This window comes from Erigeron canadensis, chromosome 5 (assembly GCF_010389155.1).
Source record: "Erigeron canadensis isolate Cc75 chromosome 5, C_canadensis_v1, whole genome shotgun sequence".
In the NCBI taxonomy this organism is placed as follows: Eukaryota; Viridiplantae; Streptophyta; class Magnoliopsida; order Asterales; family Asteraceae; genus Erigeron; species Erigeron canadensis.
This window is the reverse complement of record NC_057765.1, coordinates 22,154,045-22,214,992: the sequence shown is the minus strand read 5'-3', so window position 1 is coordinate 22,214,992 and position 60,948 is coordinate 22,154,045. Positions and strand designations below refer to the sequence as shown.

At 34.9% G+C, this 60,948-nt stretch overlaps 2 long non-coding RNA genes across 2 annotated transcripts; both read left to right on the top strand.

Annotated features, from left to right (window-relative positions):
* The first annotated feature begins 7,624 nt into the window (after positions 1-7,624).
* On the top strand, positions 7,625-8,115 carry LOC122598927. Its single transcript, XR_006323789.1, has 2 exons — positions 7,625-7,710; positions 7,833-8,115. It is a non-coding gene; the product is annotated as an uncharacterized LOC122598927 (long non-coding RNA).
* Positions 8,116-56,608: 48,493 nt separating this feature from the next.
* LOC122599051 lies at positions 56,609-57,264 on the top strand. Its single transcript, XR_006323852.1, has 3 exons — positions 56,609-56,697; positions 56,964-57,052; positions 57,137-57,264. It is a non-coding gene; the product is annotated as an uncharacterized LOC122599051 (long non-coding RNA).
* The last annotated feature ends 3,684 nt before the right edge of the window (positions 57,265-60,948 follow it).

Genomic DNA, 60,948 nt, shown 5'->3' with positions numbered 1-60,948 from the left:
TTAACTTCTACTGATAAAACTAGGTAAAAATTACAATGGGTAAATAAACAAGAACAAACCAACAAAAGCTACAGGTTGGGTTAGGGAGGAGATTTTCTCAAGTTAGCTAACATGACTAGCCAAATATTGATCATTGGATTAAAATTAAAGATCAAGATTTAAAATTGATCTTTAAATGTCAAGTTAGAGACAACTTAAGGGAATCACTTCCCGCTGGATTAACCTTTTTACAATTTTACTGTTTATCATGATAGTATCATAAAGGTCACAAGCATTTGTCATATTCCACCTTATCTCTCTGTTTCTCTCTATGGTTAAGAATCAGAATCTCCTACAAACCCAAATCTGGCAAGTGACCCGGAGGCTGTCAAAATATATATATACTCATCACATGAAGTTTCAAACTAATATGCTTATATGCTTTTACGGTACAATTCAAAGAACAAAAGACAAACAACTCTGCAATCACTATATAACTTAATTATTACTAGCATGGTAGCTACATGTCATGCCGGATATAATTGATAGTGCGTCAGATGTATGTTGTGGTTATCGTCAACCATAAAAGTGAGCAATCAATTAAAGAGACTAATTAACGTAAATTAGTTGGTAAACTGTCCATAGAATCGTTAGATTGATATATTCCAAAAATATGGAATTAACATTCAATATGACTATACAATATGGAATTGATTATTGAGTTGTAATAAAAAAAATAAAATAATAGACAATTAGAATATCCTAAATGTGTAACATTCGGTGAGATAAAAAATTTATAAGATAGTAAAATAAAAATAATGATTGTTGTAAATCCAAGTATCCAACCATGAAATATATATGGATAATGATCAATTTTCTTAAATTGTTAGCTTAAAATTTTTCCTAATTAATAGGATTGTGACATGTGAAAAATCAGAGGGTGAAATTAGGAAAGAGAATTAGTAATTCCATGTGTTAACAAGTGTATATATTAGGAGAATTTTTAGTAGGTTTAGTTAGAAGGATTTATCATTGGGTACATGTACCTTTTTCCAATTAGCTAGCTTTATTGAATTTCGTTTTTGAAAGCATCAATGGTCCCAATGCAAGTTTGTTGTGTAGCAAGCATGACTCATTTACTTGATAGATTTGCTTGGCCCTATGCTTTTAACAAAGAATGTTCAATATATTCTCAAAACCTAGCAGCCAATATCACAAGTCATAACCAAATTCCAAAACAATATTCTAATGGCTATACCTTTTTCACCCACAAAGAAAGATACTAGAAGGACCACACTCTTGTGGCTCATATACTGTTTTAGGAGTATCCTGAATGATAGACACGCCATTGGAAATTGGGAATATCGGAAATGGGACTACCAAAATCGTAAAAGGGTAAGGGATAGAATTGTGGACCAAGTGATTCGTGGGTCATGATCATATAAACGGTTGGGGCATACCAAACACAAAATAAACGCGTATTTGCTGGTCTTAAGGATAGTACTAAAATTTGACTTTTAACACGCAAAATTAGTCCTAAATTGGCATAATAGATAGTGACATATTATGCATAACTCTACCAATTCACCACAACTAAATCCACCAAAGAGATCAAATATTTTCGAACAATCTAACTTTAGCTAAAGAAAATGGACAAAAGATAAACGACACATATCTAGTGGTAACCTGTTTTGTATCAAACTAAGAAAACAGTAACAATCAAGCAATTACAACATAATGTATAAACGAGCAGCGAGTAGTAAAGATCACACCGATTTGTTTCGGTTCCATCAGTGTAAGATCTTCTGCTGGGCTCCACCATTGAGATGATCCTTTCTTTTTTTAATACTTCAGTCTTCGAATTTAATAAAATGATTTAGTTGATATGAGCTTAAGTGGAGTGATTTTCAGTGAACATTAGATTTTCATACAAGTATTCGTTCACTGGCTTCAACTATTTGTAGATAAATTGTCAACCGGTCCTTTGGACACGACAAAGACAAAGAAGGAACTCAATTTTTTTATTTATTTTTATTTTTATCAAGTTCTTTTGAATGCAACGAACCAAACAACCCATAAATGTTTTTGTAAAATATACTACAATGTGTATAGAAATTAATAAGTATAGATAAATCTTTATTAAGAATGGCATATATATATATATATATATATCAAAGCTAATAAGATCTTTAAAGTTTTCCAACTTGATTTAACTATCTATATGAGATGAGTTTTCACATATTTAATTAAGAATAATATTACCTGTTTTGTTTGTTAGATACTTAGATGTTACATTACGTATTTGAATTTCACATACAAAATCAACGAATGTGTTATGTAACACGTAAAATTGAGAACATTTAACTAATCAATGTGCCGTTGATGCGCAATATGACTTGTAGGCGTGCACACGTTTACAACAACCATTTCCCTTCTAAAGATAAAAACATATATGTCCTCTTAAAATTCAATTCACGACAATTCACGAGGACTATAGTAATACAAATATCATCTAGAAGGTTTATTATGTAATAATCGATTATGTTATAGTTTATGGTTAATTCATGTATCACTTTAGTAAAACTTTATTTTTTTCCGACATGTCGATATCACAATCACTTAACCTACTGTAGTGATTACACACCCCTTCTGAGAACATTTAACCTAGGATATTTGATATCATCAACAAATTTGTGTAGCCATAAATTACGTAAAAATGTATTCACCTTATAGATTAACTACAACAAATCAAACGTAAATCGATAATGTAGCATACTATCTATTCATCAAACATAATAATATGTACAAAGTAAAAAACTAAACATGACAAAAAAAAAATTGTCATATATATACACATAACTACAATACGAATAAGTAAAAAAAACCAATAACGACTTAAATAAGATAAAAAAAAATTAGTTTTTGCTTTTATTTATGTTGAATAGATGAAAGAAATACCTTATGTAGTGATTGAAAAAATATAATCTCAAACACAATTAAGAAATAAATTATATTATCTCCATCAATCAGGAAACTCATTTGTAAAACTCAAAAAACTCATTTGTAAAACTCAAGTAACTATTATTATCATTATATAATAGATTTTATTTTGTGCCTAGAATAACAACCAATTTTAGTTAAAGTTTCGGCCAAGAGAACGAAATAGAGAAAAAGTTGTCTGGTCATAGATAATCTAATAATATTTTCAAATGATTTCTTCAAAGTTGTATATAATCTAATAAATAATAATATTATTTTTGTCAAATATCTTTACCAAATTACTAGATGCATTGACGTCTTTTATTATTTAACCAAATTACTAGATGCATTGACGTCTTTTATTATTTAAAATGAGTTTTGGTTTTTTTTTTTATCTTATGTATATAGTTTTGATTTAATATTTAATATTATATTTAATAAAATAAATTAGATTGGTTTGAGAATAAATAGAGATTTTAAATAAATATTGTAAAAAAGTATGGAGGTATCACGTAGGATAGATTCCTATGTGGCAAAATTTAAAGCTAGCTTTAGGATGAAAGAAAGCTTTAAAAGGTTAGAATTCCTACTGTTTTAATATATATATATATATATATGATAGAGATCAAATAAGAAGGTACCTTAAGGAGAGAATGGTGAGAAGGTTCGTTTTTGATTTTTTTAAACTTTTTTTCCTTTTTTCCACTTTTTTCATTCTCTCTTCAATTAACTTATTCCATATAAAAATTAAAAAAAACTTTAAAATTTTTTTTTTTTCAAAGGGCGTAGCCGTAAGCTATAGGCGAAGCCTTTCGGCTTATTCCGGAGCCATAATAGCTAAGGGCGAAGCCCGTTAGGTAGATCACCCCATCACCGATCACCCCCTATGACCTATCACCCCCTATGGCCTATCACCCTCTATGACCTATCACTCCTACCAGCTACCCCTTATTAATATCCTTAAGGACGAAACCCGTACCGTACCCTTACTTGTATAACTCACTAACTCGGGTTAGAAATTTTTTATTTTTATTTATTTTTTAAAATTTTTTTATAGATTGAATTAATTAAAAAAAGAATTAGAAAAGTGAAAAAAGGAATAAAAGTAAAAAAAACAAGCTAAAAAAAAAAATGAACTTTCTCTCCCTTCTTTCCTTAAGAACCTTCTTTTTGGATCTCTACCCCATATATATATATATATGTCTAATTATGTACGTAGATACATCTCGCTAAAACATTTCGAAAATTTAAGTCGTTATTCGTTTGTTGTTTGTTATTTAAATAGATATACAACAATTTTTTTTTTAATAAAACCGGCCTGTTTATTTGTTTATGTTTAAATAATCGATTTTCATTTTTTTCCAATAAACGATTAAAAGTAATCAATCCTTTACAACTCTTTACAAAAACTTAAAAATAACATCACATAAGTAACATCATCCAATAGAAACAACCACTCACAAACTCAAACGTTTCAAAAGGTAGAATTATGTATCACGTGTTTAACGGCTATAGTGTTTTAACTTAATATGTAAACACGGATATCATGTCAAAGCAAGTAAAATACCTCTCTGAGTAAGTAAAAAATAAAAAAATTCCGTTACGCAAAGTTAAACATAACATCAAGTAAGTATCATTAGCATTGAATACCAATTGATCATATTCATAGATAGATTAGTAACACATGAGCCTATAAATAGAGGTTGCATGTTATAAGTTTAAACTTCGTCAAATACAGGTAAAAAATAGAGGTTGCATGTTATAAATTTAAACTTAGTCAAATACAGATGAAAAAACTATAGTATCTCCTTTTTCATACTAAAGGAAACATACCAAGTGACATCACAATTATGTGTTGTCGAGCAGAGAAGCTTGCCACATAGGAATTATGATGTCAAGTGCTAGGTATTATAAGGTGTATTTGGTGTGTATGTGTGTGTGTGTGGGGGGGGGGCAGGGTGTTTGAGAGGGGGATTTCAAACCAGGAAAGAGAATGGGCGGACCTTTTAATTTTTGAATTTGGAAAGAAAAAGAGCAGAGGGAGAGAGACTAAAAGAAAGATGATTTAGTTTTCTAATTAGGCATTTTCTCTCTCTCTCTCTCTCAAAAATAACACACATTCCATATTTTTTTTAGATCCAGAAAATATTAAAGATGATTTATTTGTTGAGATGAGTAAAGAATCTGAAATCCTGATCTCATGTGTATTTTTTTGTAATCCAGATTATGTAAAGAATCTAATTTATTAGATTTAATAGAAAGAAAAAAAACAGATCTCTTTTTTCATATTCTCTCTCTAAAATCAAATCTCCAAATCTACATTTACATGAGATTAAACTATCATGGATTCATATCCATCTCCGACGACTGTGCTATCTCCGACGGCTTTCTTCCTTTATGTTTAATTAATCAAGGTATGTTCAATCAATCTACAATTCTTGTGTTATATGCAATAATAAAGTTGTGGGTTGTGTTATATGCATCATAAACTTCATATTTCATCCTTATTTCACTTCAGTTTGACTCGATATGAAGGAATGATTTCTGTCTTAAATCATGTTCACAAACTATTTGTGTAAATGCTTGAGTTAATTCTTTGTATGATTTGATCCATTAAATGAGTTTGGGAAAGAATGGAATGTAAAGCAAGAAGTTTATTCATACCATTTTAATTGTTTTGGTGTAGCAAAAGGAGATCTGAGGTGATTATCAGTAAAAGAATGGGCTTAAGAAAATGTGTAAGGAAGTTGTAAATACATATAGGGGTTCAGATATAAAGCCTTTTTTTTGGACCATTTCTTACCCACTACTTATATTACTTTATGATCTTGTACACCATGTTGAATCGTTGCTCTTGCTTGAGCATGCCTGAGCCTTTATGCTACAACTGGTTAGATAGGCTATGATGATGATATATTTTATACGACCATTCATTTCGGTTAGCTAAGATGAAAGTTGTCCTTTTTCTATGATGATGTGTTTACATCAAAAAAAGGTTGATTGGCTATGATGATGTGTTTACATTAAAGAAAAGGTTGAGGTTGTGTGTTCTTTGGCATGGCAATTGAGGTGTGTATGTGACTTTGCTGTCATATGCCCACCTTTTTTGATGCAGCCATGCTGAATCATTACCGTTACTTCAACATGTTTGAGCCTTTCAACTATTTGTAGCAAAATTGTTATGTTGATGCAAAGATTCATTGCTTGATAGCCTTCATGCCACAACTGGTGTGTTTAAATTGGCTATAATTATGTGTTTTATACGACGTTTTTAATAACTTAATTTGATGGTTGTCTCGTTTTGATTGGCTATGATGATGTGTTTACATTCAAGAAAAGTTTGAAGTTATGTGTTCCTTGGCATGACACTTGAGGTGTGTATGTGACCTTGTTGTTGCATGCCAATCTTTTTTGATGCAACCATATTGAACCATTACTCTTACTCAACATATCTGAGCCTATTTGATATTCGTACCCAAAATGTTATATTGATACAAAAGTTTGTTTGCTTGCTTGATATATTGCATAAACAATGTAAAGTTAGTAATAAGTGTTAGTCTATGGATATTGAAAAGATTGCATCCTATCTAGAGTGAGAATCTGTTATCAAGGTAAACTTAGCCAATATTTCACTATATATATGTTATACTAAAGCTATGAACTTATGATTAAAAACAGTAGCTGAAGTAGTTCATGCATCACTCATTGTTTTGTTTTGTCTCTTTTACATGGGATAAAGAGGAGGATACTAAAACTCTTTTATGAGGGTTGTCGAGAACATGTAGAGTAAAAACAACAATGGTTCTGCTGCAGCCAGTGTGTTACATTAGCTCATGATTATGAGAATGTTTATGATGATATTCTTGATGACAGGAATGTGAAGAACAAGTACAGATTCCCAATTTGAATATTATCAAGTGAGAACAATAGATTGTTTAATTTATACTAATATCTAACTTGTGAAACTGATTGTGTTTGTATTGGATATGGTAATCAGACTTTTATTGACTGTCCGTCTAACATGTATTAGTCTTTAATCTTCATGACCAGGAGAGCATGAGCCAACACGGGTGATTTAGGACCTTGGATTGCCTTTGGCTTGTGAACCAGTTTTTTGTATATGGATTTTAAGTCGTCGATGATAACCTAATCAGAGTTCGATTAAATTGGAATTCATGTGTAAGTTTCGATATTTGTATTTTTATGGATTAAATTTTTATTTATACTAATATATTTTATGGGTTTTTAAAGTTGGGTGTTGCCAACGGTGAAAGCAAAGAAACGAAGCAGAAGCAGCAGCAGCATGCATGCTGTAGTGGTGGAAGTGGAACTTTTATTGGTGAATAAAACTCATCAACATGCTAACATAATAATAAAATTCATAGTATATCCTATATGTTTTTGTTATCCAACTAGATTGTAATGCGATCAAATTTGACATATGGTGTACGATGATCTGGTTAGTTTCTTTAATTCTACAGATAAGCATTGGATCAGCATGGAATTTGATTTTATTTGGAGCTTTTCCATGTCAATTTAGTGAAAGGTATTCGAAATGAGGCTCTTATTAAACTTTATGTTTAAAGAGACCTAGAACTGTTCCGATTGGCCGTGTTGAATAGGGGATGATCAATATGTGTTTTGGATGTTCGTATCCTAACTCACCTGGATAAAGAGATTTCAGCATTTGGGAGATGTTCATTTGCACAAAGATTCTCATAGAGAGGTGGATGATGTCTCATAGAAGAAAAGGTTACTTCTGTATATTATACTTATATGTTGTATATATTTGTTAAAGTATATGATTTGAACAAAATCATTGTTGCTAATTATATGTGAATTTATAATGTGGATATGCCATTGTCGTTGACCAGGTATATATATTTATTCGAGTGTAGCAAATTGCCACATAGGAGATTGGCACAACGGTTGTTATATGATTAAACAAATCATGGAGATTTGAGAAAGTACCCTCTGTAGATTTTGAGAGAAACTGATGCAACCATTGTACCTGAAGCTGATGCTTGTCCTCAGGTAAAACTTGAAGTCATTTTGAACTTCTCTGTTTTGTAATTTGAACCATGTTGGGTCTGTTTCCTTCTGGCTAAGAATCGATTCAATCTGAAATAGGTGTCAACAACCAGTATTTTGGAAGGACTAAGCTAGCCAATACCAATTAAGTTTGGTGTGGTCCCAATTAACTTGCTTTCAGGTGATCTTGATGTTTTGGTGGTGTTTGCTTATAGTGACTGCTTTTAGGGTATTGCATGTTAAATGAGAGCAAAGGCATGTTTATGGCCATCTCTCTTGGCATAACAGATAAGTGTGATGATTTGTACTAAATTAAAGGTGGCATAATGGGTGGGTTGGGTAGGTTGTTTGCATGTCAGTTTGACCCAAAACATTTCGTGAGGAAGATTTTTTAATTGTTTAATAATAAGTTTGTTAAATATGATTAATATATATATATATATTAGAAAATGGTTTTAAGCATATAAAGTAACAAAAAGCAAGTTGTTTAGGTCAATGAAACATTGGAACAATAGTCCTTAGGGAATGAAGATGTTCTAAAGGTTTCTAAAACAATAGTTGATAAAGAATAAAGAATCGGACAAAAGTGAAAGTAAGTATTTACTTAGTTACTGCATACCCTTTTACTACATACCAAGTTTACTACAACAATTTCATTGTTGCTTGATACAAAAGTAGCCATTCTGACCCGTTTACCACCTATCCAACTGCATACTTTGCTGGACCCGTTTATATGAAATCAGTAGGTGGTGGTTAATAAGAACATTGATGAAATTAATGTAAAGCTGGACTCTATTGACAAGCCCATTGGAGGTGACGGATGCAAAGCGCGTTGTGAAATCCACTGTTGCACAATATGGAAAGCTCGATACAGAATGTTTAATCAACTTAATGGGTTTGTGAGTTCATTTATTATTTTGAGTAGATTAACTTTTAATCATGTTTGCTTTGCATATATATATATATTTTCCATGTAGTAAAAGTGGGTCTGACAATTGTTTGACATTGGGTAGCAATTGTTGAAATCTGCGTTTTAGTCTTTTAGGCAAGGTTGGGTTGACTCTGACTTGGTGATGTGCGAAATCTAGCTTTAAATTTATAAACACGATTTACCGAAAATACTGATTACTACACACTCACAGGCAGTGGACCTGATCGCGTGCAGTATAGTTAAAAACTGGTAAGCCGAGATCGTTCGCAAGGACTTAAACAAGCATTTGTAAAACGTTAAATGATTTAAGTAAAAATGGGGTTTTTGTGGCCGAGTTGCCACGTTGCAAGTAGTTAGTTTGAAAAGTCAGTAATCCCAAAGGATTAATCGAAAGAGAAGTTTGTTGTCGAAAACAATAATTTAAAAGTCACCCATCTTGATTTCGCTCAACAGAATGTTAGGATTGCACATTTGATGAAGATCAAATTCAATTTAGTGATTAAATGACCGAGACTCAAATTAATCGCCTACCCCGTACCCGTCAAGTTAACAACTTATTCGACTCTCTTGTATAAACTAGTCTCATTATTAAGACCGGTACCCCGAGACGCCTTTTTATAACTTCCCTAGTTAAACAATGGTTTTGGTCATTTCAGATAACAATTTTGCCTATCGATTGTACCCAACCGTCAACCCGTTAATTCTTATCAAATTTCGATTACCCTCTACCGTACCCATCACAGAGCCAATTGCTTCTAACTAAGCAATCAAAATAACTTATACCCAAATCCTAGTCGTCACTAAGCAATGAATACAAATTATCCGCAATCAATAATTAAATTACAAAGAATTAATTAAATTAAGATCACGACAAAACGTTAAATCAAATCACTTGAATTAATAAATATTGTGCAATCCCTACATAATGTCTCACTCCATCAAGATGGATGAAAAGGCGATTAGCCACTCATACTAAATATGAAATAACAAATCAAAACGAAGGAATTCATTGTTACCGAATACAAAGGATTGAAAAACGAATAACGAAATGATTCCGAACGAGCCTTTGATCCTCCAAAATGATGAAAAATAAGATAAACCCTAGAAAAAGCTCTTAAAATCGTCTGGAAAGTGAAAAGATAGGTTTTTGGAATGTTTTTGCAACTATTTATATGAGGCAGAAAAATGGACAGATTCGGCGCCCAGGTGCGTCGCACATAGCAAAGTGCGTCGCACTTTCCTTTTGACTTTTATTGACTTTGACTTCGTTGACTGGTCTTTTGTCGCCTATAGAGAATGTGCGTCGCACATTTATTAAACTGCGAATCACTTCTTTCCACAACAAACAAAACGGCGACGCACTCTCTGAGGTGCGTCGCACTCTGGCGTTGACCTTCTTTGACCAGCTTGACTTCTTCAATTCTTCATTTACGAGCCACATGAAACATCCATAAACACCCATTTTGCTCCAGAAACTTCGTTTTCTGCAAAATATCGCTTAGGTACCTGTTTTCCACCTGAAACACTAACAAATACCATAAACGCACCAAATGTATACGAAAATGACTCGTAAACCTCACTAATCGACACTTTAAGCTATAGGAAAATGGGCATAAAATACGACATATCAAATCCCCCCACACTTAAACCTTGCTTGTCCTCAAGCAAATCCAAACTAAAAAAAAAACAAATCAATCCTTGGTATTTTATGGAACCACATTTCAGTTATCAAAAAGAAGCTCAACCATAATAAAAAATGAGAATAAATGGTTAGGCAGTTTTAATCTTAAATGAAAACCGGAACGTTTGACAATATTTGACTGATATACAAGCCTCAATAACACGACTAAGCACAAATGAAACGAACAAGTGATATCTCGCCTATCCTACTCCAACTAACTTTCTTTTGGGGTCGAATATTTGAATAATCACTCAATAGCCAAGTCGTGATGCATAATCTTTTAACCATAGGCTTGTACAAGGATCGTTCGTAAGTCGCCAAGGCGCATGCGCCCTATTACGTCTATCAGAAGAGGACTTTACAGGTTGTAGCATTTTAAGGCTAAACAGGGCATTTAAATAAGGTATGAGAATTTTGGTAACAAGTGGTGTTAACAAAGATCTAACACAACATTTAACAAAGTTTCACATATAGTCTAGTCCAAAAACAAACCCATGTCATTAGTTGCCAACGGTCCACATCCCAAAAAGTTTTCCATCAAACAACTTATCAACCAAATCTAACCAATGTTGACTTCAATCAAACTTGCTAACTTCAAACATTCTAACCGTATACGTATTAAACTTCGGCACACTTTGTTGGTTATAATAACGACCAACTTAGATAAAATGATTTGACAAAAAGGAGAAATACCAACTGACAGCCCAAGCTCATTTTTTTCTTTTTCTGTTTTTCAATCCTTTATTCTTTTTATTCCATTTTTTTTGTGAGCTACTTTTACTCTGCCTAATTGGTATTCTCTACATAATTTAAGAAACAGTGACAAATCATCACAAAAGATGCTAAGATGAACAATCTAGACTTTATCCAAGAACCATGACAAAATCAAACTTATCCCCATAAGATGAGAATATCCCGACCCGACATAATAAGGCAAAACCCAAACCATCCAATCTAGCAAAGGCAACCAATGACCCACCAGGATTTTGACTATCAGTATGGTGAGGAATGGTTTATATTTAGGTGGATTTAATTAACAAAGAACTGGCTAGTGACAACATGTTTTTTTTTTTTTGTTTCTTGCACTAAAAGGGAGTGCAACATACGGGTTTCCAACGGGTGGTTCACTAACCGGTTTAGTTAGCTACTAAGCACATTACAAAATATGTACATAACAGATTTTTACTAAACAAAGGGTGAATAAACAAAGAATAAAGGTTTTATCCTAAATTTGCCTCTTCATCATATAGCAAAACAACGGAACGATCAACAAGGACAAGTTCTAGAATCAACTCAATCACCAGCACACTCATAGCAAATGAAATAATCCGGAAATGGAAAATCAACCTCAAACTTGCACATCCTAGTTCAGAGCTCAAAAAGAGACCCTTACTCCCGGATAAAATCCGAAAGCCTAAGAGAGGGACAAATTTACAAGGTTAATAGTTCCAAAACCGTAACACCTATCATACTCAGCAATGAATCAATACTATCTCACAAATTTTGGTGTTTTGGTGCTATAAGCATGCTAGCAATGTTATTAATCCAGAAGGGATTGCCACGTTAATCAGTCAAAACACATTCCACATATTAAAGACTTTACCAAGGTGTAGTTACATTGCTCATTTATATCTATAATTAAGTGACAAAAGCAATTAACTACGAGGACAAAAGCAAAATTACCCGACTTTTTCCTATTTACCTCCCCCCCCCCCCCACACACACTTGAGTTGGACAATGTACTCAATGTCCAAGAAACTAAGCCAAATAAGGGAAATAGGGAAAAGTAAACTAGAAAGCAAAATAAGAACAAGAAAACTTGCCGGGTAGATGTGGTGTTCCATGCGCGAATGATGCCAACAAGAATAATGAGCGCTGAACTTACTGCCAACATATGCATATGACACCCTTGCTATCACACATGAACACAAAGAAAAGCCAACATAGTAATATAATTGTTAAGCATGCAACATTCAAACCTAATTATTCTACGGGAATGGAAAGAAAATACGATGTCTCATTACCCCGTAGGGTGGATACAAAACAACCAAATCGAAATTAAAAGTACGGAAAATGAAATTGTTCAAACAAATCATACAAGCCATCAAAACCAGCAAATTGACGGCTTGTCATTCTTCAATCCTGCATAAAAACTCACTGAGGTGGAGGATGAGGTGGGTAGTGTTGGTAACCAGGAAGGTTACCATAGTCAAAGAAAGAACCAACCACCTGTTCTGCATAAGTTTGCTCAGAAGCTCCTGCCTGGGTCACGTCCATGCCAGCATAAGTACCTGTATAAGAAGCAAATCAGACCGGCATATCTGGTCCTAATGCCCCTGGATCGTGACGGGGAGGCTCCTCGACCACATGCTCGGGAGGAAAGTAAAAACCTCCACCTACTCTCTGATGCGGGATAAACATGGCAGGTGGACGGTAGTCGGGAAGATCAGCGGGTGGGCTAAAGTCCTGCCCCCTCAGCTGTGCCTCTCACATGGGCTGGTAACAGCGCGAGTCATATACCACTCTACCAAGCCCAGAACCCATCATCGTCATATCTCCCCCAACCTGCTTTCTGAAACTATCCATGCGGATGTGAAATGATTGCTGAGATTCAAACATCCGATCCACAACAGACTGAATAGAGGTGAAGTCAAAACCTGCAGAAGAAGAAGAAGAAGCTCCTGAAGTAGAAGTAGCACGACGCTTAGGGCGTCTAACCAGTTCTTCCTCTGCTGCATCCTCCATTTCTTCATCATCCTCATCATCCCCTTCTTCACCCTCGGGGGTATCATCACCAAGATCAATCAAAGCGTACAAATCTCCGTGGGACTGTTTCTTCAACAAACCAAAACGCTTCAAGTCAGCGTACTCAAACTCCTTTATAAGCTTCCATTTCAAGTTGTAGACCGCATTTGCCCTGTCGTTCTCACATCCAAAAAACTTAACCAGTCTTGTAATGTAGTGACCACACACTAGCTTCCGATCCCTCATTCCCTGGGTTCCCATATGCCTCGCCACCATTTATGGTGCACAAGCTGACCTATAAGGGGCTCCCTCATGAAACAACCTAAGCAACCACATATCTTCCAGATAAACCTTGTCCCTTTGATTCGATCTTTGAACAACCAAGTAAGTTATCATTTTCAAAAACAATCTCAAAATGGGTGACTTAATGTGACACGCCCCAATACCATTTTCCCAAGTAACACTACCGCTAATCTGCTTGAAATAAGATTTTTGATCACCATCCGGGAACCCTAACCCGGTTCTGTCCCCCCTGCTAAGAACCTTCCTGAACAATAGATTATTCTCTAACAAATTCTGGGTATACATCCCGGTGGCTACTCCAAACTCAGCAATGGTTAAAGACCTATCTTTACCCCCACAACGGAAGTGAATACATTTTTCAGCGAAAATGTCCTTAACCTTATCAATTTTACTAACATTTATGGTCGAGTAAAATTCCAAGCACCACTCTTTGCAAACTGACTCCCTATTACCAAAAATATCAAACCAAAGTCTAAAGTCCTGATCCCTTGGATTCCCACTTTCATCATTTTTCCATCCCAACCAAACGTAAGAACCCTTCAATGTCCCCCCGTATCGCTAACATGTCAAACATACTAGAGGGGAGATACCTGGGCTCATCGATATCTTTGGAGAGAAATTTCTCCAACCTCGCATTGTACGCGGCTTTTTCCTCTTGTGAAGCACGAGGCCAAGTAAGCCATTGGTGAGCAGATAGTGCGGGGACAGGAGCAACGGCGGCTTGGGCTTGTCCCGCGTCTGATGTGTCTTCACCCGTGTGGGATGAAGAAGTGGCACGTCTGGGATTACGCCTACATGTACCTGCAGCAGCGGCCTACACACAAACAAAGACGAAAACAATCAAAACCCGAATAATTATGACTATATATGAGCTTAAGTCGGGTCAGGCAAACAAGGAACCAAACTGCGTCACAGTTTTAGGTGACTGCGAAGCAGTCTGAACCTCGACATACAAAACGGCGTCGCACATATAAAAGTGCGTCGCCCTCATGTGCTATCCAACGACGGTGCACTTCAGGAAGTGCGTCGCACTCTTATGTGTACTGGGTTGTTTTGGTTTAGGGTTTATAATGGATTCCAAAACATAATTTAGCAAAAATCCATCTAACTGCTTGATTCCAAGAAATATTATGAATAAACATTTGACAATCAAAACCCTCGACCAATTCACGCAATCTTAAACATCCAAACATACAACCACACCAAGATTTATTCAAAAAAAAAAATTCTAAGCTAAAACACTTAAGAAAATATAACAGAAGTAAGGTAAAGATATTACCTTTCCAGTTCTTGTCATGATTGAGATGTAGATGAGATTAAAATTAACGAAAAATAAAGAGAAAAATCAAAAAAAAAATCGGATGGTTTTGCTTGTGGGAGAAAAGGATTGGAAGAGTTTACGGTAAAAGTAAAAAGTGAGAAAACCCTAGCCTGTTATCCCATTTCACCGGATCTGACCAACACTGCGTCGCACTCTTAGAAGTGCGTCGCCGTTTTTAATTAAATATATATATATATATTTTTGGTTTTCGAATTTTCTGAACGACACGTGGGAGTGCGTCGCACCCCTTTATTTTCGAGCATTAATGTGTTTCGCAATCTATAGAAACTGCGTCGCACATTCTGGCTATACCAATACTGTGGCGCACTCGTAGAAGTGCGTCGCACTTCGCCCTCCCCCACACTTACCTTATAGTTTGTCCACAAACAACTTACCGTAACGCGTAAAGGGACTCCAGACCTGCAATACTCGACATAAACACCTGAAAAACATTAAAATTTCACAAAACATAATAATAATAAAAAATAAAACACGGGTTGCCTCCCGCGAAGCGCTTCGTTTATTTACGAGTCTTTAGCTAGACTCGAAGTTCTCCTCATTGCTTGATTTCGAAAAATGGAAGTTCGTCAACGACGACTCCCACATCTTCTTCCTCATGATGATAAAGCTTCAACCTGTGACCATTAACAATAAATGAAGTACCATCCGATTTAAACAAATCCACATAACCAGACGGATACACATGTTTGATCACAAAAGGGCCGGTCCACCTAGAAGTCAACTTGGGTTGTTTGAACTTGTACTTAGAAAGGAACAACAAGACCTTATCACCGGCTTTGAAATCCTTTTTCCTAAGCCTACGATCATGCCAAACTTTTGTTCGTTCCTTATACAACAACGAGTTATCATACGCATACAACCTAAGTTCATCGATCTCAAACTTTTGTTCGTTCCTTTTGTTCATTTAGTTGCATCGATCTCAACTCACCGGCTTCAACTAGGTCCATGTTACAATTCTTGAGCGCCCAATAGGCCTTATGCTCAATTTCAATAGGAAGATGGCAAGTGTTGCCATAAAGCAACCAGAATGGGGTAGTCCCAATCGGTGTCTTGTAGGCGGTCCTAAATGCCCATAGAGCATCATCAAGCTTGGTGGACCAAGACTTCGGGTTATTTCCTACGGTTTTCTCAAGAATTCTTTTTAATGCCCGATTCGTGTTTTCAACTTGACCACTCGTTTGGGGGTGATATGAGGTTGAAAAACGGTGATTGACACCGTACCTCTTTAGCACCTTAGCGAGTTGGTGATTCGCGAAATGACTTCCGCGGTCACTGATTAAGGCCTTGGGCACTCCAAACCTACAGAAAAGCTTTTTCAGAAAATGAATGACGACACGTGCGTCATTTGTTGGCAAGGCTTTCGCCTCGACCCACTTTGAAACATAATCCACAGAAACAAGGATATACAAATTCCTATTTGATGGGAGAAAAGGTCCCATGAAGTCTATGCCCCAAACATCAAAAACTTCACATACCTGAATAAAGTTTTGAGGCATTTCATCCCGTTTGGAAATGTTACCTCGTCGCTGACACACATCACAAACCTCTACCAAAGTTTGTGTTTCTTTGAAAACGGTTGGCCAAAAGAATCCAGCATCATATACTTTCTTACCAGTGACTGACGCTCCATAATGTCCACCAGTCGGCCCATGGTGACAAGCATCAAGAATCTGGCGTGTCTCATCATCTGCCACACACCTCCTTATCATCCTATCTGCACAAATTTTAAACAAAAATGGATTTTCCCAAAAGTAATGTTTAGCCTCGGTAAAAAGTTTCCTCCGTTCTTGCTTTGACATATCTTCCGGAATTGCACTTGAACTAAGATAGTTAGCAATATCGGCGAACCAAGGTCTTGTTTCAATCTTCATAAAAAACTCATCAGGAAAATCATCATTAATATCATGCTCTTTTAATTCCTCACGGTGAGGATTTTTGAGCCTACTAAGATGGTCAGCTACTACATTCTCAACCCCCATTTTGTCTTTAATTTCAATGTCGAATTCTTGCAAAAACAAGACCCAACGAATTAGACGGGGCTTGGCATCTTGTTTAGAGAACAAGTACCTCAAGGCAGAATGATCAGTATAGACAATGGTCTTGTTAAGGACCAAGTAGGGACGAAATTTATCAAAAGCATATACAACTGCCAACAACTCTTTTTCGGTAACCGTATAGTTCTGTTGGGCAGGGTTTAAAGTCTTGCTAGCATACGAGATAGGGCGGAAGTGCTTATCCTCCCTTTGGCCTAAAACGGCCCCTAAGGCATAATCGCTAGCGTCACACATCAACTCAAATGGTAAAGACCAATTGGGTGGAGTCATAATGGGGGCATTAGTTAATCTCTCCTTAAGCAAGTTGAAAGCTTCAAGACACTCTTTATCAAACACAAATGAGACATCTTTCTCTAACAACTTAGTCATAGGCCGGGTGATTTTAGAAAAATCTTTTATAAACCTACGGTAAAACCCCGCATAACCAAGAAAGCTTCTAACAGATTTAACATTCGTGGGTGGAGGTAACTTACTTATCACATCAATTTTAGCTTTGTCAACCTCTAACCCTTCCTTAGAAACTTTATGTCCCAAAACTATACCCTCCTTGACCATAAAGTGACATTTTTCCCAATTCAAAACCAAATGCGCCCGTTTACACCTTTCCAACATCTTGTCAAGACTTTTTAAACAATTTTCAAATGAATTACCAAAAACTAAAAAATCATCTATGAACACTTCCATGGAGGTTTCTATCATATCCTGAAAAATGGCATTCATGCAACGTTGGAAAGTCCCGGGTGCATTACAAAGACCAAATGGCATCCTCCTATAGGCATAAGTGCCATAGAGGCAAGTGAAAGTGGTCTTCTCTTGATCTTTCGGGTCTATGGGTATTTGGAAGTACCCGGAAAACCTGTCCAGAAAACAAAAATACTCGTTCCCGGCGAGCCGTTCGAGCATTTGACGATAAAGGGCAATGGGAAGTGATCCTTGCGGGTCGCATCATATAGTTTCCGATAGTCAATACATACCCTCCACCCCGTGACAGTTCTTGTGGGAATTAATTCATTTTTGTCATTTAAAACAACAGTCATCCCACCCTTCTTCGGTACACAGTGTACCGGACATACCCATGAACTATCCGAGATGGGGAATATGATTCCCGCATCTAATAATTTCAAAACTTCTTTTTTAACAACCTCCTTCATGTTTGGATTCAATCTCCGTTGTCTTTGCGCAACAGGTTTAATATTATCAACAAAATTAATTGTGTGCTTACTGAATTCTGGACTTATACCCGGAATATCGGAAATCTTCCATGCAAAGGCCTTTTTATGGGCCTTCAACACGGTAATAAGCCTAGATTTTTCATCCTCCATCAAGGAAGATGAAATGAGAACGGGGAGAAAAGATGTACCTTCTAAATATGCATACTCCAAATGCTCCGGAAGTGGCTTGAGTTCGAAATCAGTGGGAGGGCTCTCAACCGATGTAGGCACTCGGATGCTTCTATCATCTTTGATTTCTTCAAAAGATTCATCCTCCGGTAGAGTTTCATCAACATTAAGAGCCATGATTTCATGCATCATTTCTTCAACCAACTCATGCTCTTCTTCACTACAAGCTAACACAGCTTGTCCATCTTCCATATCCAAATAGTCCATAAGCTCCTTTTCCAAAGCATCTTCCTCCTCGATCACATCGATCCTGAAACAAGATTCATCACATGAGTACAGATGCTTAAGAGCTTTATCTACATTAAAAACAACCCGGTCATCACCGACACCTAGAGAGATTTCCTTGGCTTTGACCTGGATGATAGCATCCGCGGTCATGAGGAATGGTCGGCCTAAAACTAGAGGCACGTTAATGTCCGCCTCCATTTCTAGAATAACAAAATCAACCGGGAAAATATAATGACCCACTTTAATCTGTAAATTTTCCGCTATCCCCATGGGATATTGGAATGATCTATCCGCAAGCCTAATGCTCATGCGGGTCGGGGTCAATGCACCAAGAGACAACATCTTATAAACAGAGTAAGGCATTAAATTAATACTGGCCCCAAGATCGGCCAACGCCTTATACAACTCAACACTAAAAGAACAAGAAATAAGAAAACTCCCTGGATCATCAAGCTTAGGAGGTATCTCGTTCTTTATTATCGCGGAAACTTCGGCACTCATGACCGCCGTCTTGTCTTCTTGTAGCTTCTTCCTATCCGAAATAAGATCTTTAAGAAACTTCGCGTAGTTGGGCATACCTGCAAGGAGATCAACTAGCGGAACAGAAATGTTAACATTTTGAATTAACTCAACGAATTTCTTGAAGTTCTCCTTGATCTTCTCCTGCTTCAACCGTTGAGGAAATGGCACCATCAGTTGGTAGGGCCTCACCGGAGGTGTCTCAACAGTAGGTTTCTCAACATTCTTAGATGGAACGGCCGGAACCTTCACGGTTGGGTTCAGCTCCATCTCGATTTCTTCATCAACAGTCCCTTCTGGTTCAACCTGCACAAGAGGAGTAACAACATTAGGTAAAGCATTTGCAGAGTTATAAGTGTTACCTGCTCTTGTTGGGATAGCATTGACTTGCTCATTCCTAGCATTTGGATGGTGATACTTGGTTCTAGATCCTTGATTGTTCTGTTGAAGCTTAGGATTCTGCTGAGTATTGCTCGGTAACTGCCTGTTCGACGCTCTTAGCCTTTCAAGCTTTGCCTCAATATCTTGAAACGTTGCTTGAGTACTCTTCGAACTTTGCTCAAGCTTATTTGTCAATCCATCCAACCTAGTAGTCATAGCATCCCATTGAGAGGCCATCTTCTCATTGGTAGCTTTCTGAACACCTACCAAATCCTTCATGATATCTCTCAATTCAGCATTCGCATTCTGCTGACTGTTGAACCTGCTAAACCTGCTTCCACTAAAACCAGAATTATTAGCATTAAAATTAGATGAAGGAAAAGAAGTACCTGATGACCGATTTTGATAACCGGTACTCTGATTGAAGTTCCCTTGCTGATTCTAGACATAGTTAACTTCTTGTGCCGACTTATCTGGGCAATCCTTCGAGTAATGCATGTCCCCACAGTAATCGCACCCATCAGCAATCACCTTAACATCCCTTTCAATGCTTTTGAATCTCACATCTTGGTTGTCAAACCTCTCATTCATCTGCTTTGTGAGGGCTTTGACTTTAGCAACCAAGCTCGATTCTTCACTACTCTCCATCTTCGCAACAGTCTTACCACTAGTTCTCTTGCTTACAAGCACATCGCGATCAGAGAACTCCTTGGCTATATCATCTAAGATTTTGTACCCTTCAGCCGGGGTCACATTGTTCAAACTACCTCCAAATGCCCCAGCTAATTCCCTTCGAGTTCTCTTTAGCAAACCATCATAGAAGATCTCAACCACTGCTTCTGTGTTCAGATTGTTTCCTGGGCAATTCCTGATCATCTCCTTATATCGTTTCCAGGCATCTACTACATCTTCCCCTGGATCTTGAGTGAATGATCGGATTTTATTCTCCAACTGTCTCTGAGTCCTTATAGAATAGAACTCATCAATAAACCCAACACGAAGCTCATCCCAAGTTGTATACAGATCATCTGGTTGCTCCTTTAACCATGCCTTAGCCCCTCCACATAAAGTGAGTGGAAAAAGCTCAAGCTTCACATTATCATCTTGGTTCACGCCATAGTGATAAAACCTACAAATCTTCTCGAACCTCTCTAAATGCCCATACGGATCATTATTAGTTACCCCATCAAACTTCTCTTCCTCCACACTTTTCAAATGACTTCCTTTAAGAGAAAAGTTTACTCCAGTGGTCGGAAGGCGAATAGGAGTGCCCCTATTAGTGGGGACATTTCTCCTATGGTCACCGTAAAGACGGTTATTGGGGTTTACCGGTTCTTGATCACCCATTCTCCTAGCTCTAACTGGTTAAGTTGCCTGAAGATTTTCTCTAGGAATCTCGGTTAAATCCGGTTGATGAGTTTTATCCCGATTATCTTCTTCCTCCGAGCTGTCACCAGTTTTGAACAAACCACTACCTTCGGAGAATTTAGAACGTAAGTGCACCTCGGATGTTGAACCTTTCTTTGAGTAATATTGATCCAAATCTACGTCCGGGTGGTCACGGTTTTCGGTGTTTGAATCTATGTTTTCGGTGTTTGAGGGCTCCGTGTTGTTTGATCTAAGTAAGCGTCGTCTGGCTTTCCCTGGATTAGATTGAGGACTAAGCAAAGGTCTACCAGAGGCTCTTGTGTTCATCAACTAACAAAGCACCTGCACAAGCACCACAAGAAAAAAAAACCGTTAACCGCACCAGAAACTAACAAAATAAAACTAAAACAAAAATAAAATCTATCTATTAAAACAAATAACTTCCTCACAAATGAATGCAAGGAAGGGTCGAATCACAAAACTAACAACTACTTAATTCAAGTCCCCGTCAACGGCGCCAAAAACTTGATGTGCGAAATCTAGCTTTAAATTTATAAACACGATTTACCGAAAATACTGATTACTACACACTCACAGGTAGTGTACCTGATCGCGTGCAGTATAGTTAAAAACTGGTAAGCCGAGATCGTTCGCAAGGACTTGGTCATCCTGTAGACCAAGCATTATCTGTTTTATATAAAAAACTTAATATTACTTCTGGTACTAAAGGTCCTTGTGATATTTGTCACAAAGCTAAGCAGATTAGAGAACCTTTCCCTTTGAGTGAACATAAAACAAAAGTTTTTGGTGATTTAATACATGTGGATGTTTGGGGTCCTTATAGGGTCACAAGTAAGGGAGGTTTTAAATATTTTCTAAATATTGTGGATGATTATACAAGAGCTGTCTGGACTTTTATGATGAAATCAAAAATTGAAGTGTTTGATCATTTAAGTTTTTTTTATAAACATGGTTTTTACTCAATTTTCTGTACAAGTTAAAATAGTTAGAACTGATAATGGAACTGAGTTTGTTAACAATAAAATTCATTCTTTCTTTCACTCTAAAAGGATACTACATCAGACTTCTATTCCTTATACACCCCAACAAAATGGGGTGGTTGAAAGGAAACATAGACACCTTCTTAATGTTGCTAGGTCTCTTATGTTTCAGGGGGAATTCCTTTGTATTTGTGTACTGATTGTGTGTTAACTGCTACATATCTGATTAATAGAACTCCTTCCTCCATTCTAAAAGGCAAAACTCCTTATGAGTTAGTATATGGGTTTGAACCAGATTTAAGTCATCTAAGAGTTTTTGGATGTTTATGTTTTGCTACTAAACTAAATGTGTTTGACAAGTTTGAATCTAAATCTGAAAAATGTGTGTTAATTGGTTATTCCAATTCAAAGAAAGGTTACAAGTTGTTTAGTCTTGAGTCTAAAACTGTTGTGTTTTTTAGAGATGTCAAATTTTATGAAAGTATTTTTCCTTATACTATGAATAATAAAGAAGTTCTAAATTCTATTACAAGTTCTACATATAATCTTAATTTCTTTGATAATATTGATACTACTAATTCATTTAAGAGTAATGCCTATCCAATGTCCAATGATGATGAGGAAGAAAAGGTGGGTGATGATAATGTTGGGAGTGAGCCACAGTTTGTCTTTGGCAGTTTTGATGATCATGTAAGTGATAAGTCATCACTTGTCAGTACTTCTAGTGTTACCAGTGATCAATCTTCACATACTGATACAGAAAAGTCTACCAGACAATCTGCTGAGCATGCTACTACATTACCTGATATGAATTTAAATATTTTTGAGGACAATCTGGTTGAAAATAATGAGGATCTTAATCTTAGAAGGTCAACAAGACATAAAACTCTTTCAACAAGGTTAAAAGATTTTGAACTAACAGAAAAAGTTAAATATCCTTTGAATAAAGTTGTTAATTATTCACATCTTAAGCCTGAAGTGTTTTGTTTTACAACCAGTTTGAATAAGAGTTGTGAACCAAAATTTTTTTTTGAAGCAATTAAAGATTCTAATAGGGTAAATGCTATGAATGATGAAATGGAAGCTTTAAATAGAAATAATACTTGGGAATTAACTACTTTACCACCTGATAGAGAACCTATTGGGTGTAAATGGATTTTTAAAATTAAATACAAAGCTAATGGTGAAATTGAAAGATATAAAGCAAGATTAGTTGCTAAAGTGTTTAATCAAAGAGTAGGAATAGACTTTGATGAAACTTTTTCTCCTATTGTGAAGATGGTTACTGTTAGATGTCTTCTTACATTAGCAGTTAGTAATAAATGGTCTTTGTATCAATTAGATGTTAACAATGCTTTCTTGTATGGTGACTTGAATGAAGATGTGTACATGGATATTCCTCAAGGATATTCATGCAATGATACTAACTTAGTGTGTAAGTTGAATAAGTCTTTGTATGGTGATAAGTCCATTTATATGCATATTCCAATATCGTTTCTAAGTCGTTTTAAGCTTAATTATGTGCAAATTATATGTATATTCGATGCTTTGATGGTGTTGTTAGTGATTTCAGGCTTAAAACAGGTAAAATGGTTAGAAACAGCTTTCGGAGGACTAGAAGATGCAATAGGATGGTTCATGGACGCATACGAGTGAAGACGGAATGAAAATTACAAGTTTTGGCTGAAAACAGAGCAGGTGCGTCGCACCTGGTAGAGTGGTGCGGAGCATTTTCTTCTCAGAAAGTTGGAAGATGTTGAAAAGCAGGGAGGTGCGACGCACCAACCCTGTGGTGCGTCGCATATTGGGCAGGATTATTTTTGGAAACAAGGCCAGGTGCGCCGCACCTGAAGCTTGGTGCGTCGCACCTGTAGGTCGGTTTGTGAAGACTTTTTGAAAACTCTATAAATACAAGACCATAACCTCCCATTCGATACAAAATCACCTCTAGTCGATTTTAGGGTTCTTTGCGGCTATTCTCAGCAGCTTTTTCGTCCATCAAGGTCTAAGGGTTGTTCGTGAGCTTCAAGGCATTCGGTTGTCGATTTTCTTAGCGTTTACTTGTTTTTGCACATTGGTACAATATGTTCTTCTATATTTTTACTCTTTGTGCTTTGTTTTTGATTATGAGTAGCTAAATATTTCGTCATCCACTGAGATGAAGTGATACATTGAATAATGGTTGACGGGTACGGGGTGAGTCTTTGTTTAGTTCTCGGTTATAAAATCAACATATTTTAATTGGTTCTTAAACTATATGCAACCTAAATAATGTGTATCATGGAGTCGAAGTGGATGATCTTCTCATCTTATTTGATTTAAAACAATTTTCTTTTCGATAAATTCTTAGGAATTTCTAACTCTTTCAATCAACTAACTTTTAATTTAAAATCAAGATGACGTGGTGTCTTTAAAAACCAAACTCTTTTTAACTACTTAAAACTCGCTAGCTCTTTGTAGTCTCCGTGGAACGAACCTTTACTTACTTTAATCTATATTGCATACGAACGGGTCCACTGCCCGATTGTGTGTGGTATTCGATTCGGAGTATTTATAAGGATTTTAATTTAACTAGATTTTCACACATCAAGTTTTTGGCGCCGCTGCCAGGGGACTAATTTAAGAGCTTTAGTTTGAGATTTCATAGTTGATCCTTTCTTGTACTCAAGTGCAAGAAAGTTACTTGCTTTCTTAGGTTAATTTTCGATTTTTAGTTTTAATTTTCTGTTTTGTTTATTTGTGTAACTTGGTGCGTTTTACGGTTTTCTTTGTTTGTGTTTTCAGATTTGTTTCTTAGTTAATGACCACAAGGGCTGCCGGTATTCCACTAGTAAGCCCTCAATCTAATCCGGGAAAGACGAAAAGACGAGGAAGGAAACCTTCTAAAACCGTTAACCTTTCATCTAACAAAATAGATTCCTTAAATTTAAACGTTGAAGCCGAAAGTTCCACACCACCGGAAAATAAACAACAAACTCCACCGAAGATTTCACCTAAAACTTCACCAAATTCAACACCAAACTCCACTCCACCCTCTACACCTCTTACTACACCTAGAAACATGGCCGAAGACATGGTTCACCCTTTTGATAGGACTATTGGGGAGAGTACTCGAGTCATTGCACCTAATAGGGGCTCGGCTATTCGTCCTCCAACCACCGCTCCAAATTTCAATGTCAAAGGTAATCACTTGTCTCGGGTTGAAGAGAATCAATTTGATGGGGTTGTTAAGTGGGATCCGTATGATCATGTGGAGAAGTTTGAAAAAGTTTGTCGATTGTTCAAGTATGGGGAGACTCAAATGCCACATGTTAAGCTTGAATTGTTTCCGTTGTCTCTCACGGGAGAGGCGGCAAATTGGTATAAGAATCTCGATGACAACATATTTGAAACATGGGAAGAGTTGAGGGAAGGATTCATTGAGCGGTTCTTCCCGGCTCAATTGGTTGAAACAATGAAGTTGGAGATTTGGGCGTTTAAGCAACTTAGTGGTGAGGATTTGGTAGATGCTTGGAAGAGATTGAAGGAGTTGATGAGAAATTGTCCGGGGCATGGTATTCGATTGAATGAGCACATTCTTAATTTCTTCCGGGGTTTAGATAGCCGCGCTCAAAGGGAATTGGATTGGGCTTGTGGAGGTAACATTAATGTCAGTTACAACGAAGCCTATAATATTATGGAGATATGGTTCGTACTAGTGTGATTCGAGAAGCGGGTAGGACTAAACCGGATCTTATGAAAATGGGAAGAAGAAGTGTGGCTCGAGTTGATAGTGGTGGAAGTAATGATGTTGTGGCTGAAATTAAGGCATTGGCAAGTCACATGGATAAGAAATTTGCAAGCATGGATGGTAGGTTCGGGTTAATTGAAAATGATTTGAAGACGGCGGTTGCAGGTTGTGATATTTGTGGTGATAGGCATTACACGGAAGATTGTGATAAAGCGCCACGGAATGAGGAAGTTGATTATGTTCAAAATTAGTATCAACCACCGTTTGCAAATCGAGGAGTATTTCAAAGGAATGGAGCTTATCAAAACCGGTACCAAGGTAAGTCTAATTCTAATTTTAATTCTAATGGTGCAGGGAATTATAGGTCCACATTGGGAGCTTCATGGCAAGGAAGAAATCAAGGAGGTCCTTCGGTTCATCCGGTTAAAGTTGTTGATCCTAATGTCGAGCTTAGGGATCTTGTAAAGAAGTTTATGGTTGATCAAGATAAGAAGAATGAGTACTATCGAACCGACATCACCGCTTTGAATGATAAGATGAATCAAAATATCAAAAGTCAACAAGCGGCAATCAAGGATTTAGGAGTAAGGCTTGATAGAATGGGTAATTCTAATCGTCAACAAGGATCTTTGCCAAGTAATACCCAACAAAATCCTAAGCCTTCCGGTTCGAATGATGGAGGTAATAAGTATCAACACCCTAATGTTAGGAATGAGCATGTAAATGCCATTACTACTCGGTCGGGTAAGGTAGTTAATTCTCCTATTTCTCCTCCTATTTCTAGTGCTACCAATGTTCATACGCAGGTTGATAGTGAGGACAAAGCAGATGAACAAGTTGATGAATAGATTGTAATGGAGCCGAACCAAGCCGTGAAACCACCGGCCGTTCCTTCTACATCTACTACTCCGGTTGCTACACCGGTAGCTAAACCAACGATTGATGAGCCTCAAGTCAAGACATATAAGCCTAAGATTCCTTTCCCTCAAAGATTGAAGAAGGAGAAGCTCAAGGAACAATACTGTAAGTTTGTAGACATGATTAAATCGGTTTATATTAATGTGTCTTTGGTTGATTTGCTTTCAGGGATGCCGAATTATGCTAAGTTCATCAAGGATCTCGTAACGGATAAGAGGAAGCTAGAGGAAGCTAAGGCTACTGTCCTCAACGCGGAGTGTTCGACAATTGTGCAAAACCAAATCCCTCCTAAGCTTGAAGATCCAGGGAGTTTTCTTATTACTTGTTCTCTTGATGCTAAGCTTACTTGTGATGCTTTAGCCGATATTGGTGCAAGCATTAATTTGATACCTTTTTCGGTTTATAGGCGATTGTCTTTAGCGGCTCTTAAGCCAACTCGAATGAGCATTAGGCTCGCCGATCATTCTTTTCAATATCCCATGGGGATTGCGGAGAATTTGTGTGTTATAGTAGGCCATATTGTCTTTTTGGTCGATTTTGTTATTCTTGAGATGGAAGAGGATGCCAAGGTTCCTCTTATTTTAGGCCGACCTTTCTTTTATACGGCCGATGCCATCATTCGTGTTAAGGATAAGATTATTTCGTTAAGCATAGGAAATGATATAATTTCGTTTTCAATTGATAAAGCTTTGCAACATCAAGTTTTTGGCGCCGCTGCCGGGGAGCATTTTCTACTCCAACAAACTTACTTTCGGGGTTGAATATATGAAGAATCACTCATAGCTCAGTCGTGATGTATACATTTTCAACTTTCTGAAAAGAAAATGCTCCGCACCACTCTACCAGGTGCGACGCACCTGCTCTGTTTTCAGCCAAAACTTGTAATTTTCATTCCGTCTTCACTCGTATGCGTCCATCAACCATCCTATTGCATCTTCTAGTCCTCCGAAAGCTGTTTCTAACCATTTTACTTGTTCTAAGCCTGAAATCACTAACAACACCATCAAAGCATCGAATATACATATAATTTGCACAAAGTTAAGCTTAAAAAGACTTAGAAACGATATGGAAATATGCATATAAATGGACATATCAAATCCCCCCATACTTAAGCCTTGCTTGTCCTCAAGCAAATTCAGATTTCAAAACATTCATTCCCTTAGTTCTTAATTGCAAAACATGACATTAATCCAAAAAGAAGCTAAACCATAAGAATAGTTAAACATTTTTAATCTTAAATGAAAAATTGAAATGTTTGACAATACTCGAATGATCCATAAGCCTCGAAAACACGATTAAGCACTTTAATCAAATGAAAGAAGAACATCTCAACTGTGACATCCGTCAAATTTTCACTTTATTAATTTAACCTAATTATATGCAATTAGGGTTCGATTATATTAATTAGGGTATTTTAGGCTAAGATAGGGCATGATTAAGTGTATGAGTATGTAATAAGCTTTCTTATTTGGTTGTGTGATTAATCGAACTACTAATGAACTACCTTAACAAGTTTAAAAACCTTGATGATGATCAACTAGAAAATAAAAAGTTCAAATCTCCCGAAAATTCGTAAAACACCTATTTTTCGCATAAGCTTTTCTCGTATGAACTTAAGACTTGGAGAAACATAATTTCTAGTATTTCTACACTCGATTATGACTTTTAATCCATAAAATAACACACTCGAAAAATCAGAAAATCTAAATAATTATAGTGAATAGTAAGGAGGTTTAAAAGCTAGTTAACTTACTAGATATTTATTTACCATAAGAATTGACCACATCACCTCCTTTCTTTTACCACCACCACTTTTCTACCACATCACCACCCTAGTAGAAAGTTGATGAATCACCTCCCCTAGCCCTCAAAACCCACGGCCACACCACCATCATTTTTACCATTCATTTTCCAAATCTTTTTACTATAAATAGCAAGCATCCCTTTTCATTATAACTTGCTAATTTACATAATCAAACTTCTTCTTCTTAAATTCCTATCATTCCAAGATCCATACTTGTTTATGTTCAAGCATATCTCTCACAACCTTTCATCATCCCAAGCTTTCGATTCAACCAAAGTTGTCTTGATTTCGTTGGTTTCGAAGTTGTAAACACGAAGTTGTTATCGGGAATTCTTACAAGATCATCAAAAAGTCTAGTTATAATGGCCAATTGGAGTTAGGATTTATTCATATTCTTCAAGTAAACAAGTCTAAGCTATATTCAATTTTCTCAAGATCTTCTTCGGAGCTCATTCCTAGATCGTTACTTTGATTATAGAATTTTTAATTCTCCGAACTTGTAAGTGTTTTTATAAAACCTTACTATACTTTTCTCTTTGATTTTAGAATTATATGTTATCTATTAAAATGTTTGTCAACTTATTTATACTCATTTTAATACATACTTGCATTTAAATACGTTGAATATGTCTTTTATACACATAATAAATTGTTGGTACTTTTATAGAATTGAAGTACATGATATTTACACTTATATAAATCTCCTTATGTACTTCCAATGAAGTATAAATGAATATTTATATAATCGTTATTCACCATCTATGAATTGTTTTCGTTTTCTCGAATTGTCGGATTTATGGATAGAATATATCCTTGATAGCCTTTTAACCATACTATATTTCTAAACGTGATTGCCATTGACCTTGGGCATCTTTGGGGTATACCAACGGAGCGGATTGTAGTTCGCAAACGGTTTGCTTTCGCATTCTAAACGCAACTTGGTTCACCGTCGGGATACTACATGACCCACGTCAACCCTAACACAACTTGAAATATAACATTGGTTTTTCTTGCCAATTAAGGTATCTCTTCATCTTATGATTAATACATTTTGTATTAATTATAGTCCTACTATTTAAAGTATCTCTTCGTTATATGTATATAAATATATACACACTCGTATTCGTCTTCGAATATATTTCATATCAATTCAAAGAAATACTTTCAAATGTCTTCTTATTCTTATTTATATCTTAAGCTAATTGATAGCTTATAATTTGTATTTTTAACAAAAACTTATGAAAGATTTTTATAAAGATAAAATGAGAAATCATTTATAAATATTTTTAAAAATAAAGAATTTTAAAAGAACCCAAAGTTTCTTACGTTGACAAGCGTATTGATAAATAACATTATAAATAAATTAAGTTTAAACCAAGACTATAAATCAAATCATATTTCTATTAGGATAAAATTGCTCGTTCATCATCATCGTCATCCTCAACCTTTTTACGTTACTAATCAATCACCAAGGTGAGTTTCATGGATCCCTATTTACTATTTTTGGGACTGAGAATGCACAACTGTTTTGTTTTTATGATCACAATTGTTTAAAATTATCCATGCTTATATTTTTATTATTACAATGCTCTAGCTCGAAATCCCCTATATGGAACTTGGACCGATTAAAATTTACAACGCGAATATTATAAATAGTACTATTGGGTTGACACCCCTATCCAGGTTAGTCGCACTAACACTTGCAATTGATAATTAATATTCGAAATATATCGTGATTGCGTTGAGCATTTTAGCATCACAAGAGGGGTATTATTTTTATATATACGTGAATCGTATGATGTTAAGGTATTCGGTTTCCAAGGTATAAGCATGTGATAAATATTATTGGTTTGAATAACCATGTTATCTTGATATTCGTAATGCATGCGATATCTTATATAAATCTTGTGATCCAAAGGTAGATTCTTATTATAAAAAACTATGAACTCACCAACTTTATGTTTACGTAATTTAAATGTGTATTCTCAGGTACTTGAGCTATTTGATGCATATACGTGATGCATGCTTTTGGAGTCACGACATATGCTGGCAGTAAGTTCAGCGCCCATTCATTGTGACGATTCTACCTAGCATACCAACATTTACCAACATCCGGCAAGTTTTCGTAATTCTTTTCTTTTGTTTTTACTTTTGCTTTTACCGATTTCCCATAGATTGTCTTTAGTTAATTGTACAATGAGGACATGGTACAACTCAAGTATGGGGGGGGGGATAGGTAAATAGGAAAAAGCCGGGTGAAATTGAGACTCTTTTGATAAGATTGAATAGATTTTTAACTTTTGATTGTTTGTCCTATAGTTTAATTACTTTTGTCACATAGGTTTAATCATATTAGTAAGTAATTGAGCTATATTCCCTTTGGTAAAATTTTTAAATTGTGAAATGTGTTTTGAATGATCGTTAAGGCAAATCCATTTGGGATTGATTACATGACTAGCACACTCTACCACAAAACACCCAAATATGTGAGATCTTGATTCATTTAGAGATTTCATAGGTGTTACGGTTTTGGTTTAGTTGCCTTGTAAATTTGTCCCTCTCATAGGCTTTTGGATTTATCAGGAAGTAAGAGTCTCTTTTAGAGCTTTAAACTATGATGTGCAAGTTTGAGGTTATATTATTCCATTTCCGCTTTTCTTTCTTTGATATGAGTGTGCCGGTGATTGCGTTGATTCTAAAACTTGTCTTAGTTGATCGTCCCGTAGTTTGCTATATGATAAAGAGGTAAATTTAGGATTAAACCCGTTTTCTTTGTTTATTCACCCTTTGTTTATGTTTATCATTGTTAAACCATGTTTGTTTGCATGTGTTTTAGTAGCTAATCACATTGGTTAGTGAATTTCCCTTGTTAAACCTTTGTTGCACTCATTTTTAGTGCAAGATACACTTAGAAAACATGTTGAGCCTAACCTTTCGTTTGTTTTAAATCCACTTAAATATGTAACCTATTCTCGCCATACCGACAGTCGAAATCCTCGGTTGATCATTAGTTGCCTATGCTATTTGGATGGTTTGGGGTTGTCTTGATTGTGTCGGGTTGGTGTATTCTCTATTGGGGGTAGATTGATGTCTTCATAATTATTGATTAAGTCTAGATTATTCGGATTAGCATGATTGTTATGATTTGTCAACAAATTTCAAAATTGTAAAAAGGGGGTACCAATTAGATAGGTTAAAAGTAGTTCATTAAAAAAAGAAATTATTTGCCAAATTATTTGTGTTATTTCCTTTTAACACCAATTATATTCCTAAATTTCCATACACATTGTTAAATACCCTTTTAAGCCTTTGTACATTTCAATAATGTTATTTAGCTCTTTTGATAGACGTTATATGGTGCTTGCGCCATGGCAACATAGGGACGATTCTATTACAAGCCTATGGTTAAAATATATGCATCAAGACTAGGCTTCGAGTGATTGATATGATATTTCAACCCAATAGTTTGTTAGTTGGAAAAAGTTAGTTGAGATGTTCTTCTTTCATTTGATTAAAGTGCTTAGTCGTGTTTTCGAGGCTTATGGATCATTCGAGTATTGTCAAACATTTCAATTTTTCATTTAAGATTAAAAATGCTTAACTATTCTTATGGTTTAGCTTCTTTTTGGATTAATGTCATGTTTTGCAATTAAGAACTAAGGAAATGAATGTTTTGAAATCTGAATTTGCTTGAGGACGCAAGGCTTAAGTATGGGGGGATTTGATATGTCCATTTATATGCATATTCCCATATCGTTTCTAAGTCGTTTTAAGCTTAATTATGTGCAAATTATATGTATATTCGATGCTTTGATGGTTTTGTTAGTGATTTCAGGCTTAGAACAGGTAAAATGGTTAGAAACAACTTTCGTAGGACTAGAAGATGCAATAGGATGGTTCATGATCGCATACGAGTGAAGACAGAATGAAAATTACAAGTTTTGGCTGAAAACAGAACAGGTGCGTCGCACCTGGTAGAGTGGTGCGGAGCATTTTCTTCTCAGAAAGTTGGAAGATGTTGAAAAGCAGGGAGGTGCGACGCACCAACCCTGTGGTGCGTCGCATATCGGGCAGGATTATTTTTGGAAACAAAGCCAGGTGCGCCGCACCAGAAGCTTGGTGCGTCGCACCTGTAGGTCGGTTTGTGAAGACTTTCTGCAAACTCTATAAATACAAGACCATAACCCTCCCATTCGATACACAATCACCTCTAGTCGATTTTAGGGTTCTTTGCGGCTATTCTCAGCAGCTTTTTCGTCCATCAAGGTCTAAGGGTTGTTCGTGAGCTTCAAGGCATTCGGTTGTCGATTTTCTTAGCGTTTACTTGTTTTTGCACATTGGTACAATATGTTCTTCTATATTTTTACTCTTTGTGCTTTGTTTTTGATTATGAGTAGCTAAATATTTCGTCATCCACTGAGATGAAGTGATACATTGATTAATGGTTGCATAATCTTTTGAATTCAAGTTGATTTGATTTAACGTTGTGTCGTAATCTTAGCTTATTAATTCTTTGTTATTTAACTCTTAATTGCGGATAGTTTTTGCATGATCTCAGTGGTAACTTAGGTTGTGTAGAAGTTATTTTGATTGCTTGGTTAGAAGCAATTGTTTCTATGACGGGTACGGTAGAACGTAATTGATAGTTAATAAGGGTTAACGGGTTAATGGTTGGGTACAATCAATAGACACAATTGTTATCTAAATAACCAAAACAATTAGTTGGCTAGGAAAGTTATGAAAGGCGTCTTAGGGTACCGGTCTTAGTAATGAAACTAGTTACTTAAGGGAATTGAATAAAGTAACGAACTTGACGGGTACGGGGTGAGTCTTTGTTTAGTTCTCGGTTATAAAATCAACATATTTGAATTGGTTCTTAAATTATATGCAACCTAAATAATGTGTATCATGGAGTCGAAGTGGATGATCTTCTCATCTTATTTGATTTAAAACAATTTTCTTTTCGATAAATTCTTAGGAATTTCTAACTCTTTCAATCAACTAACTTTTAATTTAAAATCAAGATGACGTGGTGTCTTTAAAAACCAAACTCTTTTTAACTACTTAAAACTCGCTAGCTCTTTGTAATCTCCGTGGAACAAACCTTTACTTACTTTAATCTATATTGCGTACGAACGGGTCCACTGCCCGATTGTGTGTGGTATTCGATTCGGAGTATTTATAAGGATTTTAATTTAAGTAGATTTTCACACATCATATGGTTTGAAACAAGCACCTAGACAATGGAATTTCAAGTTATCAAGTGCTTTACTTGAATGTGGATTTGTTCAAAGTAAATCTGATTATTCTTTGTTTACTAGAAATGCAAATGATAAATTTGTTGCACTTCTTATATATGTGGATGACATAGTTATTACAGGAAATTGTGAGAAAGAAATTCAAAGAGTTAAGCATTTCTTAAGTTCAAAATTTAAAATCAAAGATCTTGGAAAATTGAAATATTTTCTAGGAATTGAAGTATTAGAAACTAATGATGGTTTGTGTTTATCTCAAAGGAAATACTGTCTTGAGTTATTGAATGATTTTGGTATGCTAGGTTGCAAACCTATACATACTCCTCTTGAAATGAATATAACAATTAAACCTATATCTGATAAGAATAAGCCTTTGGAAAATGTTGTTGTGTATCAAAAACTAATTGGGAAACTTATATATTTGACTCTAACTAGACCTGATATAAGCTATTCAGTTTAGTGTCTTTCTCAATTTATGCATGCTCCTTCTAAGGATCATTTTGATCTTGGTTTAAGAATATTGAGGTATCTTAAGAAATCTCCAGGAAAAGGATTGCATATTCAACAAGGTACAAACTTTTTACTTTCTGGTTTTGTTGATTCAGATTGGGCTAGATGTGTTGTGTCAAGAAAATCTGTATCAGGTTATACTGTGTATCTTGGCAAAACTTTGGTTTCCTGGAAAAGCAAGAAACAGTCAACCATTGCCAAGTCTTCTGCTGAAGCAGAATACAGGGCCTTGGCAGCTGTAACTTGTGAAATTTTATGGCTTAGAAACTTATTAAATGATCTTGGTATTACTTGTAAAATTCTTGTAAGTGTTTATTGTGATAGTAAGGCAGCAATTCAGATTTCTGCCAATCCTGTATTTCATGAAAAAACTAAGCATTTTGAAATAGATCTTCATTTTATAAGAGAAAAAATCACTGCAGGAATTTTGAACATTATTAAGGTTCAGTCTGAATTCAATGTGGCTGATATCTTCACAGAAAGTCTAAGTAAAAATCAACACAATTTTCTGTGCAAAAAACTGGGTTTCATGGACATGTTTAATGATCAACTTGAGGGGGGATGTTAAAACTATGTTAGTTTTATCAAGTTTATCATTTAAACATGTTATTTGTAAACTAACTTGATTTAAGTTAAGTTGTAGTTTATTAGAAGTAGATGGACTGCTATTGCTCAAAAGTAAAAGATTAAAAGCTGAGGGACTTGATTTGTAAAGAAGGAAAGAAGAGGGACTAAAGTGAAGATTGAAGATATTATATAAACGAGCCTTTGATCGATTTAGGGATAATCATCATTCACTCATTGTTGCTGCTGCTGCTTATTTTCTTCAAATATATTTCGCTCTTTATATATATATATATATATATATCACATTGATATATATATAATCTGGTTTTGTAATATAATCATTGATTGATGATTCCTGAAGTTGATCTGTAATAATCTCTAATACTTCTTATTAGTCTATTCATAATAATAACTCATATCAATTCATCTTGATCATTTGAGAGATTTTCTGGGTTGATTGCTGCTTTTTTATAATGGAACTATTCTTGTCTTTTGAATTCTAGAGATCAGATGGCATCTATTCATAATAATAACTCATATCAATTCATCTTGATCATTTGAGAGATTTTCTGGGTTGATTACTGCTTTCTTACAATGGAACTATTCTTGTCTTTTGAATTCTAGAGATCAAATGGCATGAATAGCAACAATGTATTTGTTGACTGAATTATATCCTAAATAGCTGATATTAAAAAAATATTGTTATTTTGGTTGTGTAGTGTAAATGGAAAAGGCAGGAGCAACTCTTGGTATTTTTGAAAAAACTTTGTGTAAAGTTTGAAGTACAACAAAAGGTTGTTGGATTATGTAAATGAAGTCATGTAGGTGGGATGTATGATTAAAGTGGCAGTTTTTTAATATGCAATTTAGTTTTAGTTTTGATGTAATTGGTAATTGATTTTTAATATATTATTAAAAGTTTTGGTATTAGTCGTAGTAGGAGGATAGTTTTTATTGAGTTATTTGAGTCAATGTATAAGTATTGGTAAGGATATTTGGTTTGTAATACTATGAAAAAAAGAATGAGTAAAGACTAATTTAAAGAGTGAATTGATGTTTGATTTGTAATACTTTTGTGTAAGAGTTAGTTATTTTTTTTATCTTTAATAATTGATTTTATGTAAATTATATTTAAACTTTTACATTGCCATCTTTAACAACTTTTAAAAATCGATCTGCGGTTTCTCGCGAGATAAAAATCTAATGCAGTTTATATGTGAGAATGGTGAATTATGAGTTATAAATTTATATAGTGTATCAAATGAGAACCAAGACATTACGAGGGACCAAAATGCTACACCTTTTACCCTTTTTTATTTATTTTTTAATTCGTTTTATTGAACGGCAACAAAATATAATAACACCAGTGTGTAACCAATTATGCTAAAAGAACCCTCCGTCCCATATTAAATGTTCAATTTTGACTTAGCAAGTTTTCTGCAACTTTGACCGCGAAAATATTTGTCTATATAATCATTAACACTTTATATAAAATATATGCACGGATTGAGTTTTCAATGTACTTTTCATTGATATAACTTTCGTCAACTACTATATAACACAAAAAAAGATATTTATGGTCAAAATTGCAAGCAGAAGACTTGACAAGTCAAATTGGACTTTAAATATGGGACGAAGGGGTATATACTTATGTGTTATGTAGTATGGTGAACTTTAAAACTTCATTAATCTTTTTGCCAAAGGAATAGATATTGACACTGTTACATGTGTGCTTTGTTCGAACGGGGCAGAATTCCCATCCCATAGTTTTCTGCATTGTAAACTTGATTCAGATACAAAGGCGGCTCTCCTAAGCTCGTGAATTAAGAAACTCTTAATGGTGCGCGCGATAGCTGTCACGATCAAATAATGGTTCTCTTAGACTTGAAGTCATTCTTTTCACATGGTGGTGGTGTACTTAGAAAAGATTGAAAACGTTAATAGTTTATTCAACTCCATTGTGTCATCTTCTTTCCTTTGGATCAAAAATCGTGACGGGAAGTGCAATTGAAGTGGGAAGATTGGATCGTGAACACGTTATTACTTAAGTGGTCTCCACTTTTAAGTTGTTTTTCTTATGAACTTTTACGGGGTTGTAACAAAAACATGACGAAGTGAAAACCCATGGTTCGGCTTTCATTCATGGGTTTTTTTAGGGATTATGACACGTGAACGTAACCACCTATGCCCAAATGGTTATGTAATGTAACCACCTACTAGTGTGGCTATGTAATGTATGCACTAATGCTTTTTGGGCTATGCGATGTATGTTACCTGATATTGCATGTTGTACCAGGTAATTTGCCATGTCACACCTAGCAAATTTACACTCCGGTCATTTTCTCCGATGAGTTTTCCGGAAACACTTTTCTTGAATACGTGTTAAACCAACACGTCATCTTCTCCAATGATTTTCCGACAACACCATTCCGGCCATCTCAGTCTCGATACAACACGTAGCAGCAAGTTGGAATAAAAATCACATTCCACAGTTCTTCTTTTGGGTCGTGACCCATCTCCAGCCAAGCCCATTACACCATTTAGTTTTCTGGGGAAGTTTTCTGGCCACTTGCTGCACATATACGTATATTTAAGCAGCTTAGGGTTTTCTAGCGAAGTCAACGCGGGTCAACGGTGAGGGTGACAGGTTACAATTACAACAGGTAACGTGTTACATAGCATAACCCGAATATTCAAGGATCATACATTACATAGCAACACTAGTAGGTGGTTATATTACATAACCATTTGGGCATAAGTGGTTACATTCACGTGTCATAATCCATTTTTTTATGTCTCCGTTTTATCTGTAAACAACATAAGTTCTTTCAAATATTTTGTCACCTTAGCAGTTAAAATTTCAAGTTGGGTCTAGATATAATGTTGTATTTCTAGATTTTGTGTCTTGATTTTGTACGGTGATTTCTAGTACCTTGCTAGTGATCCTTTTTATTATTTTAAAAAGGGTTTATGGCATACAAATGTAACCACCTATGACCAAATGGTTATGTAATGTAGTGACCTATTCATGTGGCTATGTAATGTATGCACTTATGTTTTCTTGGCTATACTATGTAAAATATGTACGGACTTTACATAGTATAGCAAAAAAAAATACATAGGTTCTTTCATTGATTGACCTAAATAAAAAGAACCTCAAGAAAACATAGGTGCATACATTACATAGCCACCTGAATAGGTCACTACATTACATAACTATTTGGTCATAGGTAGTTATATTCGTATGTCATTATCCCTCTTAAAAAATATTCTTTTTTGTCGTTCAAAAAAAATGCAAGTAGCTTTGAATTTTGTTCAATCCATGAGAAATATATAAAGACCTTACGTTGTTTAAACAAATAAACACATAGGTACTTATATGGATTCCCAAATAAAAAGGTGTTTACATTGATTGCACAAAATTCATAACTATTTACATTAATTGAACGTCTGAATACATTATTACACTAAATAACCATTTTCATTGATATTGGAAAAAAAAAAAACACCAACAAGGTGCTCTAGAGCTCAACAAACAAGATCTAGAAATACAATAAATATATACATACTAGAAAAACTAAATGTTAAAATAATTCTGGTGAATCAAAGCCTTTAATAATGATACTGACAGAGTATTCTAAGAAAAACTAGATGTTAAAATAAATACTTGTTTAATAAAATAAATTATAGAAAATATGTAATATAATCTGTTATGAAGTCTCATATTGAAGATGATAATGATAATGACGTGTATGCCCACTCAGTCTACCTGGATTCTTTTAACGACGTGACATGTCGTGTTATCAATTAACAACCACGATAAAACAAACGATATTACCTTTATTAAAAACTTTTTAAAAATAAAATCCTTTCAATAACTAAAACCTAAATAGGTTTCCTAATTAAGAATTTAAGGTAAAAATGTTACCTTTTGATGAATTTAACCCATACAATTTATAAAGTAAGTAGAATAGAATTTTGCGGTTAAAAAGAAACGAAGGCTCTATTTTGATTGAGATAAATCGACTCGAAGATCAAAATCTCTTATATATAAAAGAGGATTGTTTCTAGAATTTTTTTAAACAAAAATCTTATGTGTCAAGTTCATATTATTTCTTACAAGAGTTTTAAAAAATTATGACATCATAAATCATTTTGATTTTTCTTTTCTTTAAATTTTTTTAGAATTTAATTTAATTTGGAAACCAAATCTTCCTCCTATAAATTCCATGCCAAGATTTTCACTTATAGTTATTAACTATTATCATTATGCTGATATTATTATTAGTAATATAAAGTTATAGTTTATTTTAATTTGTAGCTTAATTGTTATTATTTTTTAATTGTAGCTTAACTAAAGGAATATAATTATGAATTCGTATGTATTTTATAAGATTTTTAGCTTTAATAATGATTTTTCTTCTTAAATAGTATTGTAATAATTTTCATAAATTTTTTTTATTATTTCTTGAATTTGAAGGTGTTAAGCAAATGAAAAGTTGATTGTAGGATATCTATTAAAAGCTTTAAATACATTAATATGTTTATAACTTTTTTTTTCCATTCTTGTGTAATATTTTATCAGTTGCTCTCATATATGTGAAATATATCCATGCGAAACTACTTTATTGCACTGTGTTCAATTATTATTGCATTCTTTGATTAAGTATATTTCATATATAAAAATTAAACAAATATGCAATTATTTCTTTACCAAAATATTATTGAATATTGACTAGAAAAAATTATATTAAAATATCTGGGTTAAATTCGGGTTATTTAGCTAGTACATAATTTAAAATACAATTGATACTGGGGTGGGTAGCTGCTGTAGATTGTTTCATAGAATCTAATCAACATTGGGCTACTAATTAAGTGACCCCACAACCTTCTTTTCCTGATAACACTCTCCAAGGTTCTTCCAATTTGTAATATCATGGAAAATGTCAAATTATGACGATAAATTATTTTGATTAAATAAAAGATTCTAGTAATAAAAGGGTAAAGGACCTCGTATTAGCTATAATCATATAATAATCCATCATTAAATCTTCAATCAAGCTTAAATTACATATTTTAATATATGAATGCGGTGAGAGAGTAGCTAGGGATGTTGATGGATCGGGTTACTTGGGTTTCGGGTTATATGGGTCGGGTTATTCGGGTTTGAGCCACATAAAATGTGACTCATAAACCGAATTAAATAAAGATTTGGGTTTTGAGTTTCGGGTTAAATGATTCGGGTTAGTTCGGGTTGGTTCGGGTTGGGTTTTGGGTTAAACCCAATTAACCAATTAAAAATAGGGTTAGTTGCCGATTTACATGAAAAATACGGTATTTTAGCTACATAACAATTCCAACATATGAGTATTGAAGTACATCATCAGAAGAGAGCACATGCGTTATAGTCCAAAAGAATATTTCTTCTTGTACTTCCGAATCAAATTTTTATATATCTTGTAACAGGGAACAATCACGCTAAATTCTTATATATCATGTTATAGTGATCACTCACTCCAAATTTGAAGTACAAACGGTTTTGGTTTCTAATTTTTGAATAACAAATAACATAATTCAGGGGATAGGATTAACAACTTTACCAATAAAGTTATTAATAACTATAGAGGATCCCAATCCCAAAAAATGATAGTAGAAGGAAGCTACTATCATGTATGAATGCGGTAAGACTACACCTACCACACCGCCAAAAATGATACTATAGTATAGAAAGAAGCCACTATAATCCAAGACAAGATAAGAGGTTAACGGTAGCTTAAACTATTCATCACCTAAAAAGGGATGGTGAGAGAAAAAGGATGGTTTAGAAATGGCAAAAGTTTTATACTATATAAATTAACATTTATACATATGTATTTCATGATTATAAAACAAATGATAGCAAATTGAATAATTATTATACAAAGTTTTATAAATATATTTGTGCTTCAGTTTAATCAAATGTCAAAATTTTATCTTTTTTGATTAAACGGCAAAAGCCAACTAACAAAACGTTAAAAGGTTACGGTAGAAAGTACAAGATACAAAAGTACAATATAGAGAACAAACAATTACCAAACTTTAGACTATTATCGGTGTCTTAACTGCAAGAATTGATGGTAGACCCTCCCAGTGGTACGCAAAGTCCACTGCACACAAGACCAGTATTACCTTGCAACACGAAGGGTTGTCTGTAACAAAGACTTTAAACAGATATTAAATGATAAGATCAATCTCCTACAAATTAGGGATTTAATCCCATCAATAGCAACCAAGAAATATGGAATGATATTTCGGGTCCACAATAGGGGGAAACCCTAGTTGAACCTAGCCTACTTTCTAAACTAAACTTTTCCAATAAAAGGAGAAGAAAAACCTAAAATGGAGCATCATCACGATCATATTCATAATCACTCATAGGAGAAAACACACACAACTTATACGATTACAAGATCTCCGACATAGTCAATAGTACGACTCTAATCGGCTATCCGACATTACACCTATATTCGGTTGGCGTAAAAATGTGTACACAAATACGAGTTACCTTCGGGGAATCCCCAACAGACAACCAAAAACACCCATCACCCCACTTTCTTAACTTAACATCGGCTTAGTGTACAATCATTTGGCGTCATCCGTGGGACCTCAACACCATCCAAGTTTCCAAAACCAATAAAAAATATATATATTTGTGCATTCTTGTTGTATACAATGGTTAAGAAAAAAAAATCTAAATCCCTAAAAGAGAAAAGATTGGTTTTGATGATTAATCAAACAGCGGTCGGCGGCTCGACGACGACCAGAGAAAAGTTAGAGGGTTATCATTTCCTACCCCTGGAAGGAAAAGCTTCTAACGACCCCTTAATAATCTAAGCCATGATATTCAATATCGAGGTACGAAGAGTCTACTTGGACAATGAGAGCGAGTGTGACATTATTTATGAACACTTCTTCCTCAAGTTACCAGAAGCCATAAGAGCCCGAAAGTCTGACCCCCGTGGCCCTTAGTGGGGTTCTCAGGAGAACACTCCTTGCCTTTCGAAGAAATCGATCTGGATGTTCATATCAAAGATGGGGAACACGAGAGGACCGAAACACTAGACCTGGCTATCGTACGGTCCCCGTCACCCTATAATATCCTCCTGGGAAGAGTTGCAATGCAAAGATTCGAGATAGTCCCTTCCGTAATTCACATGCTCATTAAGTTCAGATCCGAGACCGGGATAAGCACGATCCACTCGTCTTACGAACAAATGAGGCAAATCAATGATGTGAAGAGACCGGAGGACGAAAGAACATCCGTTCCGATGGAATCCCAAGGGCTAGAGGATGAGACGAAGGTGGTCATTAATCCTTCCTTTCTAGATCAACTAGTTTCCATAGGGGCCCAGCTTTCAGACGAATGCAAATACAAGTTTCGGAAGCTATTACAGTTAAACATAGATATCTATGCCTGGGAATACGGAAATATGACTGGGTCCCTAGGACCTTAGTACTGGACGAAAATACGTTCGTAACGGAACACCTCCTAAACGAGTGAAAGCATGTAGAACCTGTCCATCAGAAAAAGCGTAGTCTCTCAGCTGACAGGGACGAAGTCGCCCAAAAGGAAGTAGATGAATTGTTAAAAGCAGGAATAATTCGAGAATCCCCCTACCCCATCTGGATCGCGAATCCGGTAATGGTAAAGAAAGGGGACGAAGGATGGTAGATGTGCGTTGACTTCACAAATATCAACAAAGCATGTCCTAAAGATTGCTATCCCTTGCCAGAGATCGACTAGAAGGTAGAATCGCTCACAGACCACAAGTTTAAATGTTTCTTGGATGCATACAAAGGTTATCACCAAATACAAATGGCGGAGGAGGATGAGGATAAAACAGCCTTCTACACAAGTAAAGGAACATACTGCTACAGGAAAATGCCATTCAGAATGAAGAACGCAGGGGCTACGTATCAAAGACTGATAGACAAAGCCTTCGTTACGCAGATAGGAAAAAGTCTAGAGGTGTATGTCAATGACATGGTTATCAAGAGCAGAGATGAAGAAGGACTCTTAGATGATATTCGAGAAACCTTCGGAAACCTCCGAATAATAAATATGAAGCTTAACCCCAAAAAATGTTCCTTTGGTGTTGAAGAAGGGAAGTTCCACGGGTATTACATCAGTAACAAAGGCATTCACGCCAACCCTTCTAAAGTAAACAAATTGAAACAAGTCTCATCGCCCAAGACCATTAAAGAAGTACAAAGCTGGAATGGAAAGATCGTCGTGCTCAACCGATTTCTCTCACGAGGAGCCGACAAAGCTCTAGAACAAATGAAAGGATTTCGTATGGACGGAAAAAGCAAACAAAGCTCTCGAACAAATGGTTTGTAATATATTTAAAACTAGAACTACCTAAAAACTCACTACTACGCACTCACGGGCAGTGGACCCGATCATTTGTAATATAGTTAAGAGATAAGTTTGTGTTCGTTCTCAGGGATTGGATATGACTAGTTGCTTTATGAAATGGTTTGGAAAACAGGTATTGCTTCGAAAATCCTCTTTGAAAATTAAATTAAAAATGATTTGCAAACAAATTGCATAAAATTAAAAAGAACTTCAAACAATATAATTAAAAGTCATCCACCTTGACTTCACTCGACTTTAAATGTGATTGCATTTGATTAAGACCAAATTCTTTAGAATTTAAAGATAATCGTGACAAGATTAAGATGCTCATGTGGTACCACCAACCGTGAACAAATTACCGAATCACCTAATTGCTAGTTGAATTACCCAAGCCGGTACCACCAAAGCAAAGACAACTTTTTCCAACAATTAGTTTTATTGACTATCAAATTATCAATTGAACCTGTGTGACAACAACGTGGTACCACCAACCGCTATGAATCACGTTGACAAATTTAACCTTTTCTTAAATTGACATTTACTATCATACCATGAACTAGTGATAATTACTCATACACAAGTAACCGTTTTAAAATCTCATATACATTCAACTGGTACCACCAACGAAGAAATATATGCAACCAATATCATATTTAATTATTAAAAAGAATTAAATCATCAAGAACACAGAACAACGATAATTAAATAAACTCTTTTGAATTAAAAATATTGCAATCACATCATTCGTCTCATTTCATCAAGGTGGATGATAAACAGTTCAGCCACTCATGATTAAGTAACAATAATAATCAAATAAAGAGAAGAACATATTGTACCAATCGTTTGAGTGAAAGAAATTGCAAGACAATAAAAGTAGATACGATCTAGATGGGTGCTCGTGAATCTTCAACGAATCCGCTTAAGAAAAACTTGCTTGGAGATTGCAGAACCCTTGTAGAACAGCTCCTAGAAAGATTTTTGATAACTTGATAATTAGGGTTTTGGTTTTTATTTATACCCTCTCAACATCTGATGCAGAAACATTCCAAATCTTCAGCCCCCGTGCACTCACTGCGGCGCAGTGAGATGTGCCTTCCCTCACTGCGGCGCAGTGAGGGGTCTTTGACTTTGACCTTCAAGAGACTGCGGCGCAGTGGGCATTACATCCTCCATTGCGGCGCAGTCCAAATCCATGTCCCCGTTTCTCCTTTCACTGACTGCGGCGCAGTCGTTCTTATGCACTCCCCACTGCGGCGCAGTGGGGTAACTTCAATTCCTTTACGTGGATCATGGCTACGGCGCAGTGGGCTATGTACATCCCCACTGCGGCGCAGTCTCAGACTTGTTTAACTCGCTGTCTCTTCCACTTAAAACAACTCTCAATTATCAAATCAACTTTTGGCTAATAAATCTTCCGAAAATGTGCCAAATGAACGTGTAACCTGTTTACAGTCTAGAACACTAACAAACACCATAAACTTGTCAAATGCACATAAAATCGACTTAAAACACATAAATATATGGCCAATAATGATGTGGGCGATGAGTATAATCAGTAATACATTATGTATCTTTGGAAGTAACAGGAACAGTCGAGTGTGGCGTTTGGAAGTTATATACTAATGGGTCCGCCAGCTCCGATGGCTTTGGAGCTGGCCTTATGCTAGTCAGCCCAAAGGAAAAAGAGTTCACTTATGCATTAAAATTTGAGTTCAACGTAACAAACAACGAAGCCGAATGCGAAGCATTATTGGCAGGACTTCGAATGGAGAGAGATATGAAGATCCATAACATTCAGGTATATGTTGACTCTCAACTAGTCGCATGTCAAGTAAAAGGTGAATATGAGGCAAAGCAAGAAACCACCAAGCAATATCTACAGAAGGTACATGAATTGCGAGAATGTTTCAGTCACTTTGAAATAGAACACATCAGGAGGACTCAAAACAAGAAAGCAGACGCCTTGAGCAAACTGGCCTCCCTAACGTTCGATCACCTGGGGAAAAAGGTGCTGGTGGAAGTTCTAAAAGAAAGGTCAATTGAAGAAAACCAAATATCATACCTGGTTGAAGAAGAAGAAAAGAACTGGATGACTCCCATTTATGAACTCTTGATAAGCGGGATACTCCCAATCGACAAAAGTGAAACTCGAAAAATAAGAATCAAAGCTCTGCAATATAAGATCATGGACAAGAAGCTGTACAAAAAAGGGTTCGTAACACCATGGCTGCGGTGCACAGGACCTAAGTAGGCATAAATGATCATTCGGGAGATACACGAAGGGATCTATGGATCCCATTCGGGAGCCCGGTCTGTCGCCACGAAGTCTATGCGACTAGGATACTTCTTGCCAACAATGCACCAAGATTGCGCCGTACTATTGAAGAATTGTGAAGCATGACAGCTACGTGTCAATGTGCAAAGACAACCAAAAAACGATGTGATTTTGGTAATTTCGGCATGGCCCTTCATGTAATGGGGGATCGATTTAGTGGGGCCTCTACCTAAGGGTGCAAACAAAAGAAATTCCTTGTGGTAGCTGTTTGATCAAATAATCGCACTATGACTCAACTAGAGGTGTGAGTGTGGTTGGCGGTGTTTTATCAGCAATTTCCTTACGGTCAGAGGGTCAAAGACCACTTTACGCCTTTTTGTTGGTGATCTAAGTCGATTCGTTTGACTTAGGGTTTAAGGAATTATTTAGTGTTTATTCGGAGGTCGAATAAACTATGGATGAGGGTTTTGTCATTGTACGTATTGTGCGCATGATGTTAATAATGTGCCGTATGGCTTCTTCCTCTATTTATAGAGGGTAAATAACTTGGAGAGAAGGGTAAGAGAATTAGGGTAAAATCTCTTCCTCCTTTGAGAATATCTTATTTCCTTCTTGAGCAGATTTGTGGTAATCTTGTAACCAAGCCGTGTCCGAGTGAACCGGAGCTAGATATAGCTTTAGTCGGATGGTCATGAAGAAGATCTATATCCGACTTTTGTTCTATATATTCCTTGGAGTTGGGTACTTGCTCCGGAATGATTATTTGGGCGGAGATCGAGCTCCGTTCTAGGCATATAGGTAAGTAATTTTACCTGTCTACGAAGGTGACTTCGTATTCTGCTTCTACTTCAGATATGGAGCTAGAGCTCTGTATATGGTATATCATCAGTAGCCATCGACTACTTCACTAAATGGGTATACGAAGCTAAACCACTTGCCTCCACCAACGGAGATCAGATGAAAAAATTCGTGTAGGAGCACATAATATGCAGTTTTGGGATACCGCAAACAATAGTCTCCGATAATGGACCACAATATGCTAAAGGAGTTTTCCTTGAATTTTGCAAACAACTGCAGATAAAGCAGTCCTTCACATCCGTGTACCATCCTCAAGGGAACGGACAGGTAGAAGTGACAAACAGGGAAATCATCAAAGGAATAGAGAAATGATTAGAGCGAAGCCATAAAGGATGGATCGATGAGCTACCATCAGTCCTTTGGGCCAACAAAACGACTCCAAAGCGGAGCAACGGTAAAACCCCCTTTAGCCTGGCCTTCGGCACCGAAGATGTAGCACCCGCAGAGTTCCAAGTATCGACCCACAGGATGTTGAACACAGAAGGAAACTCTGAAGAGCTATGAGTCGATTTGGAACTACTTGAGGAACAAAGAGAAATTGCGGCCATCAGAGAAGCTGCGTACAAGAAGAAAATAGAAAGATACTATAACAAAAGAGTCAACCCAATAACCTTCAGAATAGATGACTATGTGCTAAGACTGAATAACGTAAGCGAAAAGGAATACACAGGGAAATTGGGACTAACATGGGAAGGTCCATATCGGATACTGGCAACCTATGGAAACGGCGCATACAAGCTGGAAACCCCCGAAGGAGCTCCGGTTGATAGGACTTGGAATAGCTCGAACTTATGGAGATTCTACTGTTAAAATTCCTTTTACGCAATTATTGTAAAGGCAAAAATACTACCCAAGTTATCTAATAAAGCAAAAAGCCCCATGAGGGAAATGCATTTTAAAAGACCAATTGTCTTATAAATATAAAAAATATAAAAAAGACTCATTGTCTTTTAAAGTCCCACGAAGGACGTTAGAGGGTCGCAACCTCTGCACTACCTAGTGGCCAAAAGGGAACGAGCTGACAGGGACGCCTGGTACAACCACCCAAAGGAACGCACCCCATTACTTCTAAAAAACTAAATGCAAAAAAGCATAGATGCAACAAGCATAAACATAAATGCATAAAAAAAATGTGTAAAAAAGCATAAAGCACCACATTATTAAATCGAGTACAGACACAAGTCTTAAAACATGTTCATGACAAACTTAGTCAAAATGTCATAAACCCCTGGGTCAGACAAGGGGGTAATATCATAAATAAAGTTGCTATGATAAGTGACCAATTTCAGAATGGCCTGATCAAAAGACTCCCTTGCCTTCACATATTAAGGAGCATGTTCAGAGTGGGTAGCGGATAACACACCTTTCTTCTTCGAAGTATTCACCACCGAATCAATCAACTTCATCGCCTGAGGACCAGTCACAAGGGTTTCACAAACAAATGGGATTACCCTATTCACTAAACCATTTACCTTTCCACGAAGTTCCCCGTTCTCAAGATCTTTCTGCAACATCTCATCATGCCACTTCGATAAACCATTGCGCAGAAGCCTTCACCACAACGTCCTCTTCTGACAAACACTTCTCCAGATCTGCTATCCTATCAAACAAATTTCCAACAACCAATTACGATTCTTTCAGCATATTTTGGGAGTATTCATACTCCCGACTCAAGCCATTAATCAAAAGATTTTTCCGATCACTCAGATTCTTCGATAGAAGTTCCTTTTCCATAAATTTACGAGCGGTTGTGCCAGAAAAAGAAATCAGAGACAGATCGACAGGGCATTTCCTCTTCTTCACAACAACGGCCTCAGGAACATTACCCAATGGGGTATCAGGGAGCCAACATCAGCAACCTTTCTTTTCGACGACATCGTGTCTCAACAATAGCAGATCTAAACAAAATATGAAACAAGAACGAGGAAGAACATAACAACAAACAAGACGATACAGGAGAACAGTGACTAACAGCGGAAGTCAAATAAATATCAGAGAAAAAGAAGAAGAGAAACTCACATACCATTTAAAAGGCAAAGTGAATCAATGCAAGGAAAAGAGCATGCGACACGCTTTTGTACATTCAAGAAAAGCAATAACCCTAACTGTTGATTTCACACCTTGAGATGCGTGCACTGACATGCAGGACGCTTGGATTCTCAAAATTTCAAAGACACCCCCTAAGACTGGCTACATTGTCAAAAGTAGTCCAAGGCGATAATTATTTGGCAAAAAACATCACCTTGCACTGGGGGTTTGATGGTATACCCTCCCAGTGGTACAAAGAGTCTACTGCACGGAAGAACAGTATTACCTTGCAACATGAAGGGTTGTCTGTAACAAAGACTTTAAACAAAAATTAAATGATAAGATCAATATCCTACAAATTAGGGATTTAATCCCATCAATAACAACCAACAAATATGGAATGATACTTCTGGTCCACAATAGGGGGAAACCCTAGTTGAACCTAGCCTACTTCCTAAGTTAAACTTTTCCTATAAAAGGAGAAGAAAAACCTAAAAGGGGGCATCATCACGATCATATTCATAATCACTCATAAGAGAAAACACACACAACTTATACGATCACAAGATCTCTGAGATAGTCGATAGTACGACTCCAATCGGCTATCCGACATTCCATCTATATTCGGTTGGCGTAAAACCGTGTACACAAATACGAGTTACCTTCGGGGAATCGCCAACAGACAACCAAAAACACCCATCACCCAACTTTCTTAACCTAACCTCGGTTTGGTGTACAATCAAGAATCATAAAAAAGGTGGGGGAAAATCACGACGCTTACGGCAGAGATGCAAGAAAAACCCACATCTATAGAGGCTGAGCCACCGGTTTTCACTTTATGTACGTTTTTGATACAATCTCAACCAAGCCCCAAGGACACGACACGTATCACACAAGCCTTTCTTAACCATTAGGGATAAACAGAAAGACCCACAACTCCCATTACACCCATTTCTATAAGAAAAAAGAATAAATAAAACATTAACAATTCAAAGGATTTTACATCCATGCTCCTAGTGCGCGTCAACTTTCCCACACCTATTAGGCGAGTGCTTATAAGGAAAACCGTCCTCTAGCCTCTTCCCTTCCATATCAGCATCACATTAGACATTGCTCATGACTCCCCTCAAGACTCTCACTGTCTATAAGGACAGCTTCTTTAGAACTTCTTCACAACATCATCAATTTTTTAATATTTTTTTTATACCAAAAAAACACCATTTAAATAAAATACTTTTATTATTAATAACACATTAAAACACTTATTAAAAAAGTTACGATCGTCATATTAGCATATAAATATTACGAAACTAGACATAATTAAAACATTAATAAGACATCATCAACGTTGACGGTAATTTTCCGTGAGGTTCCAAACATGTTCCACTAGGGATTACGAAGTCGATGGTGCGTCCTTCTATCACGTAACTCCGTGAAGACCCGCATTTGTGTTTCAACCCTTTCATCCCACGTACGTGTTGGCAAATTAGTTGGATCATACAAATAATCTTCCTCAAGGTCGGAAATTGCGCTACCGTTGTTTTGAACAATCATGTTGTGTAGAATGACACAAGCATACATAATATGTTTTATTTTGTTCACCGAAAACAGGCGGGCATTGTAACAACCCTACTTTTTAATATTATATACGTACTAGTTAGGTTGTCTATGTTCCCGCAAGCCATAGTTATACTTGAAGCTAGTAGATAATGCCCTTAAATTAGTAATCTAAAGCTATTGTTTGGTTCTAAATTCAATTTAATAAAATATGATTGAACAAAAACTTTATTAATGTTCAATCAAGTTATAAATAATAAAGCGAGTCTCACAAGTTGAGCTAGCGATTCAAAAACACTTGTAAACGCCCAACAATCTAACCATCAAGCCAACTAACTAATATTTGGTCATGGAAATAGTATGAGCAACTTAAAATATTTATAAGTCCTTATGTACAAAAAAAAATGCTTGAATAATAATAAGTGTATATATATAAGCCTAATATAATTACAAGAATTGTAACCAATGAGCCTTGTAACAAACTTAAAACACAAAAATATATACATACACATATATATGCATGACTTATGCATACATTGATATATTCCTAACTAAAACAACCATTTTCTTACATTTAACTAACAAAACACTTACAAAAACAAATATCCACTAAACTTATACATACACTATAATTTAACAAAAAAAAAAAAAATACTCCAACGCCTCCAAATACCCCCTTGAGGCCGTCCCCTTTCCCCCCCTCACACACTCCACATTTTTGAATATTACATCTCCCAACTCTCCCTTGAAACTCACACAAAACACACTCTTCACTTTTTACACACACCAACTTTATTTTCTCTCTCAAAGAAACTCTTCTCCTCTCCTCTTTTCTTCATCATTTTCAGCAGGAAAAAGGGGCTAAAAGGCAAGCAAAACTTATCTAAACACTTGTTACTAATAAGGGTTTAGGTTAGATTAAGCAAGGGTTATTGTAAGCATAGTTTAAAGGTTGTATTAAGGCTTGAATAAGGGTTGTTGGAGGCTTCATAGGTCACGAAAATCTGCATTATTTCATCATCAAAAGTGTTCTTTAAGGGTATATATCTTCATCTCTTTACTAGTTTAATCTTGTTCTTGTTTATATTAAAAAGGTTTTATCAAAAGATTGTGTTTTCTTTATGTTTTCTTTTAAAAATACACTTGATGAGGGCAAAGTTGATAGGATCTTTTATTCCATGCTCATGCATGTTAAATCTATGAAGAAAGATCCAAGGATTCAACTAGTTAAAGACCCAAAAGTGTAGATATATATTATATAGCTTTTGATATGGTTTTTCTTGTGAAAGATGGTCATATTAATGTATATTATGAAGAAACATTTTCTGGAAAATTTGATAAAAAAAAATATGTATTTGATGTTATATTGATAGATCCATAAAAGTTTGTAGCAAAAAGTGTTGATGTGTGTTGATAGTTTGTAAAGTAACTTTTTATATAAAAAGATGAACATATTTTATATAATATTTGTACATATATTTCTGGAATATTTCATAAAAATATGTTTCATGTTGATGGATTTGAGATGGATAAAGATTTATGTTAAAAAGTATTGATTTAAATGCATGCATGTTAGATTTAAGAAGGTTGAATTGTTGTTTGGGTTATGAGATGGTTAGAAACTTGTATTTATTGAAAATATGTTAATCTTGAAGTTAATATTCTGGAAAAATTTATAAAATATCAAAAGTATAAAGCTTGGATCAAAACAAGTTAAAATATGCTTGAAATCGTAAACCGAAAGCTTGTAAAAATGCATTTTTAGCACACACATGCACCATAAATATTTTGAGCATGAAATCATGACAAACCTACTGGAAATATGATATACCAAATGTATAAAATGCAAGTCACTTGATATATGGCAAGAATTAGCTCAAAAATCACCTTTTCGGGTCAATAAATCACTAACCGAAAGCACAAAATTACACATATCACACCACCACCACTATCACGACTTGAACCACTAAAATATGATGAACTTACTGTAATATTTGAGTTAAGAATGAAAATCCATTTTGAAGTACCTTTATAGCTTAAGAAATAAGGCTAAAATAACTATTTCGGTAAACGATTTTTAATTATAAAGTCCTCAATTTAAGCAAGACACAAGAGAGGTTGAATTGATATGAATTTGTGTTGATATAAGTTGCCAAAAAGGCCTGGAATTTTCGGACTAAAACTCTTGTGGTGATTTGTAAGAATTTCTATGATTTAATGAATTAAAATGGTAATTAAAGGATATATAAATTAATTAATAAATTATATAAACCATGAATCTGATCAAAGCTACTTAACCAATGATAAAAGTGACCAAAACCTACTGGGGAAAAATAATTACAAGCAAAGGAACAAGAACTATACAATTTAAAAGTAAATTATTAAGTAAAAGTCACTAATTAATCATTATTATTGAATAAATAGAAATAATGCACAAATAAATATAAAAATCACAATGTTACAAATAAAAAGGCTTAAAAATCATTAGATAATCCATCTATAATTATCTATAAATTTTAGAGATAATTTAAGGACTTAAAAATAATTATAAGGAATTATTTAATTAATAAATCAATAAAATAAGTAAATAATTAATTAAATAACATTTAATTAAATAAATAATTATAAATCAGTAAGATATATCAACATTAATACTATAAGAACACAAATGTCAAATATGATTATTAAACAAAGTATGCAATGGAAAATATTTATAAAACAAAGTAAACTACCGAAATTCCAATAACCGAACAAAATCGTACGAATGACCTTTACTACCAAATATCTCCCAACCAAATGAGGTGAACAACATAATGTACTTGAATTCCATAATTAAACAACAACCAAAGATGGGCAAGTCTACTAGCATACATCTCATGATATAGTTTACTAGTCATGCAACACACACTTACGTTGTGCATATTTCGAATACCATGGTTTAGGCTTGCTTGAGGAAAGACACCACTAGCCGAAGATCTCACTTTTGATCAGCTCTCTTTCACTCTCAAATCAAGTGAGTCATAGCCCCCTTTCAAATTATTTTATGTGTTTAACTATCGGGGTGAAAAGCATGATATATAAATGAAATTGCTTTTGCATACATATATATGAAATGATTCTTGATAATATGATTATGAAATCAAATTGTTGCGTATGTTCAATGTGATAAATGTTTTATGATGAGCTTGAGTTCTGTCAAACCGTTTTCTTTCGGTGCACTACTATTTACTCCGAAAGTGGAGGCCTGTAGTTAGATAGTTGCGCAACTAGGATTTGTCCACCCACCCAACGCGTAACGGTGGGATGTTTGGTTGCCTTTGTGACGACCATCATTCCCAGTCCGACCACGCGGTGTTCTAGCTACCTTAAATTGAATGGTCGTCTCCATGGCATGACCCTATTAGTATTAATACAGCACTTGATTGACAGCTTGTGCTATGAAATGAATTATATACATATTGATGGACTTGATAAAATGGTAGCAGTAGTGGCTCAAGCATTTACTCATCAAAGCTTACTTGAAATATGCCCATGTGGCTAGATGACATTGACATTATTATGTTGGTTATTATAAATTGAACATGCGCTTAGAAATGATTATTTGAAAGAATACTTGGAAATTTTAAGACTCATTATCCTTGAATATGGTTGGTTTATATATATGCGTTGCTAGTTAAAACATATGAACTCACTCAACTCTCGTAGTTGACACTTTTTCTTCATGCTTTTCAGGTTTAGAGCAGTAAGTAGCTTCAAGGACCGCTCTTGGACTCTATGTGTTTGTTGTTTGGTTGGACAAGTATTGCAAACATTTGATCTTTTAAGTTATGAATTTGGTTATGTAATGGATTTAGACGTCATCTTGAACTTGTAATCTTTTGGGTTTGAATGTCATTTGAAAACTTGTGTTGATGTTTTATATTTAAATCTTTTGTACCATGTCGTTCTGTGGCATCTCGTGTTTCCGCCTTAGTCGGGGTGTTACAGGCATTATGTATAAGGATTGCCCAACGACCTTGAAGCACCCCGAAAGCTCGTTCGACATCCTTTCTTGCAGCCTCTTGATAGCGCTTGAACTTTGTAGTCTTTGGATCCATCAGACATTTAAAATACTTTACTAGTGTCGCCCATTCAGGATAAATACCGTCAGCTAGATAATATCTCTTGTTAAACTCTTCACCGTTAATAGTATATTCGATTTCAGGAGCCCTATCTTAGAGTAGATCATCAAACAAATTTGATACATTAAAGTCGTTGATGTCGTTGTTCGAACCTTCCGGGCCAAAGTAAGCATGTCAAATCTACAAATCATACGAAGCAACTGCTTCAAGCATGATCGTTGAATGTCCTTTGTCGCCTCGTGTGTATTGCCCTTGCCAAGCCACCGGACAGTTTCTCAAAGCCCAATGCATACAATCAATACTACCAAGCATACCAGAAAAACCATGTATTTGTTCAAGCTTACTTACCAAACGTTGGACATCTTCAGTTGTCGGCTTTCTCAAGTACTCAGTGTGATATAAATAATAAACACACTTACAAAAGTTATTTAAACAATCAACGGAAGTTGCACGACCCATATGTAAGTACTCATCTAGTTGGTCGGGATTATCACCACACGCTAATTGACGTATGGCGGAAGTACATTTTTGGAAAATGTTGAAACCACGCCTACCAGTGCAATCAGTTTGATTTTTTGAAAAAACTAAAAATGTTTGGGTAGGGGTTCGATGGCGCTAAAGCTGTGCATAGCTTGGCATATGCGGATAAAAATCTGCTCGCGCATTCGAAATCTTCTTCGGAAAAAATCGGCCGGAAAAGTTGGTGCATGAGAAAAGTTATTATTTCATAAACGTGTCACGGATCTGGCATGATCTCGTGATAAAACCTTTCTGGGTCTAGGAACCCGCGAACTTGACTCGTCATCGTTTGATTCCTCTTCGTTACAAAGATCAAAAACGGCGCCTGCGATCTCTGGATTAAATAGCGTGTTCATTTGCGTAACGGTGTTCGTAAGGAAATTGAATTCATCACTTGATGATGATGATGAAGTAGACATAATTTTGGTGGTGTTTGAAATAAAATGTTTGTGTATTAAAATGAAATGAAATGTTTGTGTGTTAAAATGAGAATAAGGTTAGTGTTTAAATAGAAAAAAAAAAAAAAAAATTAACGGTTGAAAAAAAAAAAAAATACAAACGGCTAGTCCACAAATTTCTTCGTGTGAACTCCAAGCGAAAGACGCACCACAAGGATCCACAAGGATGATGGGTGTCCATAACCGTCCAAATCTTGGACAGCCAAGGACGCTCGCCCAAAACTACTATAAGCACTACTCTTAGTAATGCAAATGTCACCACCAAATATATATAATCGTTTTTGTTCGTTCTTTTACTCGATTACTTGTTATTGCATAGTCAAAATTCTATCTTATTAAATGTATATTAATTCTTCTTTTAAGATAAACATTATAGAATAAATAATGTAAATTGAACTACTCTATGGACCTTATATGTAGTTATCATATATGTGGTACATATAACTATTTTATATATATGGATCATTTGCTCGCAACATAGATCTAGCTTACGTTGTTTTAACCGGATCCGCGCTAGGGAGCACCCTCACTCTCAATACCTAGTAGGAGGAGAAACTCCCAACTAAACCGCCCGAATGCACAACATTTAATTGGGATAAAACATGCCCTCTCTACACGACTCAAACCTGCTTCACATGAGGACTTTATTGTGAAATTCATTCAGATGTCTTATCATGTAAAGTTGGTGCTCAACCACTGAACTATAATGAGAAGTACACTATTATATTGTTAACCGATTAATTAACTACTATTATATTATTTTATTGTCAATTGTTAATAATAATAAATTTACCTCTCTTAGTAGTCTTAGTCTTCTATCATAAACATATTAACAAATAATATAGTAGTATTAGATTAGAAATATTTAGTTCGTATATTCAGCATAATTGATGAAATTATTATGAAATATTTAGTTGTTTACTGGTTAGACCTGGACACCCATCAATTATAATCGTTTGACTTTGACTTCGAGTTACATAACACAACTTTGTTTTGCTTTTTCGAACATTCCACATGCAAAATGGAATTTTTATTCCATTTGACCCATTGCTTACTTACATGTCTAATAAACAGAGACAACCCACTATCGTTTCGTTTCTGATTTATTAAAATAATAACTGTAAATTACTACTAGAGGATATGTCATCCTAATGTTCTCAAGGAGACATTTTATTTAGCGTTAAGTCCATGAAAATATAATTAACTATGGTCAAAAAGTTATTAAGTGCATAAATTTATAAACCTCTATTGTATACATGAATTTTGTAAAAAAGTTTAAGTTATATAACTAGATATGATTGACTAATCAAATATTTGCACGTGACAGCTCATATGAGGTGTCACATACACATGTTACATGATTTGAACATTTTTATAAAGTTCTGCTTACAATAGAGGTTCTGTAATTTCATGTATACAATAACTTTTTGGTCATAGTTAATTATATTTCCATGCACTTAACCCTTTTATTTATTGTGTTGTGTGTCATATCTATAATATAACTAAAAGAGGGGGTTGGGGGTACACTTGGCACCCATAATCCCCCTCTTTAAGCCTAATATTCTCTTCTTATTAATCCTCTATTTTTTCTAATATTATTTATCTATATCTATAGGACCGACCTTTACTTTTGTTTAAAAAACTTTATTATTTTTATCTATATCTATAAATATGTATAAACCCAAACCCAAAAATCTATAGCACATTAAAAAAAAAACCTACGTAGGTTTTTGTTCGACTATTGTTTGACTACCAAGGTATGTTCGACTATTTTGGTTTCTTTAATTCATACTATTATAGATTCATATTAATCATTATTATTATAAACTATTAGTATTTATATGTTAGGTTATGGATGTTTGTCATAGAACTTTTTCAATTAATGATCTTATATCTTGTCATGATTTTTTTAATCCATGTTATAGATTCATATTAACTATTATTATAAACTTCAGTCTTTATATGTTGTGGTTTTTTGTACATTGGTTTCAAATAAATGTATGATCGAATTGACGAATTCCAGCCAATTAAGTGCTATAAGATGTGAAGGGGATTATGGACGACACCGCCATAGATTCCAAAACCAGCATGCAAAGGGTCATGAAGTCAAAGGTATATATAAGTTCTACCATCTTTTAACAATTTGCCCATGATCCTAGCAATATATTAACTTAAACAAATCTTGTGTTACTACAGTAAAGTAGAAAAATCAAAACCCAAACCACAAAGGGACATGGAAGACCCTATGGGTTGATAACCCACGTACTACATTGAACATTCTACAAAAATCTACATGTTATTGTTTACGACGAGTATTTAAATTGTAATGGTAAATTGGTTGAGCTGGATGATAGCTCTTAATAGGTGGATTTTGTAAAAATTGTTACATTTTGAGTAATAATTGCCTCAAACATGTTAACAAATATAACTCTCACTTTTTGGTAACTATTTAAGAAGTATTGTGTTTAAGAAACTTTGTATGTATAGTGATTTGTTTTGTTAAACTGAAAGGGGTATAGTGACTAATAAAAATACTTGAATTAATTTACATGTATAGAGACTATCCATCCATTGAACAGGCCTGAGCACTAGTTATAATATATACGAAACTTTCTTTTTGGTAAGGTAAATCTATACATACACATAATGAGAAATTGAGAACAAAGGAAACAAAAGAAAAATAAGGCCAGACCCATTAAAAAAGAGAATAATACAAAAAATATGTCATTTATTCACACTTGTTTTTTTTATACTTTTATAAAGGGTGAAAATTTTTGTTAATTTATCAACATTTAAAAGTGTGTAGAAACAATTTACATTTCGAAGTGTAAAAAAATTTAAAAAATCACAATATTTACACACTTATACATGTGGAAAAGAAAGTTCACACTTTCAAGTATGTGTATAAATATATCAATTGTTCACACTTTAGAGTGTGAAAGTTAATTTGTAACACTTAATTTCTTCACACTCTTCAGGGTGTGAAGAAATCACGTGTTACAAATGGGGAGCGATATTCATACAACAAGTTTTAACCATCTACAACAAAGGTACAAACTTTATTTCATAGTGTACAATTGTATCATGCAGAAATTGTTGTAGATGGTTAAAGTGCGTTGTAAAAATATCACTTCTCGTTACAAATTGACTTTCACATTTTTAAGTGTGAAAATATTTGACAATTGTTCACATTTTTAAGTGTTAACATTTTGTTTACACACTTATAAGTGTGAAAAAATTATAACTTTTGAAATTTATTCACACTTTTAAATGTAACTTTTTCCTACACATTTTTATATGTGATTAAGTTCATAATTTTTTTCACATTTTTATAACAAAGTATGAACAAATGAATTTTTTTTTGTAGTGAACATCTTCGGTCAGGTCCAAAACCATAAGCTCATTAGTGAGCCTGCCCAAAGCCATGAGTTCCTCGGTGGTCTCCCAAAACCATAATCCCGTTACATCTCTTTGCATGCAAATAATAAGCCCGTTGCTGGTTAGGCCGAAAACCATAAGGGTAGAGGGAATACTACCCAATTTGATTAACTTACCCAAATCATCTTCCAGTCAAAACTCTACAACTCATAACTACCCAATTCTTACCCAAATCACTGACAATACATATCCAATTCATTAAACTTATCCATTTCCCTTCTTTTTTTTCTTTAAATCATTAATTTAACTTGATAAATCTAAATACTAACCTAGATATCATTGTTTTCTTTGGTTCAAAAGAATTACTATATTTAAGTTTAAAATATATAAAAGAAACTTAGTCGGTTAAATACAAAATAAAAAGTGAGTAAAGTAAATTTCCACTTATCCACATACAAACATCAGGAAAATATCCCTTTTGTTTATCAGACTCTACCACTTACCCTTTTCTTTCCTCTACAGCCGCCGGGAAAAAACAAAAGAAAAAAACTTCCTGAAAATTCCTACCAAACTTCCGACAAGAAAAATATAAAGATAACCTTGATTCGGTGGTGGTGGTTGACGATAGCCTTGATGGTGAAGAAAAATCTATGATGCGTATGTATATGTATATATGAAGTGGTGAGGTTGAAGAAGAAACAACTTTTAGGAGGGAAGTTAATTTTTTTTTTAATTCAAGAATCTAGACGTTTCCATGTGGGGTCCGCTCCCCAACGTTCGAAAGTTGGCTTACCCGCTCCTCGCTTCAATACTCAAACACATAACCGATTTACCTTACCCGAAGGTTACCCGAGAGGTTGAAATGATGTACCCGATCATGGTCGAGGTACCCGATCTTCTACCCGATGGGTATTCCCTCCACCCTAAACAAGTTATTATTCTTTACACGTAAATCAAGACCTTTGTTTTTAATATATACACTAATACCAATACAATATACATTAATTAACTATATGAGTAATCTATATGACTATATATATATATAGTGTAAAGTTATTTGAGAATCCTTTTTTTTACGAGAATCTTTGAGAACTTTTCAAATCAAGCCCAACTGATGATTGTTCTTTACATGAAAATTATTATGTGTAATTTTGAAGTTTATAATTGTGTGGAGCATGGATTATCATCCGTTATACAATTATGTGAAAATTTGGATTCTTGATCGCATGTATGCAAGTCGATCACATGTAATCATAGTAATATTCGTGCACATGTGATCAAGAATCCAAAACCCACATAATTGTATAACGGATGATAATCCATGCCTCCACACAATTATAAACTTCAAAATTACACATAAGTTATTCAGAAAACAATCAAAAAACAATTTTCATTAAAGAATAATCATCGGTTGGGCTTGATTTGAAAAGTTTTCAAAGGTTCTCGCAAAAAAAAGTTCTCAAAATAACTTTTCACTATATATATATATATATATTACTTTTATTAAATAAATATCATTAAAAATATTTTACAGTTTGTCAAAAATTGATACGTAAGTAAAATACAATTTTTAAAATTAATAAATTTGATTTTCTTTCCAAAAGAAAGACACATTACTTTTGATAAATATATTGTTTATTTCTAAACAAATATGCTGCTTAATCCCATCGACATAATTATATAAAATTATTGGGTTTCGCTCGACCTTGTCACAACCCTATATAATGTTTGATGTATATAATGTTTGATGATGATATATTCTTATGATTTATATATGGATAAAGATAAAGATATTACTTAGTTCATAATAGGTCATCAATTGTTGACCCTGATATAGGACATCAAGCAGAAGTCAATAGTTCCAAATGCTATCCTGCTTAGTTATTTTCCCGGATTATGTATAGATTTAGCCAGATTTACGGAATTTTTTGATTTGGTAAAGGGTAATTAGTTCATGGAATTAATTTGAGTACAATTTATTTTGGGTGATGATTCTTTTAATCGGAAATCTCATGATGGCTAATCAAAGGTGTTAGTGACAATTTTTTTGTTTTGGTATTTAAAGTTATATCATTTATATTAATACTAAATAATTCATTAACGTTGTACTATTAAACGGGAAAATAAAATTATTGATAATTGTTGACGTCTACATAGTATATAATTAGATTTTAGACCCGTATTTAACACTGGACACGGGTTTACGATATTAACAATATTATATTCTCATATATTTAAATCATAGAAGCTTATAATTTTAAGGATATACGCTTCTAAGTGTTATATTTTGTAAGTTTTAGTACAATAATCATAGGTTCGTTACTGTCATTATTAGCCGAGACATATTGATTGAATTATTTGGCGTAGTTATTCCACAACACACATGTTATAATAAATTCTTTATTATAGAATATTTTGAACCAAGTTGTACTCATAATGTGATATTATTATGAAAGATAATTAAGAATTAAAATATAAACATATTGTAATCATGTGACATTCAACTATATGTATTTGATCATGATGCGGACCCATAACACGGATATATTTATTTTCAATCACATGTCATATGATAATTAGATAACAACTAGGATTGTTTTTATAGTTTTTTGATAACAATTAGGACTCTT